Source organism: Muntiacus reevesi, chromosome 12 (assembly GCF_963930625.1).
Source record: "Muntiacus reevesi chromosome 12, mMunRee1.1, whole genome shotgun sequence".
Classification (NCBI taxonomy): Eukaryota; Metazoa; Chordata; class Mammalia; order Artiodactyla; family Cervidae; genus Muntiacus; species Muntiacus reevesi.
The window spans coordinates 35,886,070-35,958,158 of NC_089260.1; the positions used below are offsets into that span (position 1 = coordinate 35,886,070).

General features: G+C 38.4%; 1 protein-coding gene across 2 annotated transcripts; it reads right to left on the reverse strand.

Annotated features, from left to right (window-relative positions):
• Positions 1-6,907: 6,907 nt before the first annotated feature.
• On the reverse strand, positions 6,908-34,873 carry ZBTB10 (zinc finger and BTB domain containing 10). 2 transcript variants are annotated; one of them, XM_065902534.1, is made up of 6 exons: positions 33,923-34,873; positions 23,495-24,383; positions 12,171-12,269; positions 8,932-9,108; positions 8,559-8,731; positions 6,908-8,316 (listed from the first exon to the last, which is right to left on the reverse strand). In XM_065902534.1, exons 1-6 carry the CDS (start codon positions 34,871-34,873, stop codon positions 8,011-8,013), a joined length of 2,595 nt encoding a protein of 864 aa, XP_065758606.1. In that variant the 3' UTR covers positions 6,908-8,010. The 2 variants fall into 2 exon arrangements, with proteins under 2 accessions (XP_065758606.1, XP_065758607.1); XM_065902535.1 differs by lacking the exon at positions 8,932-9,108.
• Between the last annotated feature and the right edge of the window lie 37,216 nt (positions 34,874-72,089).

Sequence of the window (72,089 nt, forward strand, 5' to 3'; positions counted from 1 at the left end):
GTGATGCTCTTTCCCTATTCAAAAAATGTGGAATGAACATCAGCCCCAAATTCCTGCAAATGAGTGAACTACTTTTATTGGATAAGAAAGCTCTAGGTCAAGTCATTTAATCATCTAGGTCCCCCTAACAGTATGGGAACTCTACACTAAGGTGTCCGTTTCCCTGAGTACAGTCAGGTCTTCTGAAAAAAAGAAGAGCCTGTCTAATACTATACACTTGTCCAGTATAGCTGAGAGAGAACTGGGAGGCACGTAGAAAGTAGTGAATTTTCAAGGTGAAAGTATTCAGCTTTTTATTACATTGAAGAGGAACTAGGCAAAGTGCTGTGTAGGCATTATTAACTTTATCTGCACCATTTTCTATTTTCAGCCATTCGACCCTTCCACTAAATCATTTTAAAAATCACTGAAATTAAAGGCCTCTTTGATAAAGTTCCCTGATTGTCTAACTTTGCATTTTTTCCCATCCCAAATCGTTTATAGAGTAAAACAGTGAATGCAGTGTGACCCCATTATCCATCATAGGTAATCATTTTCTCACAAACTGGTACTGAATATATCTGCTGAACATGTGTGTGACCAAAGAAGAACAGAGTCCATTGACTGAAATGGGAACTTACATTGTGAGTGTGAATAGGTCACCACTAGTAACAAAGGCCAGCAAACAAACTAGGGTGCCCAGAAGCCAGTGATGTTCAGGAGGCAGGAACACAGCAAAAGTTTAGGACGATTAATGGCTCAAAAAAACGGCCTGAAGTCTAAGGCAGGACTCCAAGGTAAACGCCCCGAAGCCTATGAAATAATAAAATCTTATAAGGAAGCAAATTTAAGACTACCACCTGAATTATACCTACACATATAAAACTCTAGTTGCTCACCTAGAACTAAAGTAATTCTTGGGCTTCCCTCGTGGCTCAGACAGTAAAGTGTCTGCCTGCAACCCAGGAGACCCAGGTTCAGTCCCTGGGTTGTCAAGATTCCAACCAGGAGAAGGAAATGGCAATCCAATCCAGTATTCTTGCCTGGAAAATCCCAAGGACGGAGGAGCATGGCAGGCTACAGTCCATGGGGTCGGAGTCAGACATGACTGAACAACTAACACACACAAAGTAATTCTTAAAATAAGTTCTTCACACTTTCTTTGCCATAGAAGAGAAGTCTAAGACCTTGGGTTAGAACTCTTGGAGGCTGATCCAATTCCACTGTCATTCTTTGGAATGAGCTAATTGTCTTAATGATTTAAGTGGCAATTACTTGAAAATTCAGTGTGGTAAAACCTGCTTTGGGGAATCACTTATGTCTCTATGTAAATACTACCATGTAAATACTACCATCTCTGTTTAGGAATCCAGGAGCTAACAAAATTCAAGTAGATAACTAAAAACAAGGGACAGATAAACATATTTGTCTTTCCCACTGTAAAATACAAATGCTAACACCCAATGTGCCTCTTCACAAATACAAAAAATTCTATCAGTAACTAAAACATCAGGTCCACACATCTATACCACTGTTGCAGCCTACATTACATGGAGGAAAAATTCCAATAGGGTTTTCTTTCTAGTTTCTTCACATCCTCCTTATATATACTATTAAGATATTTAGATGTTAGTGGTGGCTATGCCATTTATTAAAATTTTGCAGCAAGTGTCTAATCTTGTCGCTCAAGTTATAGAGATGGTGTAAGCTTTAAAAAAAAAAAAAATCACTATTTGTACTGAGATCTCTATGGTAGTATTTGCCAAAGGTTGGGTTTGGTTAATATGTCTTCGGGTAGAGACACCTGTGGTGGTACTGAAGGGCTCCTAGGGCCCAGTGTGACCTCATGTATCCCACACACGGCACAACACAAACCATCAAAGAAAGTTGACTTGGAAGCTGTATGCCATGAGATACCAGCAGGCAAAAGCCTTAGAAATGTTTCTTACATCTTCAGTCATTCACTTAGGAAATAACTTTGAGCTCTATGTGCCAGGACTGTTATTTGAATATAATTTGTAGTCTTTAATTTCAAAAGTTTTCCCAAATGTTAAATATTTATTGAATGAATTGGTTACAGGTAAGATACTGAAAGTTGAAGAGCCCTGATCTAAGACTGTAAAGTCATTGTAGTGACCTCCCTGGGAATCGATTCTGTATTGGTTAACTTTATAAAGTGTCTTTACTTCTAAGAATCATTTTAATAATTAATGAGACCATCTTATATACTGTCCTCTCAACAACTGTTGGAGATATGTTTCAAGAAGACTGTCTTTTGCATATCTTTCACTAAGACTAAAACATACCTAATTATGCTTGGAAGAGTAGTACTTTATTGCCAAACTGTCAGGTGGGGGAAAAATTCAAAAGGTAATATTAATAGCATGTAAGGCACCATGCAACTACAGAACCTATTTTTTATTCACTTTAACTTTCCTGTATTCCATTTTTAAACTTCCTTTACTTCAGATAGTTTTTCCATAAAACTAAACATGATTTTCTACGTTTCAGCTGTGTTCCATTTTGGTGTCAAAATGTCCTTCATGAGATATTTATACATAATTTTTAACAATGTTGTAAGCAAAACAAGTTGATAACTACAATGGTCTAGAAAAATCACAACCAAAAAATTCATCATTTGGGGTGAAGGGGTTGGTTTTTTCCCTCAAGTAATCCCCACCTCATCTTTTGTCCCAATCTTAACCCCTTGGAACCACAGAGAATATTATCTGCACAAACCATTAGAATGTATCTTCCTGCCACGTGAGAGTCCTTTTAGAACTTTAAAAGACACTAGGAATTGAATGCAATATGGGCATCCCCTCTTCATTTTCCAAACTAAATCAAAACTGTCATTTAATAATTAAAAGTCTGGATATCCAGTCATTCTATGATTTCCTTTGTTCTATTACTTTAACACCATCACCACAAAAAAAAAAAAGTTCTTTTCTGAATTATTAAAGTTTCAAAGACTTCAAAGTTGTTAACTCATTAATCTGCTATATATGCAATAAATATAAGTGAAGCAGTTTACCTTTGCTTTTCAACCCATGTCCAAAAGTATGTACTTTCAGGGAAAATATTTCAATCTTTTCTACAACCTGGAGAGAATTCCAAAAGTAATAAAGATAAAAGACAAATGATATGCTGATTATAAATCACTGCTTTCTATTCATTAAAGCAGCTCTCCAAGAATTACTACTAGGAGGTAGTTTGAGTCTTTTATGCACTTCACATAAAAAGAGATAAACCTTAATATTCTACAATACAAAGGTATCTGAATTATACATAAGTTAAAGTTTATAAAGGAGTTCCCATACCCAGTTACTCTAAATTATTATCGTTAAAAGCAATCTGGATTAAATATGAGTCAACAAAATTCACAAAGCCAGAAGCAGTTCAGTGCTCACAAGTTTATATTTTTAGGTTTGATAAAGATTCTTGTGTATTTTCTAAATACACAGACCAAAAAAAAACAAAAACAAAAAACATTGTGGAAGTTTACATACATGTCTTAGGACACTTATACTAGGTAGGTAAATTACATTAAAAATTGGTCTTCGTAAAAGATCTTCCCAAAGAGCTTTTACAAACAGCAGGCAGAAAGTGTTCTTTTGTTTACAGTGTTTTTAAAATGCTGATTCTCCCATCTCATAATGGCCTCAACCAACCCTCTCCTTAATCCAACTTTGTTCTTAATAGGCAGCATACTCCACAAATTTTAAGTACCCAATGTCATAAAATTCAGGGCTACAAAACATCTTTTAAAATGTGCTTATCCCTAAAACATTTTAAACTAAATACCTTGAATGGCTCAACTTCACTTGAAAGTAGGGATACAGCAGGGAAAAAAAAGTTTCCATTTAAAATCCTAAAGTGACTAAGAAAAAATACCTGTTAGTTAGTTCTAAGCATGTATATTATGTACCATAGTTAAGTTTAAGGATCTGGGTGACTGAACGGCACAAAAACTGGGATTCATGTCTAATTCTTCAGTTACAAATCATCCTTTTAAAATGAAAATGCTACAGCCAATTAATAGCACGGGCACACTGAAAGGTATCTTGTTTACAGTCATGTGGTGTAACAATTGCTGTATTAAGAGGCAAGAGTAGTTAAGGACATTTGGGGGAGGAGGGATTAGAGAGACACTCAAATTCCTAACATAGCTGTTTTATACGGAAAATATGTCTCCATAGACAGACCACTTTAAAGAGCTAAAATCCTACAAAAGTAGGGGCAAGAGAGCCCCCTAAAAAGAGCATGGGCTTCAGAATCAGACCTGGTCAAAACCCAGCTCTACCTTGTAGTGACTGTTACATTAGTTCAATTAGGCAATTTCATGGAGCCTTTCCTTGTCTATAAAATGGAGACAATAGCACCTACTTATAGGGGATTTGATAAGGTAAAGCGCAATGGCATGTGCAGGCACTAAAAAAAAAGCTAGCTTTTGGAATTATTCAGAAAAATAACTTTCATCCTATCCTGACAACACCCTAAAAATGTAAATAAAACTTACTGGTTTTAAATTTTATGATTTTTAAGACCCTTCTTCCATCAGACTTTCCCCAATATTATACTAGTCATCTTCAGGCCTTTTATAAAACATTGTATTAATACAAATTTCTAAGTCCCAATTTTTTCATTCCTGTTCTCTATTCCTCCACCCCTTTCCCCCTTGGTTCCGATGTATTATTTAAACAACTAAGATGTGTCATGTCACTATTATGCACCTGGCAGTGTTCTAAGTGCTTTACATATATGAATAGACTTCATCTCTTCTTCAGCAGGATGGCTCTACCAAAAAACCAGCTCATGCTTCCCCCCAAATTTCAAAACTATTCATTACTGTTCTGTTTTCCCTTATAATGCTTTTCTTTTTTAGCTCTTAATTGCGAGGGTGCTGAAATTTAGCAAAATATCTAGTGAATGTGAAAAATAAGGGCCAATAACAATGAAAAAGCAGGGGCTGTATGGAAATAACTGCCTCTGAGACTCCTAAGAAATAATACATGATATCTTGATTTATATGAGAGGGTCTGTTACTACAAAATGAATAGGAAATAAACAGTTTATACTCTCCCCCTTCATTAAATAAAAGATCTAAAATATTTTTCATTTAAAATATAAGTTACAAGAGAAAAATTCAGCAAGTGTGTAACACATAATTCCGCCAGGGCGCCACAGACAAAATTATGAGTATTCCACTGTTACTTCTCTGAGACCAATCATGAGTTCTTAGTATCTATCAACTTCCTGAAATTGTACTGTTAAGTCAGAAAAAGAATATACTTAAAAAAATAGAAACATCCAGTAGTATACCTTAGTACTAAACTATTTTTTTAAAAAAAGACCTAGAAGGGAAAAGGCAGTCCCTTCAAGATCACGAAACAAAATAAGTTAGGCAGTCAGCAAGTAGAAAAATCTGTCAATTCTGTTTCTGGTAAAATGTTTACTTTAAAAGAAGAAATTTTTATATAGGCTGAGGCTAATATATTCAAGAGTATAAACATTTTTCCTTTGGATTACCTTTCTAAAATCAAATTCTTAAAGTATCATTATTTCAGTTGACTAAAAATATAGCCAAATCTGTCACAACACAACACAGAAGGTAATGGACAATAATTATAGAATATTTTAAATTAACAGTAACAAGCCATCTACATCAAACCTTGTTTCCAACTAAAACCAAAACAAAAGCACAACAATCCGTAGTGTACCAAGTGTGTATTTTCAATTTACTGTATGCAATCTAACAAAAATTTGGTCATAATTTACCAGATATACATAAACAATTTAAGTAGTAAAGAAAATTCAGTTTAAAGAGAGTAAGTTCATATCTTAAGGAAAAGTAAAAGTACATTAAGAATGTAAAGCCAAGTCCAGTTTCTATGCAATAAGTGAACTGTAGTCTAATAAAGCAGATTTAGGTGATTTTCAGATATATATCTTTTCTCTTTAATATATATTTATATATAGACAGATCTACCAATTGTAAACTATGGTTTATTTTAAAGGAGAGGGATAAATGGGATGAAAGAAATCTTTATACTATACTTACATATTCACAAAGCAGAACATTTTACGTTTAAAATACTTTTCCATTCATAGTATCTTTGCCCAACTAACGTCTACTTTGGACCCCACCAGAATTACATTTTACTCATTTGTTCAGAACACTGAGAAAAAGATGTACTCTTCAGTCTTAAACAAAAACCAAACCAAAACTATTCATGTCCGTTTTTCAGTTTTATAGAAACCATGATAAAGTATAGGTGACAAATGATGCATCTCATCATGTAACTGTACTCTATCTTTGATTTATCCAAGCAGAAGCATCAATGTCTAATGTTAAACCATCTTTCTACTGAAATCAGAGACAGTAAGAAAGTCTTGTCTCTTAAAAAACCCCGTCTTTTCAACTTTGATCAGATAGAGCACCAAAAGGATTATGTCTGTCAAAGTGTACTTTTTCCAGACGACTAGCATAATTTAGTTACCTGATATAAAATAGGAAAATATACTCAATTTCTATTTAAAAGAAAGCTGAAAATATGATATCCCTCAATCTTATATAATATACAGTATGTTCCTGATAAACATTGTGCATATTCATTTATCAATTAATGTGAAATGCTGCTGTGAGTCAATCAGTTAATTCATCTGTCATCAGACTAAATAAATCTGTGATTTCAACTTAATACATCATCCCTTATATCCTGAAGAATTTAGTGAACAGAATAATAAATTGTAAAGCCTCGTTAGATTTTATTTGTAAGACTTTTTCAGATTTGTTGAATCATGGTGACTACTAAAAAGACTATATATATGTATCAAGATGTAGTGATTTCAAGGAATTGAAAAATAAATTAATTATCTATCATAATTTCAAACCCTGAATACCCCATAAGTATGAAACAAAAGAGAATGAGCTTTTTGTGTTCATTTTAATGATAAAAGGGCACAGGAGTAAAAACCTGATATTTCACTTATATTGCATAACAAGCTAACCAAACTGGACATGGAGGATAAATTATAAAACAAATCATTTTACTTATTATTTTTATGACTTTTCTTTCAATTAGACTTCTGTCTTTTGAAATAGAACTGAGGTATAGTACACTGGCAAAAATAAAAAGAAGCAAACAGGAGTAGTGCCAAAGTAACAGATACCCAAAACCAAATGCCTTGTCAGAAAACGTCATATAGTAACCATTTATCAGATTAGAGCAGCAGAAGAAAGTTACTTTTAAATCATAATCATTTTAGTGGTATTTGTCAACCTCGCCATGGTACTTTGCAACATCATTCTTCATTTGTAAAGTAGTAAAATTCATGTCAGAAAGGAAACGGGGAATGGAGGAAGTCAGTTAGTTCATTCCAATAAATTACCTCTCCAGTTCTTATAAACATGCCCATCAGCACAAAATTGAGAAATAATACCTAAGACTAGAAGAGACTTGGTTTAAGTTATGAAGCAAAATAAAGTGAAAAATACAGAAAAGTAGAACCAATGGGGTTGAAAAGGCCCCTCACTGAAAATCTGTATTAAAAAAAAATAAAATTAATAAAAATAAAAATAGAAACAAAACTCTACTAGTACAAACTAGCCTGAGTGGTTTGATGGACAGAGTAATTAGGTCAGCTGTCACTGTACTCTTAATAAATGAATTTTCTTCATTCATGTTAAAGTGGCACATGAATGTAAGCTTTTTAAGAACAGGTATTATATTTTCAGAGGATCCCAATACTTACTGTATATCCTATAAATAAAAAATATTTTTACTTTGATAACTGACTGAAGATGTGTGAACTCCATGTAATTCAACCACAAGGTTGTTTGCTGTACAGTCCTGTGCAAATATAAAAAAAAATTTTTTTTTGCTATAAGGCTTTGACCCTACAGTTTTCACAGCAATGTAACTACCATCCAGCATGTACCATATTTTGCAAGCCTCCAAGTTCAACAATCCAAATTGTTGATTCATATTATGTCCAAATGCAGCATCCTTGAGGAGTATAGTAGGTCAGTTAGTCATCAAGAGACATACAAACATCTCCTGATTCATCCCATCGAGATGCATCATTCTGATCTTCTCCATCATCAACCAGCTCTTCATCAGCTTCTCCTCCACCATTCCCCTCATATTCTTCATCCCGAGGGAAATCTGTATCCTGTCCCTGATCTACACCTTCTTGTCCTCCTGGTTGTGATTTATCTGCACAGTCTACACAAACACCATAGCGCCGAGATCCATGTCTTATTCCAACACTGGCTGCTAACATGAAGATCTTCTTACACACCATACATTTGTATTTTTTATCCTTTTTATGCACCTAATTGAAAAGGTGAAAAAAAAAATCCAATGTTAGGACAGTACAGACAATATAATACATTTGAACCACTCAAATTAAACCTCCCATTTAACAAAGAGTAAATATACTATTATCTTTCTGTATGAAGTTCAGTACTGGTTTCACAAGTAACATTCATTGTTTAAAACAAAAATTTGCAGGTAATAGTGTTAAAATACCTTAAACAAACACAGTTTTCTCAATGATCACTTAAAATTACTTACCAGGGAATGTCTTTTTACATGTTCTCTTCGAGTAAACAGTTTTCCACAAATATCACAGCTAAATGATCTGACTCCCGTATGAATGAGCAAATGCCTTTTTAGTGTTCGTCTGTATTTGGCTACATAGCTACAATGAGGGCATTTTAACTTGTTCATGATTAGAGATGATTCACCTTTGAGAATTAAAAACAACAAAAAAAGCACTTATTATTATACATTATACAAAACTCGTCAAAAGCTTGCCTATTCCTGAGAATAGGGATTATTGTATGGCTACTACCATCTGAGTTTTTTAAAACCCAGAATGTGGAAGCTTTTAATTAATTGATAAAAACAGTATAAGAGCTCTGTAGATGTTTTGACTAATACTTGCCATTTTCCCAAGTTTCTTGTTTTGGCCAAGATTCAGGCAATAATCCATACTTGAAATCGTTAGAAGCACCTGGTATCAATCCATACTTGTAATCGTTTGAAGTACCTGGTATCAATCCATACTTGAAATCGCTAGAAGGGCCAGGCATCAGGCCATACTTGAAATCATGTGAAGGACCTAATACAATTAAAAAGTGATTTTGATATAATGATGGTAATTAAGATGACTCTTACTGGAATTAAAAAGATGGATATAAAACTATTTTATGAGCATCATGATATGAGCAACAGCCTAATATAAAATAGATATATTAAAAAACTATTTTAGTTTAAAACTGAGATGGCCTCATACCTTATTATCCTAATTTACAATATCCTGGTATTAGAATAAATAACAAACTAAAATTTAAAATACAATTTAAACACAGGAAAAAAAAATTCAGTAGAGTAAAAATACCATTTAATGGTATGTTGAGACTACATGAAACTACCCTTTTACTTGTTGCTGTTTCTCCCACTGAAGACTTATACCACCCTGAAGTCCAGCTGTGGAATGGGATAGTCTTCTATCAGTACAGAAAAGGTGGCCTAAGGATGATGAGTATAAATATCGGGTAATTACGATAGTTAAATTCTTATATTATTAGACCCCTGTTTGTTGTTTCAAACACGTTGGAGGGCAAGGTAACAATGAATTTGGGAGTTTACCAAAATCTCTCTAACTTCATCCTTAAATAAAAATTTGGAAAGTACTCCTTTGGCAATGTAAACATATCCAGAATTCCCCATAACTACTGCCACCCTATCCCAACTCATTATCAATTGTTGCCTCTGGATTATTTTCAATAGCCATCAGTTTGTCTCCAAGGTCACACCGTGGTGCCTTCCTAGAGAGCTCATTCTCAACACAGCAGTCAGATTTTTTAAACTACAATATTGTAAAGTAATTAGCCTCCAACTAATAAAAATAAATGAAAACATTTTTTAAAAAGTAAAAAAAAAAAAAAACTTTTAAATCAGAACCAGATACTACTCCAACTAAAAAGTCTGCTAAGACTAACAATCTTACTCACAGTACAAGCCAGACTACCAATATACTACAAAAACTTAACTGATCTAGCCCTCGCTTCCAAACTACTTCCTTGGTTATTCTATTCCAACCACACTAGCCTCTGTGTTACTCCACATTGGTAAAATGGCTACTACTTCAAAGCCTCTGCACTTTGCACTTACTCTGTCCTCTGCCTGAACACCCCTTCTAGGATACACGCATAGCACACTTGTGTAGGAATTTAGCAATTTTTCTCCCATACACACAATTTTATAAAAGAATGCCTGCCAAATGGGTTTTCTAAGAATTTATAGAAAATATAGAAAATGCAATTTTCTATATCTATTTGCCAAATACATTGCCTTTTATAAAAATCAAAAGAATTTAAAGATTTCCCTCTTAAGGAAAAAGTGAAAGTATTAATATCCACAATACAAAAAAATCTCTAATGTATTTAAAAGCTGTGATTCATTACTACTACTGTAAACTGTTTGGTACTGGCACTACTTTCACTTACTGTTTTTTAATGTTAGGAAAGTCCTCTGAATCCATAATTACATATTTTAATTGTAATGTAACACTGCTTTGGGGTAAAGTGAGACACCACATTTGTGTGTGTGAGGAGGAAGGTTGGGAGTAGTAGCCTGTGAAGGTTAATCAATTTTCAGTTTCACACTTCTAAATAAAGTTGTGAGTTTTATGACTCAGAGCTCTTGTCCAAATCAGAGCAAAACAAAGTAAGCTCTAAGAGCAAGGACTGTGCTTATCTACTCGTCTCCGTGTTTCTTAATGTCCAAGACACACACCATTCAGTGACTTCCCCGGTGGTCCACTGGTTAAGAACCCGCCTGCCAATGCAGGGGACACAGGTTTGATCCCTCATCCGAGAAGACTCCACATGCCTCGGGGCAGCTAAGCCCCTGCACCACAGCACGCACCCAGAGCCTCTGCTCCGTAAGGAGAGAAGCCCCCACTCTCAGCAGCTAGAGAAAGCCTGTGCACAGGAAAGAAGGCCCAGAGCAGCCAATTAAAAAAAAAAAAAAAAAGACTCTTTTTTATAACTTCTTTCAACAGTTAAGAGAAACCACCTTAAGGCAGCTTCTTCAGAATTATAGCTTAATTTTGGTCCATGCACACTGTACATTCAAAAGCCCCTGAGAGCTTTCTGTAAGGAGTACCACTGTTGTCCCAATTGCTTAAAAGATTTCTAAAGCTATAGAAATTTTATCACTTGCTTCAACAAATGTTAGTTTTGCTGAGTGCTTTCTCTCTGTGGATGCACATGTACACCTTTTATGTACTATTTGAAAACAACTTGCGTGCTTCATCACTTTACCCCTCAACACAGTATCTTTTAGAACTTTCTCTTACATAAACTATAGTGCCTTTATCACATCCAAGAATTTTTATTTTGTTAGGAATATCATTTAAACCGTACCACATATTCAACTTTTTTCCAACTATCTCCAAGCAAATATCTCTTTTTTTTTTGGATCAATGATACAATCAAGATGGATGATACTGAGACCGTGGAATAATATACTGTCACAAACCTTCACCAAGGCATCACGGGATGAACCTGGCAATAGTGGCTCACTATCTAATGATGATTTTGAACTACTTCCCCGGAGGTTGCAAAAAGATGTATTTTATCATTCTTCTATATTTATTAGCATGACATTCTATAAAGAAAGCTTTCTCCCTTTTTAATGTACCTATATTATTCTTTGGAATACTCATGGATTCTTTGCCTTCTTGTGCAGGACACTTTCTGCAAAGCAGTTATAAATATCACTATTTAGAACTGGTATTTTCTATAGTCATCAACAACCAAACTATTATTTTACATCAAAATTAGTTAAAATACCCTAGTCAACCATTCTGATAATTACCATTCTCATGCCATCTATACACTGGCTAGAAACCACAATCTATCAACTTAATTGCTTTTGATATTTAAGAGCTTTAACATGTCTCCTTCAAAGAAAAAAAAACACCTATTCATGTATTTACCAGTCTTCTAAATTCTATAATCAACATTGGCTGCCACAGACTGAAAGTGCTTATATTAATACCTAACACTTTCCTTTAAGGAAAAGAAACTGCTCTAGGTCCTTGATAAACACATACACATTCCCAAACTTCAAATCCTCTTAAAGGTACTCCTGCTCAAATTCTACTGTACCTACCAGCATCACCTCCTTCTTGACCAGAGTTGGCTTCAGTCAATAAATTCGCACTGACATTCCTATCACAATCTGGCCCTGAGAGTAGAGCACCATCCAGATCTGAAAAGGAGATATAGAAGTATGTTATTTATAACCACACCATAGCCACCACCCAAAACACCCCTCTCTTCTTGGAAATGTTTCTTATGCAGACTAAATAGAGGCTATTTGCAAGTACTAAGTAACTACTATGTGCTTAACACTACAAGGCATAAAAGCATACATAAGACATGTTTTTCAGCCACAGGAATAACAGCACACTGGATTAGAATGAGCCTTAGAGCCAAGGTGAATTAGGTACCCTAGCTCCATCTGTATGACCACATGCCTCAATATCCTCATATGCATCCACCTGTACCATAGATCTGATACAGAAATTTAATCAGTTAACACAAGCCAAGTATGGTGTCTGATATCCAAAAGATAGCTGTAGCTCCTAGTACTAAGTGCTAGATGTATAAAATATTACTGTTTCTGCACTGGTTCAGAATTGGAAAGATCAATTAATACTAGATTTGTAAAGGAAGATTAATTCCTACAATTGTAAAAGGAAGATGTAATTATTTCCCTTGAATCTGTTTTATCTCTTTTTTTCTACCACTGCCTTAATTCAGGAACTCATCATTACTCTCCTAGATTTCTTTCAACAGTTCTTTTCAACAGTTTCTTGGTCTCCTTGCTCCAAGATACAATACTTTCTTCATTTCCCACAACATTGCCAGAAAGATCTTCCTAAAACACAAGTTTTATGGTGCTCCTTTACTTAAAAATCTTCAATGGTTGACCAGTTTTTAGGATAATCTTCAAAATTCTTTAATTTACAATACAAGTTTCCTAATATTCAGGTTCCTATTTTGCCAATGCAGGAGATTCAGGTTTGATCCCTGGGTTGGGAAGATTCCCTGGAGAAGGAAATGGCAACCCACTCCAGTATTCTTGCCTGGAAAATCCCACAGACAGAGAAGTCTGGTAGGCTACAGTTCATGGGACAGCAAAAGAGTCGGTCACTCACGACTTAGTGACTAAACAACAATAATTTATGAATCTAGCATCATCCCACTGCTACAGTCTACTCTCGTGTTATGAATAGAAGATGAATTAGAGACACAAGACAGACAATGAAAATTCTGGCTGTAAAGGGATAGAGTGAGATACAAGTTAAGAGTTTGGGTTTTTTAAGGTGAAAATGAAAACATGTTTAAATGTTGAAAGGAAGAAGTCATTAAGAAAAAGAGAGGACACTGCAAAGAGAAATATTGCAAAGAGAAGGAATTATCAAATTTGTAAGATTCTTAGAAAGTCTGGGATCCAGAAGCATTAGACAATCAGTATACATACACAGAGAGGTTTGAGGACAGACATTTAAAAACTACATGTCTATTGGCTTTTATTTTCTCTAACATTAAATGTAGAATGTGAAGTTACTCCCTAGAGTAAAAGGGTTGGAAGTCAGGAGAATAAACAAGTAGTTCACGTGTAAAGAAGGAACAGTAAACAGACACTCATCCTTTCCTGTTCCTTGATAGCAGGGATACTAACTAGGATTTTATTTTCCCAGTATTTATCATAATACATGACTTTAAAAGGCTTTTTCAACAGGTGCTGTTAATTGTTGGCTTGAATAGTCTGCCCTTTGCAACCTGTTATTAAGTTTTAACTTCACATATCTCAGGAGCTCCCTGGCAGACCAGTGGATAGAACTCAGCCCTTTCACTGCCATGGCCTGGGTTCAATCCCTGGTCACAGAACTAATATTCCACAAGCTGCATGGTACGGCAAAAATATAAGGGGAAGAAAAGAATAATACTAAAACATCCATAAACCATAAATTAATTGAAATCTAATGACTCTGCTTTCCTTTGATAAGTTAAATGCATTTCAACAATCAATGAGAAATCCACAAACCACATGAAAGAATAGCCCCAGCTCACCGCAACTAGAGAAAGCCTGCACACAGCAAGTAAGACCCAGAATAGCCAAAAATAAATACTAAAAAAACTTCAAAAAAATTTGAAAATCATTCAAACAATGTTACTCTTCCCAATATCTTTCAAAAAAAGTCATTCTAAAGTGTGTACAGGGCATTTCTTAAAATTCTGCCAAGTAGGTTTGTAAATATAGGGTGTTTCTATTTATGTAACATTCTATAGTTAATTGTTGAAGACTTTCCTCAGCTAGTTCTTAATGGACACTTCCTGTCTCCTACCCTATCTATGAAGTATCAGGATTTAGTTTGTGATCTTTAATCCTACATGGACACTAATACAGAATGTTCACCTCAACCTAAAACCTTACTAGATGGCTAATAAATTCTTTCTGAGGTCTTCCCAATAGTTATGTATGAATGTGAGAGTTGGACCATAAAGAAGGCTGAACACTAAGAATTGATGCTTTCGGATTGTGGTACTCTCAAACCTCTTGGGGGTCCCTTGAACAGCAAGGAGATCAAACCAGTCAATCCTAAAGGAAATCAACCCTGAATATTCATTGGAAGGACTGATGCTGAAGTTGAAGCTCCAATCCTCTGGCCACCTGATGTGAAGAGCCAACTCACTGGAAAAGATCCTGATGCTGTGAAAAGACTGAAGACAAGAGGAGAAGTGGGCAGCAGAGGATGAGATGGTTAGATAGCATCACTGACTCAAACGGACACAAGTTTGAGCAAACTCTGGGAGATGGTGAGGGACAGGGAGGCCTGGCGTGCTGCAGTCCAATGGGTCACAAAGAGTTGGGGACAACTTAAGTGACTGAACAAACTCTTTCTGTGTACAAGAACAAGTCATATCCATACTACAGATATTAAAACTCTTTTGAAAGGCATCAACTACTTGGTTCTTGCTATCAAAAATAAATCTCAAAACAAGTGAGCTCCTCCAGGTTGACAATAGCTTTCATAAAAGCACACCTAACTCAGGAATCAATACATGCTATCACTGCTGTATCTTATCTCAAACCATCTGGAAACTTATTTGTAATCAGCTGAGTTGATGTGAATAAGATAGAAACCAGGCAACCAACCTTTCATTTGATATAAAAATCATATTCTGCTTTGCCAGGAACTCTTTGTATTCATCATCTTCTCAAAAAAGCATAGGGTTAAAAAATAAACTCCCTGGTGGCTCAGTGGTAAAGAATCCACCTGCCAATGCAAGGAACATGAGTCTGATCCCTGGTCCAGGAAGATCGCACATGTCACCGAGCAGCTACGCCTGTGCACCGTAACTACCAACGTGTGCTCTAAAGCCAGCGCTCTGCAACAAGCCGCCCTCTTACTGCGGTGAGGAGCCCCTGCTCCCTGCAACTAGAGAGAAGCCTGCACAGCGACAAAGACCCAGCGCAGCCACACATAAACAAGTACATTAAAAAATAAAGCCTGATAAACGACATTCATGACCTTCCCATGGAAATCCTTCTCAAATGCATTTTTGCCAGTGAATAGGTGATCCTCCCCCTAAACAAAACAAACAAACAAAAAATACACCCCTGATTTTATGCATAAAGTCATAATGATTTTATGCACACACCCCTGATTTTATGCAATCTTCCTATACAACACATTAAATTTCACTACATATTTATGCAGTAAGAATATGCTTATCCTCAACCTTAACAGGAAACTAAAGCTACTGCAGAGTGTTGCACTGTTCTTTAACAGTATTACACTGCCTCCTGACAACATGAGCACCAAACCTGGCAGGAAAGCAGGCAATTAAAAAAGGTACAACTGCAATGCTGGAAATGAGAGAGTGCAGAAGTATACCCATCTTAAATTATACTCACTTTTCCAGTGAGACTAATACCATTCAGTGATACTGCTAAGTCAAAATAAATAAACCTATCTACAGGGACTAGTGGCTCAGGGGTTAAGACTGTTTCGATTCTGGTCAGGGAACAAAGATCCCATATGCCATGTGGCACGTCCAAAAAAAATTTTTTTGTAATTTAGAAAACAAACAAAAAATAAAAAACCAAAAAACTATCAACATTCTGCAGCAAACCAGCCTTCACTTTATCTCTTTATTTAATAAAAACATCTCTGGGTATTTCCCTGCTGGTCCAAAGACTAAGACTCCATACTCCCAGTGCAGGAGGCCTGAGATTCAATCCTTGCTTACAATCACACACACCAACTAAGGTCCAATGTAACCCCTCCCCTCCAAAAAAAAATATCCAAAATTTTAAGTGTACCTAGCTATAAGCTGTCATTGTCCTTTACATACATTTTTGTCTCTTTGAAGCAACTTCCACCTCTGAATTCATTTTTTATTCTTCTCTGACATCTCCTTCATGGGTTTTTAAAAATCTGATTACCAACCAATGGAAAGGACGACATGGTAGAAACCTCAGCCTTTACCTTCTCCTAAAATTTTAACAATCATAACATTATTTTCTCCACAAGGAAATGAATAGCAATATCTACCTACTTCACAAGGTTGCTATGAAAAGTAACATCAGTAAACAAAAACAATGTACAAATTATAAAGTGGAACGTAAACCATGATGTCATTAAATGAGGTTAACCTTGGGGCACGTGGTTATAGGTTGCTCTTGGGCCACAGAGGGCACAAGCGTCACTTCCGGGCACCTAGTGCTCTGCACTGCACCTGCCTGTAAGCGCTCAACAACACTGTGTTGGGAAGGAGGTCTTCCTGACCATCTGTTTTTGGTTCTCAAAATTCCACACATGAGGCAGGTGCAGACTAATCCAGATTTTCTTAAAACACAAATATTCTTGAAAAGAATGACATACGAGTGCACATCAGAAATCGAGGTTATAGAAACAATGACAGCTCCGTCCTACAAAAGCTCAGTAAGATCTATTCAATTTTTGTTTTCTTGTAAATATATACTAGCAAATAAATTTCTCTGAAGACAGCTTCTGAGGACTAAGTCTAATTTTATTTCATAAACTGTTATAGATTTTTTTTTTCCTTTGTTCATTGCAGTCAAGATTTTTTTCCTTTTTCAGTGATGAGTAAATTCAGTTGCAAACGTATTATATAAAGCACCTTTGACAGTTCTACGGCAGCTGAGACTCAACAAACCATAGTCTCCCTTTACCCCCAAACTCAGTGATGATTCAAGTGAAAAACTAGGCTTCACTGTTTCTTCTTTGCTCCTATTCAAACAAGGTTGTTATTTCTTTCATGACCAGGCCTTAACAGGTCTCTTCAGAACTTATTCCACTTCAATCCACGAATAACACCTTCCAAATGCTTTTATGTTAAAGGCAAATAAATAAACAAGACTCCACCTCTAATTGAGAACCTCTCATTGCTCACAGTCTGTGAAATAAAATTCACAATTTATTACAATGTCAGAGAATTACAACTTGGCCCTAACCTATTGACTCCACCTCACTATCCCTACTACACTCCCCTTTCTATTCACTTACTCCCTTCAATTTCTTGCCACTTTGCACCCTCTCCTGCCAAACTCCTACACAAAAGAAGATCCAACTCTGTGAAGCTTTCTTCAACTCTTAATTAGAAATCAGGAACCTCCCCCACTGCACTCTGCCATACTTCTGATTTTAACATTTATCACATTATACTGACATGTTTCTACCTCACAGCCATCCTAATGTGAACAAGTTCTCAATCTTGACAGCAATATCATCTACCCTGTTCGCCCAGTTTCATGTGGACTCAAAAATTTTACTACCAAATTTCCTCTTATGAAGTGGAAAGTCATTTTGGGGTCCCAGAAAAGTAGTATTTGGTTATGACACTTCTGGTCACCCCAGAATATTAAGGCTACATCAGAAATAAAAAATTCAGTCTTAAAAAATTCTCAAGGGCTGAAATTAACAGGTTTTAGAAAACTTAACATCCTCAGCAGGTAGAAAGTATTAAAACTGATCCACAAAAGCCTTCTTCAACATGCAGTTTCAGTCTGACCATACAAATTGTTTCCTTAATGCTTATAACTTGAAAAGAATAATCACTAATGCAGCCACCCCGTGGATCAAGTATGGCAGAGTGGGATGGAAAGGAACACTAGGCAGAGGAAAATAAAGGAGAAGGAAAAAAAGATGGCAGAATATTCCTACTACCATACAGTTACTTATCATCCTTTAAGATTAAATATTGAAGTGTTACATATTAGTGGAACTGACAGTCCATTAACTAATGGTGGACATTTATTTTTTAAAATGAGCATCAGCCCTTCAAACTACCACTGACTACCCAACTGTAACAGTTTCTAAAGAAAAGTGACTTACATCACTCGTAACTCGTTCTTCATAATATACTCAAAAGGATGCCTGAAAGATAGGGCAGTACATCTGGAATCCCTTAAGAAAGAACTAAATCCAGGCCCATAAACCTGCTATATGGAACGTTTGGGTTAAGATGTAGGATACATACATTTTCAGACTTTAGGAAAAGTAATAGCTATGATATACCCCCAGAGGGATCCAAGGGTGGCATCCTATAATCAAACTGTATTTCTGCAACAAAACATATGGATGTTCACATTTAAGGAAAGAAGCAAAAAATACAAACTGGTTTTGCTGCCAATTGAATATCAGGTTTTGTTGCCAAAATGATTTTTTAAAAGCTTTGGTGAATTTTTACAGCCTTCAAAATTTCATAATTATAAAATTTTCTTTTCTTCTAATTATAGAGACATTCTGTATGATAAACTTAAGGCAAGTTAAGTGGCAGAACCAAGTCCAAATCTTCTTTACTAAGTCTAGGTTCCATGGTTTTTAAACATTTTAAGTAGTTCATACAGTAACTTTATATGGCATGGCCAAAATATGGAAAAGTCTCAAATCAGATGGCCAATGTTCAAAGCTATAAAAATATTTTAAATTCAAACAAACAAACAAAAACCCCCGATCATTAAGAAAGCATTTCAAGGAACTTCCCTGGTGGTCCAGCGAAGTGTCTGTCTTGCAGACAACCTGGGGACACCAGGCTGATCCCTGGCTGGGGAACTAAGATCCCAATGCTGCAGGGCTACTAACCCCTCATGTTCTGGAGCCCTCATGCCTAGGCGGGTCCCACACAACTAAGACTGACTCAGCCAAATTAAGTAAAATAAAGAAAGCAAGCATTTCAAGATTCTGGAACCTCTGAAGGGATCCCCTGTATCAAGTGTCACTCAAAATACACTAGGGGCCTAAGTACTGGCTGCTGGACAACTTTAGTAGAAGTAATAATTCACTACTTCAAATATGACTCATTAGGGTATCTTAAAGACATATAGTTTGAGCATTCTTCTCTCAAAATTGTTTTCTATACATTTGAATTATATGTTTTTCAATCAAAACCCAATTACACAAATTGAAGACGTTAAAGTTTAAACCTGATTTCAACTCTGCTTGTAATGATCAATAAAAATTCACAAACGCCACAAAACAAAAAAAAAGTACAGATGAGAGAAAGGAGCTTTTAGATTGTTTACAAACTCTAAATTATATCCTTTGATCAAATAAAACCACTGTGCATCTGAGTATTTGTACATTATTATGAAAAATTCAATCTATATGAAATTTTAACATTTTTATTAAAGACAAAAATCAATTTTATAACCTACTGTTGTATTTACTAGAAAATGCTTTTCAGAAAACTGTCTTGATGTCAATTATACAAAACCCGACTGGAGGAATTCCTTTCAGAATTCAGTACCAGAGTTTGTCATCCTGTAGAACCACTGTTCCCTCACTCTGAAGGGCTGCTTATTATCTTAGAGCCAATAAAAGGCTTAATGAGGCTAACCATATTAATACTCTTGACTAGCTCATTTTATTATTGCTAAAAATTTTATTTGTATTTGTTTCTTGTCAGAAATTTCAAAATCTTATTGAATGCATATACATACAAATGTATTACACGAAGAGTACAGTAATTTACAATGGCTGCAACTTTCTAGTGTGACTGGCATAAACAATACAAAAATACAGATTCAGAAAGCCCACGTTCCATGAGTCCAGAGTAGATAAAAAATGGGATTAACACCTGACTTGTTCCAACAGTATAGATGAAAACACTGTGTAAACCAATTAAGGCACTGGTTACTTTTTGCCACTATACAATTTAATTTCTAATCTTAGGTTTACATGTACAAATCAAAAATGATTTGAAGGGAATCCCAGCAGAGTCAGCTAATAGATATACTAGCCTAAGATTTTTAAAGAAATACCATTATGAATATAACCTCTGATAAACCCTATCTCAGTCAGTATCTTGCATTTCTTTATGAAGCACCCAAATACCACCTTCAACAGTATATGGCAAGAAGACATTATTTATAGCTTACAAACAATCTGGGAAATCACAGTTCCTACAAGAGACCCACAAATCCAAACATGTCAAGCACTGCTTGTAGACTAAATGCATAATTCACCATGACTTTTCAGATGATTAGGTAAAGAATTCTAAATTAAACATTTAAAAGCATTACTTCACTGAAAGTTTTCACTATCTTTTCAATAAATAAAAATGAAAGTTTAACCAATAATGTGGACCTCTAGAAGTTTTAAATGGGCCTCAATTTTTTAAAAGACTGGGTCACTAGTTTATAAATTGCCAAGGTTTTAATGTTGGGCAGTCCTAAAGATGGAACCTGCCTCTATTTTCAGTAACTGAAAGACCCTGGTAAATACAGACCCACTATGTTCTTTCTTTATTGCTCAGAATCTGCCTGGAGAGTTCTAGTCAATTCTGTGCACCAACAAACTGTCTATGACTGTTAAGAAAGTGGTAAAAAGGGTTTGGAATTCACAAGGAGGGAGGGAGGTACAGCACTTAGCCTAAAAGAAGGGGACATCAGGGGAAATTTTTAAATGTTAATACCTGAAAGGTTATCAGGTATCAGAGATTAGAGGTTAGGCTCAGATTATACTACTAAAAATGGCAAAATTAGGAAGTTAAAGAGAAGCAAATTCTAGCTCAATATAAGGTAACTTCCTTATAATCATATTCATCCTACATGAAAACAAATGGTCAAGCTGAGGCTATTAGACCACCTATCAAGAATCTGGTACAAAGTACACTGCACTGGAAAAATGATTTCAAAAAAATCTTAATCTTTAAGGGGGAATAAGATGACCACGACAGCTGTTTTTTATATTTTGTCATTTTTCAAAATAACCCTAAAAAAGTAGCATAGTCTAAGAAGGAGGAAACTGGGGGCCAGTGTTTAGCTTAATTTGGTTAAGGTAACATAGTTAAATAGCAGAACTCATTTACAAAACCTGATTCAATTTGGGCTCTTTCTTCTATCAGTGACTCACAGCACCATCACCTGTAGAGCTGACAAAAATTTCAACTACCAGGCCACATCCCAAACCAATAAACCTAAATCCCTGGAAGGGACAGTCAGGCATCATGATGGCTAAAGTTCCCAAGCAATGCCAACATGCAGCCATGATTAAGACCCACTGCTCTACACCAAGGGCTGGCAATAAAGCTTTACCTGAACACACTCCTGTTCATTTGTTTACATACTTTCTATGACTGCTTTCACACTACACTGACAGTTAAGTAACTGAGTTCACAACCAACAAACCCCAAAATATTTACGCTTGGTGCTTTTACAGTAAAAATTTTCTAGCTCTGTATCATATCATGTTCTAGCTTTTATAGGATTTTCTGCCACTGAATGAAGGTGGATTCAGAGGCATCAAAAAGTTGTTAAAGTTTTAACAGCAGGAATGTAGCACATCACTGATATAATCAAATTTGACAGAATTATCTTTTATAAGCTATCAAAGATAAAAGCATACTAGACTACCAAAAATTATAATAGACCTAGTGCATTGATAAAACCTCAGCTAGGAGTTGCTTGCTAAGATGATAATCACCAGTAACGCTATTTTTTTTTTAAGTATTCACTGTGGTTCTAAATAATACTGCTTTTCTTCTCTTTGAATCACTCCAATTATGTGTGGCATTAGTTTTAAGAATGAGGTTAGCTTAGTCAGTTTTGTCAATCAACTACCACGCAAAAAAAATCTTACTCCTTATATTCCATGTACCTATATATATTTTTTAAAAATGCACTATAGGTCTCCCACCATACTGTTAACTGAGTAATTCATGCAGTAGGAAAAAAAAAAAATGCAGTTCTGAGAACTGACTCAATATCTTCTACATTAAAAATTAAGCCAAAACAAAGTGCTGCTAAGTCTATCATTAATACTTTTAAGAAACCACCTCTGGGATTTTATTGCTAAAGACTCGACAAGTTGGAGGGGAAAGCTCAGCAAACAGTATTCATTATACATGTATACTGATTTCCACATGATTTCTACCAGTGAAAACTAAACCCAAACCTAAACAGCCAGGGAAACCATTTCACAGGATTATGGCATTCTGCCCTTTGGGAATTAAAAACAATGATTCTTTTAAATGGAAAGCACTCCATCCCCAGGTGATCACCATCACATAAATCAGGCACTGAATAGTTACAGACCTCTGAGGCAACACAAGCACTAAATGATATATGACAGTGGTGGACATGGTCAAATCTGGGGTCCACAAAGGAAAACCTCAAACCCACTGGACTACTTCAAATAAAAGTAAGTTACACACAGACAATTAAGTTAAAGTTTCAAATCTATTTTCACTCTTCAACAATGGTCCACCTCACTTCATTTAAAAAAAAAAACCTACAAGATGTGATATGTAAAGATTCTTATAGTCAAGAGAAAGGTCTCAGAGGACTCTCTTAACTAATGCAAATGAGAATGAAAATGAGGAAACAGTAGGACAAACTTAAAATATTCCAGTTTCTGTGAGATTTACGGGAAGAACAGAACAGTGAGTGGTTCTAAACAAAGTAGAATCCCATTAACTTTTGGAAAATTCTGTAAGGCAAATATTTAACTACAAAAAACTGAGAGTAAAGAATGTTAACTAAATCTCAAAAATGTTCTGAAATGACAAACGAATCACATATTACAACCAAAGATTTTATCTTTTCCAGCACTGGGTACAAAAAGTGAGCAGAGGCTACAGACCAGGACAATCAAAGAACTACACATAGCGTCCACATGTCATAAAATACGGGCCAATTCCTGATTAGTTAACACAACCTTTGAGAAACCCACAACATACACGTGTAGAGAAAAAACTAAGATATACCAAATCTTACATTTGATACAAGATTATATAAGATATGTGATTGTCCGAGTCATTTTTTCCCTTCTATTACAAAGACTCAAATTTACTATTTCTTATGTACATGACTTTAATAATACACACAAGATTATATCCAAACAAAATGAGAATAAAAATCGACACACCTCTGTATATACTCAATATAGTATTTACCTGGTTCTTCCTTGATGAATGACAAATCTTCCTCTGGATAGGCAACAGGTGGCTGCATCACCGAGCAATCTTCTAAATTTGTTTCATTATTAGGTGGTATATTATAAACAAATCTCTTTGTAGCTTGGGTTTTTCTCCTTGTTTTGCCAGTCTCTTGAATCCCCTGGGAGCCCATATTATTCCAAATGAACACTTTTGTTTGGCCTTGAGACTCATTTTCTGTCAATTCAGGTGAACCATCCTGGACCCAACTACTGTCATTCGTTTGGTAGTTTTCTATTTGGCCCTCGTCGACATTACAACCATCATTTTCAATTTTTACGTTACTTGCCAAATTGGTAAGATTTCGTGTTGCCCAAAAACTGGCAATTTTTTGATCCCGTGATGAAGACAGGCCATCTCTGTTAACTGGTTTTCTATTATTATAGTCCACAACTACAGACTCTGGAGCTTCTGATTTAATGCTTATATTTAAGGCATCTTTAATGAAATTTCGGCAAGTTTGAACAACTTCACTCATTTGAAGATAGCTGGCCACTGTCATTACTTCAATGGCATTTTGGCTTGTGAGCACCAGATTACCAGAATACAAGAAGTCCAAGATGACTGAAAAACCTTGAACTGCAGCAATATCTAAATGGGTAGTATTGTTTTGGTTAGGGCTTTCTTTGTTTGAAAAGCAATATAAAGTCTTAAAGAAACGGCTGCCTGCAACCAGGATGTTCTTATGAGCTTTAAAGATTTTTCCGCTCACCACGATGCTGACATCACAAAGAATACCTTTCTTCCTCTGTTCATTTAGTTGTCGAAGAAGTTGATAGCAATAAGAGTTCTCATTTGGCCTACTATTAAAGTCACAGTATCCCTCCTCTGATGGTATTTCTGACTCCTGCAATAGATGGAAAACATTAACATTAAATTTTATTTACTTTTTAAAGCCTCCATATCAAAGACAACAAATCATTGTCAATGTAACTTTTTAAAAGCACTATCAAATACACTAATCTGTTAGTAATCATTACATATTTTGAGACTGAGGTGTTCACAATCTAAATATTAAGAGAAAGGGTGTAAAGAGCTTGCCGCAATCCACTATCATACAAAAAAAAAAAATAGAAACATCCTGAGGACTAGAATTTCATTTAAAGAATACTGTGTATCACATATCATGCTATCTTTCCAAATATAGCTGAAGACATGGATTGAGAATTATTCAAAATTAAAACAGGGAATTCCCTGGTGGTCCAGTGGTTAGGACTCCACTGCCATTGCCTGAGTTCAATCCCTGGTCAGGGAACTGAGATCCAACAAATCAAGTGATCAAATTAATCTGCCTTATCTCTGTAACTGCTAATAACCCAGTAGTTTCTCTGGTTGAACTTAAAATATTTCAATTAAAATATGCTCAGCATCTCATTCTATTTAACATTATTAAAAAAATGAATTTTAAAAGTCTTGGCAAATACTGAGTCAGACAATTTAGCTCAACAAAGTTAATCATATCTAACTATGCAGTCAGTCGGACATGACTGAGCGACTGAACTGAAACAGAAAGTAAGGTAAGACCCTAATTTAAAAAAATGCACTTCAAACTACAGGAATACCCAGTTATATAAATCCCCAATCAATTTTCAAAATGACTTATCTCTGTAGGGTCATAAATACTACCCATCACGTAAAATTCCTGAACTCAAAATACTTAATGTTTATAATCTTCCCTCTTATCAATCTTTTAATTACTCATTACAGTTCAGTTTAGCATCACTACATTACCGTAATTTCCTGTATTGACAGCAAGAATAAAGGAATGTGATCTAGATTTTGGAATGCTGCCTACACTAATTATTAACTGTGTGTCCTTTCTTAAACTAATAAAGCGGTAAGTACTAGGAGTGTTTCTAAATAAGAACTTCAGGCCCTACTCACAGAGTCACCAGGTGGGTGGTGGTGGTTTGGTCGCTAAGTCGTGTCTGACTCTTGTAACCCCACTGATTGTAGGCCGCCAAGCTCCTCTGTCCATGGGATTCTCCAGGCAAGGATACTGGAGTGGGTTGCCATTTCCTTCTCCAGGCACTAGGTGGATAAGCTCCCTAAGTTAGGCAGGTGTCTATTATTAAGTGTTAAAGATTCATTATTTTCTTTGGCACAAAATACTAAATACAAGTTGATACTATAAAATAATAAGACACATATATACAGGTCTATGGAGCAGACAGTCTGAGAAAAACACAGAAAAGATACATACTAGATTGTCGGATGCTGGGAGGACTGATATGCTTGGAGAGGAATAGACAATGGGGGTCAGGGAGAAGGACGTAGGGAACAAAGTTGTTAGGACTGCAAAAAGATTCTCATAGAATATTGCAAATGGTGGTAAGATTCCAAGCAATCCCACATCTCCATTCAACCCCACCACGTGTGCTGTTCTGTGCTCAGGTTCTTCAGCTGTGCCAACTCTCTCCTTGTCCGACTCTTTTCTACCTTATGGACTGGGTAGCCCACCTGGCTCCCTTGTCCCTTGGATTCTCCAGGCAAGAATACTGGAGTGGGTTGCCATGCCTTCCTCCAGGGGATCTTCCTGACCCACGGATTGAACCTGGGTCTCCTGCACTACAGGCAGATTCTTTACCACTAGCATCACCTGGGAAGCAACCTCATGGGTATAGCTTAATCACACAAACATTAGGTTCTATTCTGAATTCTGAATACAGTGGGTCAGGCATATAATAATCCTGAAACTAAACCAGATCACATGATCCATCTAAGAATTTTCGTGCTGTTTCCAGGTATGAGAAGTCAACTGAAACAGAATAAAAATGCCAGAATTTCAGGACACATCAGTATTTCACAGCAATAAGGAAACATTACAGATCGCAAATCTGGAGTATATGGTCACTACAGAATGAAGCACAGGAAGCAGATAATTCCCTCTGCACTTCCAACTGACCCTTGGCAGCATCCCTATTGCCTCCCAGGGGAGTGCATCATTAATTACATTTATACTCCAACGCCACCCCCACATTCTTGCTCTATCATACCAAAATGGCCCATATTTTAAATCAGTTATTTTCTCCTCCTATTAAAGACACCCAATCGTAAGCAAAAACTGCTAACAGCCACAGATGAAGTAATCAATTAATTCATGATTAAGTTTTTGCTTCCGGGGGCTGGAAGAAAGTAAGTGAGGTAAAAAGATATTTTAACTTTTATACCTTGTATATAAAACCAGTATGCTGCGAAGTTTCCAAATACTTAGTAAAGGGATGGGAAATGTTTAGGACTCTATAAATAACTAAATGAATAGTAAAAATGTCCAAAGTCGTTACTGCTATAATTTTCTATAGACTCATCATACTGTTTATGAGGCTATCTAAGTAAGACTTTTTATTATTAATTTGCTTATGCTCTCTACTAACTACAGAAAATTTCCAAACTACATTGCTCTATGATGCAGGCTTAAAGTAAGCTTTGCTGTGCATGTCATACCTGCCCAGCAAAGCTCATTTGGTTCAAAGTTCTAACAGATACTGTAGTAACAGTAAGAGCAAAAAATTTGGCAGCACATTGTAAAGTGTCTGTGGAAGCAGTGAATTTGCCTTTACAAGTCAAGAAGTGCTTTAAGTTTATGCATTAAGCAGTTCAAAACACTTTAAGAAGGAAGTGGCTATGTCACAGCAGTCATTTTAGGCCATGGTCACCGTGTTCTGAAATTTCTGGGCCAGTCCCAATTTCTGTAATTCTCTGCCATTATCACACCAAATGTCCTAATTTTTAAAAATAACTTAAAGAGAAAAGCCTATCCACCAAAATATTTGTCCATTCCACTTTTGACACAAGGTATACAAGCCAAACACACTATTCAACAACTGTTTTTCTTCATTACTACTGAAACAGAATAGTAATGTTACATGCTACAAACAGCCCCAGCAATTTCTCCTTCAGTACTGATCAGAGCACTGTGCCATGTTTCTGTAGCACATGTTATATATGCTCTCCACAAGGAGGAGTTTACCAGTCAAGAGTACATGTACTCTACAAGGGGAGTATTATTTGAGGATATGGGTAAAATAAAGCAGGATAAGCACTAAAATAAACTGCCAATAATACTTGCTAAACCAAATAAATTCCTAGTAACTAAAGACAAAAATAACAGTAGGTCCCTAAGAACTCAAGTCATCTCTGTCTCTCCAGTTCCCTCTTTAACATTCTATGTCCATTCTTAGTATATTGATAAACATGAGATACCACTGATAAAAATACACTGATAAAAAGGTTTACATTATTTCCAGAACTGATTTTTTTAAAGACTAGTTGGAAAAATTTCTATTCCCTTTCCCAAAAAGGAAAACACAACTTAGCCAAGCATTAGTCTAAATTAGATAAACAAGGAGAGACTAAGGAAACAGACATTCAGATTTAAAAAAAAAAAAAAACAACAATGTGTTACACCAGAGATTCTATAAATATGAAAAGTCTCCTGTTATTTTTATCTGTGGAGATGCCCATAAGTAAAATTATTTTTAGAGACCTTAATTAACTCTTCCAAAATTAAAAAAATATAGAAGTATACATTTGGTTAAAATCCTGTTTATTATCTTCAAATTTATTTCCAGAGAGGCCAAAAGTAAATATTTTAATCAGAGAAAAAGCTGCTAAAAGCTTGAAAAATCTTGACTTTACTCACTTATTTAATAAGCACTAAATGAATGTCTCTGTATCAGACAGATTCTATACTGGGAACCCAAAATGATTTTGTTCTCAGCCTGAAGTTATTACTACTGAGCAGGATTCTTAAGATACTGAAGAGTATAACAAGAGCTTTAAGAAAGCAAAGAGGTGGTGCACCTAATCCAGTTTTTGGAGGGGTTTGGGTGAGATCTTTTTTTGAAACAAAGTCTGAGCAGAGCCTGGAAGGATACTAGAGTGGAAGGAGAGGATGAGATTCTAAGCAAATCAGACAGCATGAGAAAAAACCAAGGATGTCTACAGCATGCTCACAATTCTAGATTTATGAAGAACTTCAAGGTGATCCAAAAAAGCCCAAGAAATGCAAATATGCTCTTAATGTTTTTGGAGCTAAGTGTCTGTAACTTGCACCAGATTATCTAGAGATCTGAATCCTGCACAAGATTAAAGACCAAGGGTATAGGTGCCTACAGAGCTTTAGAATGATCTGACTGAATCAACTGATAAAGAGATGACTGGGCGCAAAGTGGAGGATAATTACTAGGGAATGACACTGGAAATACTGTGACCAGGGCAAGCCCCTGTTAGGTGTGCAGCATACCTACAACCAACAAGGACCTTAACTGGGTAAGACAGGTAACAGTCATGGGGGAGGGGAAGTGAGGCAGAGCCCAGACAATTTCTAAAGTAAAATCCAAACTTGAGTGAGTAATTAGATTTCAAGGCAGAGGTGTGGAGGGAGATCATAGGGTGTTCACAGCATTCCAGCTGGGAGAACTGGATAACACCTGCTACTGTAGAGAACCCAAGATCACACTACCCAGACTCCCCATTCTTCTGAGAGGGACGGGGGAGAGAGAAATTCAGCTGCAGTTAGCTATCTGTAGTCAATTCACAAATGATTAGAAAATGTTACTGGCTAATCAAGTACTTAGTATTTACTTCCCTACCTAGAATTCTAGTCCCCTTTTGATAAATGGATAAGTAGGAAAAAAAGATATTTCAAATATAAAGTGTAAAATAAAAGCATTAAAAACATAAAAATCTTTTGTTGCAGCAACCCACTGGAATGGTATACTAAAAGAATAAAAATATCAATGTCCATTTACAAACCCAAATTCTAAAACTCAAACTCCATTTCTAGTATGAGGACAAACAAGGCCATAGTGAGCATGATGCAAAATAAATGCCTGCCAGTAGTACTGACAAATTATGTAAGTCAGTAGATAAAGAAAGGAATATCTCCTTTGAAATCAATATCTCTTCTCTTGAGTGATGACATTTTCTCTTGCAATTTAACTATTAATACTATCCCCAGAAATTATAGATCTATAGGTCTGGGATTGTAGATGTCTTCAGGTGATTACAACTTCCAGCCAATTTTATGTGCCAAAAATATGCTTTATTACCAGCTCTCCTCAAAAACCACATACATACCAACAGGTGCTTCTACACATCAACTTACACATATTTCATTGTGGTTCTCCTCTCCTTAAAACTGCTAAATGGTTTGCCCAAGAGAAAAAATACAGTCATTTCAACATGAAAGGATCATCCATAACCTGCAGTCTACCCACTCAAACTTAATTTTTCATCCTGCTGAATTAAATCATCTACTTATCAGACACATCAAGGCATCAACTTCCATTATGCTCAAGCTGTTTCCAACTGCAATGCCTAGAATGCCCTCCCCTCTTCAACACTTACTCATTTAACACAAGTTAGGAGCCAATTCTACAAGCTTCTCCCAACCTTCACAAATAGAATGATGACTTCCTTTAGTGTCTTAACTGTAACTTGAATATATTTCTAACATGGTAGTATCATTTAACTGCAATGTCTCTCTCTCTCCTTACTAGAATACAAGTTTCTTGAGGTCAGAAAAATGTCTTATTTACATAGGTTTATCTTCAGTGCCTTGGAATCTACCTAATAGGTATATTTTAAGAGAAAGAAGTCCCTAGACACATTATAAAGCATAGTCAAAAACACAAGAGAAAAGGAATCAGTTTTTACAAACACAAGGAATGACTTCTAGAACCTATATAAATATTATACAAATCGGTTATTCAATGAACTGTAGGCTCCGTGGTTGTCTGTAATACCTATTTCTCCTTCCCAGTGAAAGGTTTTCAGTCTTTCTTTCAAAATCCTTAAAAAACAATTTAATTTTTGCCAAATGCAATGAAGGCTGGGAGTGCTGTCTCACCTTTGCTTTTGCTGCTCACCAACATATTCCAATTAGTAATTTTCATCAGATCACTGATTTGAATTAAGTATTTACTTTCTGGAAAGATTAACTAAATTTATAACAATAACACACTTGAACACATGTTTTAGGCTTACTAAACTGGAAAGAGTTGACAGAATGTGTGATTTAGGCAATGAAAATTTCCCAACTGGGTAGAAAGTGATCTGAACCAAGATACAGTGGTAATCCGTGTTGTTAAAGCAATTTTAAAGTCCTCTGGGCCAGATGGTCAAATCTTATATAAGCTAATCACCGAAGCAGATATATATAGTCAGTTGTTACTCAAAATAGAAATTATATGTTGTCCCTTACATCCTTATAAATTACAAGGATTTCTCAGAAATAGAACGCTACAGAACAGATTCTGAGAGCATCTGCAGACTCTTGCACGAGCAATCCTTAACAATCAACATCAAAATAACAAAATATCAAAGGTTTTAAGAATGGGCCACTGGGAATTCCCTGGCAGTCCAGTGGTTACTTCCACTGCAGGGGACACAGGTTCCATCACCAGTCAGGGATCCCAACCACAAGTAGTAAGGCAGCCCCCTCCCCCTAAAAATATGCCACAGTCTCTTAGCCACCACTATGATTTTTCCCTTACAGAAATCACAAGAAAAAGTAAAATAACCCTTATTCACATACTAAGATTTGGTTAAACTCCTCACAAAAAACAGACTCCTTAAAATAAAAAAAAAAAAAAAGTGGGGAGGGGGAATAAAGGGAGTGAACTAAGTCCCAACTTCACACTTAATTCTTGCCTGAGGAACTACAAAACTATTTCAGTAATTTTAAGGCAGGAGAAAGCTCATGCAAGATACTCTTCATGAAGATGAGAAAAACTGCAAATGCGATGAGAATGTTCAAAGAACCTGAATGGCCAAAGTCTCTAAAAGCACGGAAAAAACTGGTTTGTTCTCTAGAATCAAGAGTGATTCCATGAGATTAAGTGGCTTGCAAACTGAGAAAATTGATAACACTGAGATATGAGGTACCAGCTACCCCCACCGCAGTTACAGTTATTTCCAAAGACAATAAGTAATGGTGATAATAAATAATGGTTATCATTTACTTAGTGACTAGGTGCTGGCATATACACTTTGCATACATGACTGGAAATCAACTCATTTGCCTGTCAAGAAAGAGGATTAGGACTCAGGTCCCCCTACTTTTAAGCTCAAGAATGCTCTTACAGACTGTGTTATACTGCCTCCTGCAGGTAATCAAAATCTGCAGAGCAATGTAAAAAAAATGATTAACTGTGCATAGGAAGAAATAAGTCAGTTCTTGAACCTGTCACTCATGTATTAACAAGACAAAAAGATCCGATAGGTGATACCTGGGGTCAATTACAAGGTAAAACCCCAAACTTAGAATGAAAATAAAAATGATTAGAATCAGTTCAGACTGGAACTGATGGAAACTGATGGAATCATCCAAAATCCAATCAAGGGAACCAATAAATAGCCTTAGACAAATAGGAATGACTTACTAAATTGTATTATTCTCAGACTAATGAAATAATGTCCTAAGAGCAAGAAGTTGGTCTGCAGATTATATTGTAAAAAGGGAGTTTCAAGGGGGCAAAGGGTAAGGGAGGGATAATTCAGGGATTAAGTTTAGAAAAGGTTTTACCTAGGGATGAATTCCCTAATCCAGATATATGCCTATGGGAGAGGAATACACCATGCTAAGTCTATCATAAGGTTATCCAGCTAATTCCCTCTTCCTCTGATTCCAGGTTCACTAAGCAGCTAATTGTAATAATCTGCACTCCCATTCAGATCTGCCTACATAGACTACAAAGAAGAATAACTGGTCCACCGAATTAAGGAAACTCAAGTTTGATTGTCGTTTTAAGATTTTTCCAAATAACCAACTCATCACTTAGAAAAGCATACTTTCATTTTCACAAGCCCTCCACACCTCATCACACTACTTAGCTTCAGGAATATATACTGCGTTGAAGCCTCTAGACTTCTCTTCTGTAAAATGGGAGCAGAATAATTACTTGCCAAAATAAGGGACATCTGTGTTTGGCATACAGAAGACAAGTCTGGCACTCCAATGCCCAAGCTCACAAAGCTAGTAATTGCAGAAAGCTGAGATGTGAACCTAGATTTACTCCAAAATCTTTTTTTCCTTCCTCCATTGCAACATTCCTTATAAAGGCTAGTCTCATTTATAACCAAGAACTGTAAGACTTGGGACAATTTACTTAACCTTTCCGGGCCTTACATCTTTAAATGACCTTCCTTGTAGGGCTTAGGCAACTAAAAGTTGTGCAAAAACTGTTACCATTACCCACCTGAGAAAAACAACCCTATGCTTTAACGTTAAAGTCTCAACTTCTGAGAAATTTCTGGGCTATAGGGTTATTAGTGCCTAATTAACTCCACTAAAAGTGTTCTAAACAGCAAGATCATTCCAACACACAAAGGGACTAGTATCTCAAAGGTGACTTTCTGAAATCAACGCCTGGCTACCGATACAAAAGAATGAATTCCAACCACAACCACAGGTTGTCTTAAGAGGATTGATTAACATCTGCTTGGCTTGAAAAGAGATTATCAAAATGATAAGGCTATTATCTTTAGTCCAGAAATACTAAGACAAGATCTAAGAAGAACTGAAGTACCGTTTACCTGTTTTATAACTAAGAACTTATGATTTTGGTAAATACATTCTCTACCAGTTCGAATCAACTAGTTGGTAGAAATAACTTTACATTCAGCATTTCAAATATCCTAAGTTGAAAGTAAACCACATTTATATGTAAACTTTTTGAAAAAGGGGATTACGGAAAATCTCAGCACAGAAATCTGGAGAGAAGGAAGCAAGTAAAAACTACCACAATTTACCAAAAGCATACCTTTGGAAAGAGAAGTTCAACAAAAAGTTTAAGGAGATGAATTTAGTATAACCATTCACGAAGTCTTATCCAAAGAGTTTCCTCTACATTTACATACTACTCTCATATTTCACGTTATTCTGACATGATAAAAAGAATTTTCTCGGTTGGATGTTCTCCTAAAAGGGGTAGCGTCAAAGGTTAAGGAAAGAGTTTAATTCTTCAAAGTTACCAGATTTGACTTCCAACACCACGTTAAAAGACTACCAACATTAAAGCAGCTTTTCTAAAATCACAGCTAATAACATTCTAACCACAAAGCCAACCTTACAGGGTTAAAACCTTCAATCTCGCTTATTAAACTTTCCTTCTGATTCAGTCTGACGGGCAAAGAAATCTGAGTCATGAAAAAAATTAAATCAAATTCAGCGCTACGATTAGAAAATTGTCATTCCTTCCCCTCCCCCCAACTCCCCCGGTTAACTTTTGAAAACTTATTCCCAGGCTTTTGAACCCCCCACGCCTAAGCTCCCTACACCTCTCTCCCAACAGAAAAGATGTCTTCACCCAGGAGAGTGAGTTTTAACTGATAAACCTTTCCCCCAAAGAGCTGAAAAAGCAGGAGCAACATATATCGTACCTGGGCGTTGGCTTCGTGGAGTTTGTGCTCGGTAGAGACGTGGTGCCTCAGAAGGAGGGTTTTCTTGTAGTTGCGGGTCCCTCGCGAAAGCTCGTCGTGCCCCACTGGGGGCAGATCCCCGCTTCCTCCGTCCTCGGGGGGCTTTTGGCACCAGCCGCAAGACATAAGGCCAGTATCCTTGGAATAGCGCAGCCAGGGAAAATCTTTGAGCCAGGAGGTCTGGAAGGAGCAGTGGAGCTTCTGCATTAGGGACTTGGGCCGCGCGAGCGGGAAGTGCTGGACAGTCTCTCCTTCTCCAGCTCCCACACCGCTGCCCTCCGCTTCGTCCCCGCCATCGCCGCCCGACCGCCTGCTGCTGCCGCAGCTGCCTCCTTCCGCCCCGCTGCCGTCGCCCAGGCTCGCCCCCTCCTCTTCGTCTTCGGTGCTGTCGCTCAGGGACGCGCCGTCCGGCATCAACTCCTTCCCCTCCAGCGCGTCCAGCTCCAGCTCCACGGCCGCCGGCCCTCGCCCATTGAAATGCCTCAGGGGCCACGCCGAGGTCTCAGGGCGGCCGCGGCTACTGCCATTGTTGCCAAGCCCCCCGCCGCCGCCGCCGCCTCGAAAGGCCAGAGTCCGACGGTTCCTTTCCGCTAGCAGGGGGCCCCCGGCGCCACCGCCGCCCAGCGAGGTGGGGCCGCCCGCGTCTTGGGGGAGCAGCAACTCCTTGGTTTCTTCGGCGGAGGCCTCCAGGTCTTGGGTCTCCAGGCCCTCCAATTCCACTTCCTCGTCGGCCCCCCGCCCATTGAGCGGCTGCGGCGCTGGCGGCGGGGGCTGTCTTGGCTGGGGCTGCTGGGGCCAAGCCGAGGCCTCCCCGCCAACGTTATTGTTCGTGGAGCCGCCGCCGCCGCTGGCAGTGACCAACCCGCCTCCTCGGAACGCCAGCGTCCTGCGGTTCATTTCACTGAACGACATGGCGCGCGCCGCCGCCGCCGCCGCCCGGTGCCCCGGCTCGCGCCCGGCCTCGGGCCGCGTCCCGCGCGCTCCCCGCCGCTCCCCCTCCGCTTTGCTCCCGCCCCCACCGCGGGCGTTCCGGTCTCGCGGGGCTCGGCCTCGCCCTCCCGCCCGGACGCCCGGCTCGCGCTCGCTCCCCGGGGCTGCCTCACGCGTCCGCCGCCGCCGCCGCCGCCGCCCGCCGGGCCGCCGCCTCCGGCCGCCTCCTCGTCCTCCACCCCCGCCCCGCGGCGCTCCGGGCAGCGTCCCGCGCGGAGAACGGGGGGGGCGGGCGGCGGAGAGGTGAGCAGCGAGCCGGCGCGCGTGGGGCCTTCGAAGTTGAGAGGCGGAGTGCGGGGAGACCCTCCGCTGCCCCCTCTTTAAAGCCGCGCGCACACACCGACCCTCCAAACAAGATATCCTTCCTCCAGCGCGCCGAGGAGTCCCGACGCGGTTGCCGGCTTCCGAAGCGCTGAGGGCTAGAGGCACGTTAAACTGCCGGGCTCCGCCACATAACGAACCGACAATAAAGCCGGCGGAGCGTTTCCGTCCGACCAGGCCCTGGCGGAGGTCGAATGGCAAATGAACAACGGACCGTGCGCCCACAATGCACCGGGGTAGCAGTAACCGCTGGAGGGGGAAAGGGTGGGGGCCGGGCGGGGGGAGGGGGCTGGGCTTGGGGCTGGGCTGGGGTGGGGTGGGGGCGCCTGGGGACCGGGAAAGGGGCCGGGCCGCGCCTCCGGCCTGGGGGCGGGGGTGCGGCCGCGGGGGAAGGAAGTCGGCCGAGGGGCGGGGGACAAAAGGCCGGGCGGCGGGCTGGGGGGTCTCGGGGAGGGGGCGGGCGTGTGCGGCCGGGGCCGGGCTCCACGGAGGACAAACAGCTGGCGAGTGTCAGGTCTGGCCGCCTCCCCGCTGCCCGCACGCACCTACCCGCGCCCGGGACGCACATTTTCCTTCCCTCGCCACGAGTTCACCTGGGACTTTGAGAAATAACTGTGCGGTGGGAGCTGCGCTCCAGCCTTGTCATTTGCTGAGGTGGGGTGGGTGGGGGTGGGGGGTAACGGTGCCCGAGGAAGTGAACTTATTTTTGTTCCTTCACAAAGACTGGACCAGGCTGTACCTTTCGCGCGAGGAGGTTACAACCGCGGGCACCTTCTCGTCTGCTGCATTGTGGATTCGATGCAGCACCTCTGGGCGATAATCATTTCACAGAAAATGCACCGCCCCGAGTGTCTTATTGCTGTGATGAAATGGAAATTTAAATAAAAGGTCGAACACGTGCGTTCAGTGGGAAGTATTGACATGGGTGTTACATCACCAGCAGCCAATCAGAGAGCCCCAGTCGTGTTTATACTTCTACAACCACCTTGTGAGTATTACAGTATGTCAGAACGTTATAAATATTAGGCAGGGTTTTCCCCGAGAGTGGGGAGGAGTCGGCTCACACAGACGCTGCGTGCGACTCTGAAGAGCGTGTGTGTTAAGGCAAGAATTGATTTTTAAGACTTTGGGGTTTTTTTGTTTTTTTTTTTTCAACTGTTTACACTGCACATGGAATTTAGAGTGATTAGAAGAACAGATGGAGCTGGAAATGAAACTCTTACAATAATAATCGTAGTCTACTTGTTCAGAAAAAGATTTTCCAATTTGGAGCCCTTATACTCGTATTTTAAAATATTTTTTAATATGCTAAATTTAGCAAATTCTGAAGTGTTGAGATTCATTTTACTCTTTGAAACGTGAAATAAACTTTAAAAAACAAGTTAAAAAATGTGAAACAAATCAAATCATTTTTATTCAAACTTATTTCGGATTAAGAAAAGATATTCTCAAACTATGGAGGAGCTTTTTACTCTTAATAAATATGTTAAGAGGACTAAATGAAACAGTATATGTAACCGTAAAAATAAATAACTCAGTAAATTACAGAAATTGAAACTGTATATTAAAAGGTTAATCACAAACATTCAAAATACGTTCAAGATAATTATTGAGTAGGGAAAAAAAGGACATGTTGCGTTTTACATTAATGTATGTCAGGATGTGCATGGGGAAAAATGAGAAAAACACACAATTCTACGGTTATAGATTACCATGTGTTAGAGGCTTTAATCTTTTATGTTATATATTAATGGAAAGTTATATGTATTTAATAAAGAACATGTGTTACAACATGTGTTACAATGTTTAGGCGCTCTAGTTTTATGATTCTGTTCTCTTCAATAATTTCTATTTTTAAAATAAACAGCATTTTAAACTTTGAATATATCATGTGGAATATGGACTATGGTATTTTTTCAAGATTAACCTTAAAAAAAAGGTTATCCCAGACATAAAATACTATTTGCCTTAATATTTTTGAATGGACTAAACGCATGCACAGCCATACCCATATATTGTATAGATTTATTCATATCAACTTTTACTTCATTCACTGTAATTTTAGTATCTGTAATGAATGAACAGTGTTGTATGTCAAACAAAAATTGTTAGTTCTACCTTATAGATGAAATGTAATTTTAATGTAAAGAATGATAGTACTAACCTGCCACAAAGAGATTTTGGCTTTTAGTTATTTTGTTAGTAATGATCAGATTGCTACATATCCATGTTGTCACCTGGTCACCAATGATAAACAGCCTGAAACTGAAATATAGGTCCTTAGATTGGTAGAGTTTGTGAATTAAAAAAAAAAAAAATCTGTCCTGCTTTGTTTTAATTGTTGGAAAACTTAGGACAGTGGAATCTCTGATGACCTAATTTGTATGTTGGAGAAATGAGAGGATTCTGCCCACTTGGCTGTATGTATTATGTACTATATGGAAGAATGTTATAATAATGCTGTGCTTTGTCCTTAATGCATTTTTTTAAAATTCCAGGCACTTGCAAATAAATACATTATTTATTCAGTTTTAACTCTCACTCCCCTCTCCAGAAAAAGAGGGAAGAATTACTGAAGTTAATCACTTATCCAGGGTTAAGATGATGGGAAGTAAATGTTCTTAAGAGTTTTTTATTTTGGCTTTAAAGATTTTTTCCATTCCCAAACTGTTAAACTCATAACTTTGTTGTTGTTGTTGTTGTTGTTTTCATCTTATTTGCCTAGTACTTAACAGGCAATATATATTTGTGCTAGTATGCTAGTTTTTTTTTCTTGATTCTGGTAGCATCAGAATCGAGAAAAATGCTTTACTCCACTAAGTCGTTAGTTGTATCCAAACTGTATTTTTCTCAGACATGTAGCTTACCTTCTGTTTTGGAAAATTCACATCATCTTCTGTCTGGAGATTTGGTTAAACGTGCACTGATTAGGGATGAACAACACTTGAATCAAATAAATGACTTAAATGCTAGGGTCACTGACCTCACAGCCAAACAGTGTGAGTGTATGATGTATAAGTGTGTGTATATTTTTATCATTATATATGTATAAATATATATTCAGTTGTCTTCTTAACCCTGAAGGAAGATCAAATCAGAAACAAAGTTCAAGAGGATAGTAATCCACAAATGTCTCAGAATACCCTGAACAAGGGAACTTTGAGTAACAGAAGGGGATCTCCTGTTCTGTAAATGGAGTTTTTAAGAATTCCCCCACCCCTTCCAGTCTCCTACTAGCAGGCAGGGATCTGTTCTCCCCTCTAGCCCCTATATTTGCTGTTGGGGTTCTACCATATTCAAGGGGATTCCCCCTCATGCTTACCAGGGGAACCCCTCCAGAATGGGGCATCCCCAGCCAATTTGTCCCCTAATTTCACTTTAGGCTGTGTAGAACTGTTGCAGGTTACCTTGATAACTCTTTCCCCTGTAACTCTGATGAGGCTAAACTCCTCTACCTGATTCAGCTGATCTCTGAGGATCAAACTTGACTACTTGTTGCCTTTGAGAGGCATTTTTGCCTCGACAGACCTTTGCCTCTTTAGGTTCTAGGGACAATATGTTGTGATTCTGTATGTGGCACTGACGTGTGTCATCCACCAGAATAAAGTCCCTGAGAAGAGAGACTGTATTATTCACTCTTACTCTCCCCTACCCCAACCCCAACCCAGCTCGAAGTAGGCAATTAGTAAATATTTACTGGATAATTATCTTCCCTCACAATCTGTTTTAGTAGGCCACTTTTTCTTTTGTTTTGTCTTCTTTCCCTTAGATAACTAAAAAATATTCTTTTTGAAGATATTGACCCACTATTTCCATTGCATTTACATTAAAAGCAACAACCATCATATGACATACAATGGAATATTATTCAGCCCTTAAAAAGAAAGGAAGTCCAGCCATTTGCAACAACATAGGTGGACCTTGAGGACAATTATGTTAAGTAAAATAAGCCAGACACAAAGGGAAAAATACAATGAAATCCAGAATGAGGAATCTAGTGAAACTCATAGAAGCCGAAGGTGGAATGGTGCCACAGGCCAGAAGGAGAGGGAAATGAGAGACATTAGTCAAAGGTTACAGTTTCAGTTATACAAGATGAATAGTCTTAGAGATATATACTTAGTATAGTGTAGTGTCTATAGTTAACCTGTATTGTACACTCAAAAAGAGAATAGATTTTAGGTGTCCTTATCACAAAAATGAACTTGGGCAAGCTTTGGGAGATGGTGAGGGACAGGAAGGTCTGGCGTGCTGCAGTCCATGGGCTCGCAGAGTCGGACACGGCTGGGCAACTGAGCAAACAAATCACAAAAAAAAAACAAATAGAATGGGCAGGAGGAAACTTTGGAAGATGATGAAAATGTTTGTGGCACAGATAGTGGTAATGGTTTCACAAGTGTATGCTTATCTCCAGACTCATGAAGTTATATACTTTAAATATGTACTGCTTTTCATGTGTCAGTCATACCTTAATAAACTTAAGCAAAAGCAATGATAATAATGTAGTTCAATATAAATAACATTAGCACCATTTTCTATGTTGCCTACAGTGAATTGCAATTTACACAACTTCCTTATGAGTTAAATCAGGGTAGGTATTATTCTCATTCAACAGATAAGGAAACGAAAAGGTTAATTGACTTGCTTAAAGTTACTGGCTGAGGCATACCTAAATTGAATATAAAGGTAATACCCTCTAGCTTGCCTGGTGGCTCAGACAGTAAAGCGTCTGTCTGTAACGCTGGAGACCCAGGTTCGATTCCTGGGTCGGGAAGATCCCCTGGAGAAGGAAATGGCAACCCACTCGAGTACTCTTGCCTGGAAAATCCCATGGACAGAGGAGCCTGGTAGGCTACAGTCCGTGGGGTCACGAAGAGGCGGACGCGACTGAGTGACTTTAAAAACCCTGTAGTCTAAAGCACCTTTAGCTACTAAAATACAAATGGTACACTTAGCAATGTATCCGCATAATTGGAAGCTACACTAAAATTTAAATGTGTTTATTATTCAAATACTGTCATAGAAGAAAAGAAAAAGATTATTGTGTAAACACAGGCTTCCTTTTTTTGTGCATAACCAAAAGAAAATTTTGGTGTTTATGAGTTGGACTTGGCCTCTTTTTTTGCTTTTAGTTTTTAATATGTTTTAATATGATTAATTTTTTTTGTATTTTAATGGGATAGATATACCATAATTGATATAACCAGTCTTCCATTGTTGAACATTTCATTGTTTACAGTTTTGGGGTTTTTTGCAGTTATAAACAACTCTTCAGTGAATATCCTTGAAACTAAAGCTTTGCATCTTATTTCTCTAGAATAAATTCTAAAAGAATTTCTGGCAAAGGGAACCAACATTTTATAAAGTCCTGTACTAGCTCCCTGATTGCCCTCCAGAAATGCTCTCAAAACTGTAAATAAAGCACCAAAAGAAAATGTTACTAGGCTGGTATTTCTGTAATATTGGGGAGTGAAAGATTTAATTCTAAGCAGAATACAAAGGCCAGAAACCTTAAAGGAAAAGATTGTCAGAACTGACTATATACATTGCAAAACTTTTGTTTTCCAAAAACATAATAAAGATTTTTATTAAACTAGGAAAAAGAGATCAGGCTATATATGACAGACAAAGGCTTAATATCACTATCTCCAAAGGGTTGTCTTAAGTCAACAAGATAAAACATACCTAGTAGAAGATTAAAAGAATGTGCAAAGGACATTTACTGGAAAATCATGTAAGAAGAAAAACAAGTGACTAGTAAACTTATGAGAAGATGTGCAGAATTGGCCAGGTATCAGAGAAAAGTGCATAAAAAACTCCAGGAGGTGTGATTTTTTCCAACCCACCAGAAGTATAAGAAAATGAATATAATCGGGAATGGAGGTAGGAATAACTTTCTGGTAGGCTCTTTGGCTGTATATATCAAAATGTAAAATGTGTATGTATCTTTTTACCCAGCAACTTCAGTTCTAGGGACTTACCCCAGGCAACTATTAGAATGTCTGTGCAAGGATGTTCATTGAATCACAAGGATTATAAACCTAAAAAACTTGAGTTTCCATCAGTGTGGGGTTATTTTCATACATTATGACACATGCCTATAATGAATTATTGACCAGCTATTAAGAAGGTTGATGTGGTATTATGTAACCCAAGTCTTATTATTAAGTGAAAAAACAATAAGTATATTAACAAATATAATAGGAATGATTAGTTAGTGCAATTCATAGCTACTGAACACCTACCTAGTCCGTATTAAGCCATGCTGTTGAGTACATGTGAGTTTGTGTGTGACTATAAGTATGAAAAGTGATTAAGAGGATGAACTCTCCATACTGTCTTATATACTGAAATTATTATTTATATTGAGTATATAATCAGAAAAATAAAGTTAATACAGTTACCTCTGTATGTTTTCCCCCAGGACTTCTGGAAAATATTGTTCTTTCTTCTTTCTCTTCATTTATCTGTGAACCCATTTTACCCTGCCTCCAAAAATAAACACCAAGAGTTAAAAGATAAAAAAAAAAAAACAGTGATTCTTTCCTTAAAAACCTCCAAATCCCTTTAGAACATGATTTATTTTTGAAAAGCTTGTGTTTACATGCATATACATTCAGTGAAGCTTCTATCTCACCAAACTTTCTAGCCCTGCCCTCTAATCCCTTCTCACTGTGAAGTCAGTAATCTTTTTAAAATGCCAATCTGATTTTATCACCCCACCAACATTAAAACCCTACAAAGGCTTTAATTATTTTCTGTTGGTCTACATATCAAAACACGTGAGAGGCCTGCAGAGCCCAGCAAGGTCTGGCTGCCTTCCACTTCTCCAGCCTCACCTCTTCCTCTAACTCTCTCTTCCAAAAGCCAGACTCCTCCTGTCCTTCAGATTCGCTTTGATTTCTGTCTGGCCTTTGCACTGTTCCCTGTCTATAAACACTCTTCCTTCCCTTCCTCTCATCAACCCACATTCGTTCTTACATCACTTCCTCAGGGTGGATTTCCCTGACCACCCACACTCCCCAACATTCATATATCCTGTTGCAGGTTCTCCAAGCACTTTTTCATCTCTCTTTCACAGCATTTGTCACAACTGCAGTTTTTAAAGTGTTAGTCGCTCAGTTGTGTCTGACTCTTTGTGACTCCATGGACTGTAGCCCACCAGGCTCCTTCCTCTGTCCATGGAATTTTCCAGGCAAAAGTACTGGAGTGGGTTGCCATTTCCTTCCGTGGGGGATCCTCCCAACCCAGGGATCGAACCTGGGTCTCCTGCATTGCAAGCAGATTCTTTACTGTCTGAGTCACCGGGGAAGCTCTATGTTGTCAAAATCGCAGCTATTAAATGTGTGTAATTATTTGATTATCACATACTCCTCCAATAAACTGATAGCTCCATGTGAGCAAGGACCATTTCTGGGTTTGCTCAATATTGTATGTTCAGTATCTAAAAGCAGTGACTCTGACATAGCAGAGAATTAGGAAGAATTTGTCAAGTGAATCAACAGTATATCAGTGTGCAGATTGGCAGGCACTAGGTACTTACAACCTTGAACTTTCAACAAAAGACTAAAACAGATTTTTTTTACTGAATAAGCTGGTAGAACAGAAGTATGGTCGGTTTTAAGTGTTGGTAATATTTGCATGTTACACAATGCAAGGCATTTCCATAAAATATACAGTTGTAGAAAGGTTGTTTGGAAATTGAAAAAAATTAAAATTAGTGAGCAATAATTTCAATTAAGCTACAAGATCATTGAAACATATGCAAAACTACTTTATCTGTGAAGTTATGCTTTTAATTTAAATTCTAAATTTAATGATGGTGGTTGGTGGTGCTCAGTTTTGTGTGACCCTTTGCGACCCCATGGACTGTAGCCACTAAGCTCCTCTCTCAGTGGAATTTTACAGGCAAGAATACTGGCATGGGTTGCTAGTTCCTTCTCCAGTGGATCTTCCAGACCCAGGAATGGAACCCAAGTCTCTTGCATCTCCTGCATTGGCTTGTAGATTCTGTATCACTGTGCCAACTGGGAAACCCAGATTTAATGATAGCTAACCCTTATGGCAGAAAGCAAAGAGGAACTAAAAAGCCTCTTGATGAAAGTGAAAGAGGAGCGTGAAAAAGTTGCCTTAAAGCCCAACATTCAGAAAACTAAGATCATGGCATCTGGTCCCATCACTTCATGGGAAATAGATGGGGAAACAGTGGAAATAGTGTCAGACTTTATTTTTCTGGGTTCCAAAATCACTGCAGATGGTGATTGCAGCCATGAAATTAAAAGACGCTTACTCCTTGGAAGGAAAGTTATGACCAACCTAGATAGCATATTAAAAAGAAGAGACATTACTTTGCCAACAAAGGTCCATCTAGTCAAGGCTATGGTTTTTCCAGTGGTCATGTATGGATGTGAGAGTTGGACTGCGAAGAAAGTTGCACACTGAAAAATTGATGCTTTTGAACTGTGGTGTTGGAGAAGACTCTTGAGAGTCCCTTGAACTGCAAGGAGATCCAACCAGTCCATCCTAAAGGAAATCAATCCTGTATATTTATTGGAAGGACTGATGTTGAAGCTGAAACTCCAATACTTTGGCCACCTCATGTGAAGGGTTGACTCATTGGCAAAGACCCTGATGCTGGGAGGGATTGGGGGCAGGAGGAGAAGGGGACGACAGAGGATGAGATGGCTGGTTGGCATCACTGACTCGATGGATATGAGTTTGAGTAAACTCCGGGAGTTGGTGATGGACAGGGAGGCCTGGTGTGCTGCAATTCATGGGGTCGCAAAGAGTCAGACACAACTGAGCGACTGAACTGAACTGAACCCTTTTGTGGTTGTAGTGTCTTTATTTTAATTAATCACAGATAGGAGTTAGTTCACTCTAATCTCAGAGAGATGAAGTAAAAAGTAAAATGCCTCTTTAGTGTATGTGAATTGTACAAAAAATAAGTCTTTTTACAATATGAATTTTTAGGCTACAAAGGAGAACAATGGGGTAGGAGGTTGACACTTATTTTTATTGAAAACTGAATTATAAAACCACATATGGATTACTGATTTTGTGGAAGATCCAGCCCAAATATTTAGTTTACAGATACTGTTTGGTTCACAGACCTAGGCTGATTAAATAACTAGGCTCTGTTCAGTAGCCATACATTCCACACTAATCCACCTCTTTCATAAATTTATAAATGCAAACCAATTACCTTCAGAAGGGTCAGGTGAGGAAACATGGAAAGCAGAAAGATGCCAAGGCCATTACGTACAATGCCATAAACAAATACCCTAAAGCAGGAGTTTCTACACCACTGCAGGCAGCAACTCTTAGGAGTCTTACATTCCAAATAAGGTAACTCCCTTCTCCCAGAATCTGGAGGTAAAGTCAAGGTCAGAAAATACCACACTTTGAAACTACAGCAGAGAGAATCAATATCAATCATGAGATCGGTTTTTACAGAAGAAACATACCATCCAAAAGCTGTGATTAGGGTATCTTCAAGATTGAGGGTACATCCTAGGATTGGAATGTAACTACTTTAGAGAAAACACCAATGCTTTCAGGTCTAGCCCAGTGACCTTCAAACTAGGGTGTGCTTAGCCCTAGAGGTATACACTGAATTTCCAAGGGATATGTAAGCACGTAGGGCTTCCCTGGTTGCTCAGTGGGTAAAGAACCCACCTCCAATGCGGGATACCTGAGTTCGATCCCTGGGTTGGGAAGATCCCCTGGAGGAGGGCATGGCAACCCACTCCAGTATTCTTGCCTGGAGAATCCCCATGGACAGAGGAGCCTGGTGGGCTGCAGTCCATGGGGTCGAAAAGAGTTGGACTCAATTGAGCTACTAAGCTCAGCACATGTAAGCACTTAAGTCAGGCTTTCAACTTCCACACACATTCATTTTCCAAAACTGAGCTGTTGGAGATCTTTCTCTCAAGCTGGTTTTCCTTTCCCACCTGCCTTTGCCCAGTCACCCTTCTTTCATAGCACTGAAAGAGGCAAATCACCCACTCATCCCTGATCTTCTTGTATCATTTTATATTGCCCCAGGATGGAAAAGGAGCACCAGAGACAAGCTGAAAAAGTGAATATCCCTAATAATTTGGTAGCCACACTTTTGTAGCGCTAATAGTTTCCAGCTTTTGCTTTCAACAGAACTGAAGAAGACCCTAATTGAAGTGTCAGTTGATCATTAAAAATAATCTCCTACGATCGATCACAAGGATTTTTTTTTTTTTTTTGCCTGTATCTTGTTCAGTTGCTCAGTCATGTCTGACTCTTTGTGACCCCATGAACTGCAGCACGCCAGGCTTCCCTGTCCCTCACTATCTTATGGAGTTTGCCCAAGTTCATGTTCATTGAACTGGTGATGCCATCCAACCATCTCATACTCTGTCACCCTCTTCTTCTCCTGCCCTCAGTCTTTCCCAGCATCAGGGTCTTTTCCAATGAGTCGGATCTTTGAATCACGTGGCCAAAGTATTGGAGATTCAGCTTCAGCATCAGTCCTTCCAATGAATATTCAGGGTTGATTTCCTTTAGGATTTTTTTTCTTTTTAATTACTATTTATTTGGTTGTGCCTGATCTTAGCTATAGTATGAGGGACTTTTTTTAGTTGCGGCATGTGGGCTCTTTGGTTGCTGCATGTGAACTCTTGGTGTGGCATGTGGGCTCTAGTTCCCTGACCAGAGATTGACCCTGGGCCCCCTGCATTGGGAGCATGGAATCTTAGCCACTGGACCACCGACTGGCTTGGTCTCCTTGCAGGACTCTCAAGAGTCTTCTCCAGCATCACTGTTCAAGAGTTTAAAGAACGTTGTGATGTAGTTAAAACTCTTTCTATTCCGGTCATCCATAATTTTTTTGTGAATAAATGTTCTCAGCACATATTCAAAAGAAGAAAAAAAGGAATAAAATGTATGACAAAGCCATTTTCACTCCGTGTCCAGCCACTCTGTCATATCTGACTCTTTGCAACCCCATGGACTGTAGCCCACCAGGCTCCTCTGTCCATGGAATTTTCCAGGCAAGAATACTGGAGTAGGTTGCCACTTCCTTCTCCAGGGGATCTTCCCGACCCAGGGATCAAATGTATATCTCCTGCATTGGCAGGCAGTTTCTTTACCACTGCACTACCTGGGAAGCTAGGAAAATTATTGGTACATTAATTAATTGAAAAAATTTGGTTAATTAAGAAATGTATTTCCAAAAGAAAAAAAAAAATGCTCTCCCAATAATGTTTATATTTAATATAAATATATTTATGTTACTTTGACCAAATGTGCACACTAATAATTATAATGGGACCTCATTTCAGGATATTTTACAACATTTAAGGGTCTTACATAGATATTTTTTTAAATTAAATTTAAAATAACCTGCCTGCCAATGCAGGACACGTAAGAGACATGGGTTCTTTCTCTGGGTCGGGAAGATCCCCTGGAGAAGGGAATGGCAACCCGATCCACTATTCCTGCCTGCAGAATCACATGGACAGAGAAGCCCAACTGACTACAGTCCATAGAGTCACGAAGAGTCAGACATGACTGAAGCAACTTAGCACGAATACGTTTCTAAGTGTAAATATTATAAAACTGTAGGGAAATAGAATGGAAATAAAGGAATAATGTAGATTTTCCAGCTGTTTGTACACATATTTTTAAATTACCTTTCTTTTTTCCTTCACTAGTCTTATTTTTTAAATAGAAGTATAGTTGATTTACAGTACTGTATGTTTCAAGTGTACAACATAGTGATTCACAGCTGTTAAATATTATACTCCATGTATAGTTACTCTAAAATATTGGCTAATATTGTGTTGTGTTTTCATGCATTTTTACTTTTTAATTTATTTATGGCTGTGCTGGGGCTTCGTTGCTGTTCTTGGGCTTTTCTCTAGTTGCTGTGAGCGGGGCTGCTCTCTGATTGCGGTCCTCAAGTTTCTCGTAGCAGTGGTTTCTCTTGTTGCAGGACATGGGCTCTAGGCATTCAGGCTTCAGTAGTTTCGGTGCGTGAGCTCAGTAGTTGCAGCTCACCGGCTCTAGAGTGCTGACTCAGTAGTTGTGTTGAACGGGCTTGGTTGCTCCACAGTATGTGGGATCTTCCAGGACAAGAGATTGAACCCATGTCCCCTGCATTGGCAGGCAGATTTTTTACCACTGAGCCACCAGGGAAGCATGTTCATGTATTTTTAAATGAATGATGGTGGATATCAAATAAATATGATATAAAGATTCCATTGGATTTTCTAAGATGATATAATTTTATTTTTTGGTGTCAATATTTTCAGGGATACATAATTTTCACAATTATTTTGGGGAGGAATACTTACATCATTTAACATTTCCTAAAAGCTATTTTTCACCAGTTGGTGGTGAAATGAAATGTAAGACAATCTAGGTAACGTCTCATAAAGTTGAATTTGTTCAATTTAAGATTGCTTATTACCCTGAAATTGTATATATTCTGTGATATATATATATTGAAATTAAGATGTTAATGGATGGTAGCTTCTGTTAATGCTCTTTTTTTGCCACCCAAAATACTAAAAAAGATTTTTACTCCTTTGCAAAATTTAAAACCCTGAAAATCACCACTGGTTAGCAGAATGTAAAAAGGAATATATTATAAAATAGAGTATTCTGGAGTTGCTGAGGAATGAAGACAATCAGTTTACCACCTAGCTTAACAGACATAGCCAGCAAGCATTTTAAAGGCTTTTTTTTTTCTTTTTAGGTTTTTACACATGCTAAACACTGAAATTTAAGCTAAATAAGATTGGCCCAACTCCCAAAAACTCACATTTCAGTGAATGAGATTAATATGTGAATTAATGGTTATAACAGTTAAGTATTAATAGGGATATGTATCAATACAAATTGCTATGGAATCATGGCAGATAGAATGAGTGAAAAATTGAATTGCTAAGGAGTATAGAAATACCTGGAGATACCTGATACCTGGAGTAACAGGCAAGCTTGGCCTTGGAATACAAAATGAAGCAGGGCAAAGGCTAACAGTTTTGCTAAGAGAACGCACTAGTCATAACAAACACACTTTTCCAACAACACAAGAGATGACTCTACATGTGGACATCACCAGATGGTCAATACCAAAATCTGATTGATAACATTCTTTGCAGCCCAAGATGGAAAAGCTGTATACAGTCAGCAAAAACAAGACTGGACGCTGACTGTGGCTCAGATCATGAACTCCTTATTGCAAAATTCAGACTTAAATTGAAGAAAGTAGGGAAAACCATTAGACTATTCAGGTAAGGCTTAAATCAAAATCCTTACAGTTATACAGTGGAAGTGACAAATAGGTTCATGGGATTAGATCTGATAGATAGAGTGCTTGAAGAACTATGAATGGAGGTTCATAATATCATACAGGAGGCAGTGATCAAAACCATCACCGAGAAGAAGACAAGCAAAAAGGCAAAATGGTTGTCTGAGGAGAGCTTACAAATAGCTGAGAAAAGAAGAGAAGCTAAAGGCAAAGGAGAAAAGGAAAGATATATCCATTTGAATGCAGAGTTCCAAAGAATAGCAAGGAGAGATATGAAAGTGATAGTCACTCTGTTGTGTCTGACTCTTTGCGACCCCATGGACTATACAGTCCATGGAATTCTCCAGGCCAGAATACCTGAGTGGGTAGCCTTTCCCTTCTCCAGGGGATTGTCCCAACCCAGGTCTCCCCCATTGCAGGCAGATTTTTACCAGCTGAGCCACAAGGGAACGTAAGCGATCATTGCAAAGAAATAGAGGAAAACAATAGAATGGGAAAGACTAGAGATCTCTTCAAGAAAATCCAAGATACCAAGGGAATATTTCATGCAAAGATGGGCACAATAAAGGACAGAAATGGTATGGACCTAACAGAGGCAGAAGCTGCTAAGAAGAGGTGGCAAGAATACACAGAAGAGCTACGCAAAAAAGATCTTAATGACCCAGATGACCACGATGGTGTGATCACTTACTTAAAGCCAGACATCCTGGAGTACAAAGTCAAGTGGACCTTAGGAAGCATCACTACAAACAAAGCTAGTGGAGGTGATGAACTTCCAGTTGAGCTGTTTCAAATCCTAAATGATGCTGTGAAAATGCTGTGCTCAACATGCCAGTAAATTTGGAAAACTCAACAGTGGCCACAGGACTGGAAAAGTTCAGTTTTCATTCTAATCCTAAAGAAAAGCAATGCCAAAGAAAGTTCAAACTACCTCACAATTGCACTCATCTCATACGCTAGCAAAGTAATGCTCAAAATTCTCCAAGTAAGGCTCTAACAGTACATTAACAGAGAACTTCCAGGTGTTCAAGCTGGATTTAGAAAAGGCAGAGGAAGCAGAGATCCAACTTGCACTGGATCATAAAGCAAGAGAATTTCAGAAACACATCTACTTCTGCTTCATTGACTATGTTAAAGCTTTTGACTATGTGGATCACAACAAACTGGAAAATTCTTAAAGAGATGGGAATACCAGACCACCTTACCTGCCTCCTGTGAAACCTGTATGCAGGTCAAGAAGCAACAGTTAGAACTGGACATGGAACAACAGACTGGTTCCAAATTGGTAAAGGAGTATGTCAAGGCTGTATACTGTCACCCTGCTTATTTAACTTATATGCAGAGTACATCATACGAAATGCCAGTCTCGATGAAGCACAAGCCAGAATCAAGATTGCTGGGAGAAATATCCATAACTTCAGATATGCAGATGTACCACCCTTATGGCAGAAAGTGAAGAAGCCTCTTGATGAAAGTGAAAGAGGAGAGTGAAAAAGCTGGCTTAAAACTCAACATTCAGAAAACTTAAGATCATGGCATCCAGTCCCATCACTTCATGGCAAATAGATGGGGAAACAAGGGAAACAGTGAAGACTTTATTTCCTTGGGCTCCAAAATCACTGCAGATGGTGACTGCAGTCATGAAATTAAAAGACACTTTCTCCTTGGAAGAAAAGCTTTGACCAGCCTACTCAACATATTAAAAAGCAAGACGTTACTTTGCTGACAAAGGTCCATCTAGTCAAAGCTATATTTTTTCCAGTAGTCATGTATGGATGTGAGAGTTGGACTGAGAAGAAAGTTGAGCACCAAAGAATTGATGCTTTCAAACTATGGTGTTGGAGAAGACTCTTGAGAGTCTCTTTGACAGCAAGAAGATAAAACCAGTCAGTCCTATAAGAAATCAGTCCTGAATATTCAATGAATATTCAGTCAATATTCAATGATGCTGAAACTGAAGCTCCAATACTTTGGCCACCTGATGGGAAGAACTGACTCATTTGAAAAGACCCTGATGCTGGGAAAGATTGAAGGCAGGAGAAGAAGGGGATGACAGAGGATGAGATTGTTGGATGGCATCACTGACTCGATGGGCATGAATTTGAGCAAGTTCCTGGAGTTGGGTGATGGACAGGGAATCCTAGCATGCTCAGTCCATGGGGTTGCAAGGAATCAGACATGACTGAGGGATTGAACTGAACTGAACTGAGGGAATATGGATCCTTGAGCAGGGTTTTGAGATATAGATATGAATGTAGTCAAAATAAAAGAAAATGTATCTTACCAGTAAGGAAATTTTAAATAGCTCAATGTGTGCGTGTACTACAAAAATGCCTGACTTGAGATATGAAAAGAAAGGAGTAGGAAAAATTAAAAAAAGAGTTTGTACTTTATCCTGAAAGCAATGGGAGAAATGAAAGATTTTTCAGCCAAAGAATGACTGAATCAGATATTTCTTAATTTACATCTGATTCCTAACGTTGACTCATCCAACAATCTGATTTTTTACTGGGTCTCATGTGTAGTCACCCACTAGGAAGATATTTCCTTATTTAAGAGGTAGGTTATCCTGCCAGATAAATGTTCTGTTGAAAATGATGAATCGTCAGTCTCTTCTAAATTTGATTGGTTTGAGGTAGTGTCCAAAGTCTAATAGATTTTTAAAGGCTGTTTCTATTTGTTTATTTGGCTGTGCCAAGTCTTAGTTGCAGCCTGTGGGATCTTAGCTCCTCAGCCAGGAATCGAACTCACTCCCCTTGCATTGGGAGTGCGGAGTCTTAACCACTGGACCACCATCGAAGTCCCCCAATAGATTTTAAATATAGCAGTCAAGTCTAGTTTAGGGATCCCCATACTGGAGTTGGAGATCTGAGGTGGTATTATTGAGATCTAGTTATTGCCACCTCTTGAAGTCCTGCCTAATAAGACTTCTAACAACCCTCTCTACAGTACCCCGAAGACTACACAACCATCAGCCTCCTACCTCTCAGGTATACTGAGAATTCTACAGTCACAACGGCAATAATTTCGTAAAAGATGATGTCATACTTGAAAAAATCCTTAACACAACTTCCGGGAATGAAGAGGAAACTCTTCTAAACATTTGTGATCAACTAACATAAAATTTGCCCTGAAGTTTGAGTTATAACTCTTGAAACAAGAACCATTAAGAGTAACTGTGCTGTTGTATCTGTGTTCTCGAAAGGTTTGGACTAGACAGTGTGGGTGGGGAAGTAAAAATGCCTAAGTACCTTTGGATAGACTGCTCAAGGTTGTCACACTGCAGTGGCTCAGTTGTTCTGGGCATATACAAAGATAGTTAGCGTAAATGAGGTAAGCATTTTTCCTGTTGGTTCAATGACAATCAAGTTATTAAAACTGTGGCTTGATAATATTTTTTTCACCTTTTGAGATGCGTTTCCACAGGCCAGTCATAGTCAGTGCTGTGTCTGCTAAGTTATTATGCCTCACTGGTTAGCGAAACAATCAGGCTCATTGAACAAGTACAATTCAGGTACCGCCCACTTTTTTCTTCTGTTTTTCAAGTACCCTGATCTAACAGCTGTGGGATTCTGTTGATGACGCTTAAATGTTTCAGGATTTTCAGGTTTGCTCAAGAGACACATAAATGATCTATTTGTGATTCAGAGATTTCTTTCTTCTCACCTGCTGCTCAGTAAGGGCACTTCAGTTAATATGTTTACATCTACAAAGACATCCACCAATGATGGGCAGCAGTCACACATGTAGTTTTACTGCAGAGGGCTTCAGTGTTCATATTGTGAAATTTGGGAAAATCGCCTATTATCTCCCCATCTTGTTATTTACTCGTTTGTAAAATGGAGCTAATCATAGAATGGTAGTAACCTCATAAATCTGCTTCAAAAATGTAATGAGATGATATATGTAAAGCACTTAACTCAATGTGGGGCAAATATCAACCAACAGATTAATTTACTCAACTGTTCAAATTCTTACTGCATGCCAGGTGCTGCACTCAGTGCTGGAGATAAAATGACAAGCAAGGGCAGACACAGTTCTTGCTCTCATGAAGCTTACAATCTAAGGCAAGAGGTTGGCAATTAATTAATCCCAGAAAACAAAAGTAAAGACAAGATTGGAGACAAGAAGGTGGAGAACATGATGCTTTTGGAACTTACAATAGAACAATTTGATTGGACTCCCAAGGGTAATTGAGCAAATTTCTCTGGGAAGGTGTCTCTTGAGCGGCCAACAGCAGGACGGTGAAGAGTTAACTCCGTGACATTGAGAAGATGGCTCTCCAGCCTGTGTGGAGGTTTGCAGAGGGGTGGGCCATCACAGATTCAAAGGTTGGAAAGCAAGCCCAAGTGGCTGGAGCAGCTGAGGGGAGAGCCGCATGGGAGATAAGGTGGGCTTGAGATGAAGTGGGTGGGATCCATTGTGTAGCAGTTGTCAGTTTGTCTTTTTGATAAGAACAATGAGAAGCTGCTGATGGACTTTTGAATGAGATGGGAGGGAAGAGGAGCATGAAAATACCAGGAGCAGGTTTGGATGTTGAGATCATCTTGGCTGTAGAAAACCTGTAGGAGTAGGACTAGAGGAAATAGAAGCTATTAGAAGAGATGATGAGGGAATTTCCTGGCGGTCCATTGGTTAGGATTCCTCGCTTCCACTGGTGTGGGTTCAATCCCTGGTTGAGGAACTAAGATCCTGCAAGCCATGAGACATGGCCAAAAAAAAAAGAGATGATGAAAGTTTGGGCTACATTGATCATGGTAAAGGTGAAGAGAACTGGACATATTTGAGAGATATTTAGGAGGAATAATTCATGGGAGTTGGTGATGGATTGAATATAAAGATTAAAAAAGGACAAAGATGATATCCCTGGTGATTCAGTGGCTACGACTTCATGCTCTCCAATGCAGGGGGTCCAAGTTGGATCCCTGGTCAGGGAACTAGATCTCACATGCCGCAACTAAGAGTTCAAATGCCACAATTAAAGATCCCTTGTGCTGCAACAAAGGTAGAAAATCCTGTGTGCCACAACTAAGATCCAGTGCAGCCAAATAAATAAATTTTAAAAAAAAGTTTTGAGGATCATCTGTAGGCTTCTGATGCCATTCCCCAAGATGGTTAGTCAGAAGAACAAAGTTTAGGGGTAAAATTATGAATTCATCCTTTTGGATATTTGATTTAGAGGGTTTTTTTTTTTTGAGATGTTTCATGGCTAGAGCACATGGGATATATATGTATCATAAACAAGTGTATATGTAAACACACACACACTTGCATTACACGTCATCTGCATCATATAGGTGGTGACTTTTTCACTTGTGAAATGGGCGTACTAAACCTGCTTCAGAGGAATCTTGTATGATGAACATAAAGTACCTAAGCAGATGTGAATGACTGTGCTAAGCTACAAGAGAGTAAAGAAATTGTCTTGGGTTCAGTACCAGAAGAGTAATAGGGAAATGCCTGAGAGGATCCTACAAGCAGTAGCAGAGGAGCAGCATCCTGTATCCAGTGTGATGTGAATAGTCTGGTGTGTATACCACATCTGAGGGTCACAAGATCTGTTAGTGAGCTGCTCCACTGAGATGTTTTCTAAGTAATCAGTTATTGAATCTGAAGCCTGGAAGGCTTTTTTTTTTTTTTTTACTTATTTGGTTTCACCAGTTTTTAGCTGCAGCACTCTGGATCTTCAGACTTGGTTTCGGCACGTGGAATTTTTAGTGGCAGCATGTGGGATCTAGTTCCCTGTGCTGTGCCATGCTAAGGTGCTTCAGCTGTGTCTGACTCTTTGCGACCCCATGGACTGTAGCCCACCAGGCTCCTCAGTCCATGGGGATTCTCCAGGCAAGAATACTGGAGTGGTTTGCCATGCCCTCCTCCAGGGGACCTTCACAACCCAGGGATCGAACCCAGGTCTCCCACATTGCAGGCGGATTCTTTACCGTCTGAGCCACTAACTTGCGAACAAACCCGGGCCACCCACATCGGGAGCATGGGGTCTTAGTCACTAGACCACTAGGGAAGTCCCTGTATGTGAGTGTGCCCAATTGCTTCAGTCTCCTACGTCTCCTGCACTGGCAGGCGGGTGCTTTACCAGTCGCGCCACCTGGGAAGCCCAGGGAAGTCCCTGGAAGCCTCTTATTCATAATAACTTCAGCATTAAAGTAGTCAAAGGAAGTTTTCATGGAAATTCATGAACATTTATTGAGGGTCACAAGTCCAACATGGTATGGTCAGAGAAAAATTCCTGGAACCGAAGTGTAGAAGTTGACCACAAAAAGAAGTGGGAAGGTGTGTTCTAGAAGGAGTGAAGAGTACAGGGACTTTGAAAAGCACAAATACATAAAAGCACAGTGGGATGAAGGAAGTGAAATTATCTTGGGGTTAATAACATTTGGGACAGGAGATGATACTGGCAAGGTAAAGAGACCAAATAGTGGAAAGCAAGTGAGTAATGGAGCCCGTTAGAAGCCGATAGACAAAGAAATGACACAGTAGGCTGGCTTTTAGATAGAAATGGTCGACCATCATATAGACCAGAGAATGAAACTGGAGATATAGAGGTTATCAGTTATGAACAAGTAAAAGGAGTCTGATGTTCAGGAGACGTTTAGAAATTAGTCTAGATTGGTAATAATTATTATTATTACCAATAATAATGAATAATTATCAGCTTATAATGAATGGGTAATTAAAGCCAGAATAAATGAAATAAACTGAGGAGAACATGTAAAGTGAGAAGAGATAGAAAATTAAAAAAGAACCCAGTGAAACACATCATTTAAGGGAAAAGTGCAAGAAGAAGATCTCGAGAATGTCTCTCATCCAGTAATCATCATTCTTAAACAATTCTTCTTTATATCTAACTTAGATCTGTCATGCTGTAATCAAAGTCTGTTTCTTCTGTCCACTCTCCAGTTGAGATAGAAAGCAGCTGTTCATCATCTTGTATATAACAACCTTTCCTTCACTTGAATACTGTTATTAAGAAACCTGGTAGTCTTCTCTAACTTAGGCTAAATAATTTCTAGCTCCTATTTTTCCAACCCTTTAATCATCTCTGTGACTCTCTGTTGAATCGCTTCCACTTTTTCCACAAACCTCTTTAACTTTGGAGTCCTTGGCTGGACCTTGTACTTTCAAGACTCACTTTGACAATTATGGAAGAACCTTCTTAAATTTCTTATATGGTAGCTTTATATATCCCAGTGTTATGCTTGGATCTACTCGATGTTAAATACAGGACTTCTAGTAAACCATCTTATTTTGGCTATTTATGTCTATCTAGCTAAGTTTTTGTATTATTAATGCTCAGTCCATTTTGACTGTATTGTTTCAGAGAGATAATTCTCAATACTATTCTATGACCAAATGATATAGTTTATCTGTCCTTGGTCTTAAGGACATCAGTTTGGGCAGGAAGTAAAAGCTTTGTATGCTATGCACGTGCATAGGATGACATAAATTAAGAGTGTATTCTTTTTCATATCCCCTTTCTTGTTTAAATGATGAAATCAGATTAAACTCTAAATGTGAAGGAAGCTCGCTTACTTCTCTTATCCCATGTGTATCTCCCTCTCTCCACTATGAGCTCCTTGAAGGAGGAGCCCAATTCTGGTTGTCTTTATATTCTCAGCGCACTTTCAAATGTCAAGGAAAATCACATTTGATGCCTACCTTAAATCCAGTGTAGAAAAGGAAGGTCTTAGAATTCCCCAGTGGTCCAGTGCTTAAAGAATCTGCCTGTGAATGTAGGGGACATGGGTTCAATCCCTGGTCTGGGAAGATTTCACATGCCACCGGGCAACTAAACCCATGCTCCATAACTACTGAAACCCACATGCTGTAGAACCCATGCTCTATGACGACAGAAGGCACTGCACAGAGAAGCCCAAGCACCACAACTAGAGCGTGGCCCCCACTTGCCGCAACTAGAGAAAGACTGAACGCAGCAAAGACAACCCAGTACAGTCATTAATTAATTTTTTAAAAAAGAAAAGGAAGGTCTTGACCAACAATGGATCTTGACTTCCATCTCGCTTGTCATCTCAAATTGATAAGTAATTTACTTATTCCTGAGCCTTGTGATTAGAAGTACCCTGAAGCAGTGTCATGGACCATCAAAAACTGCTGTGGCCAACTGGAACTGTTGGGACTTAGAACTGTGAATTGCTCTAGCAAACTGTTTACCATGGACATAGGGCATAGGAGAAGAGGTGAGGGTAGCTCATATTTGCCACTAAAAGCAATGACAAGACTATGCCTTCATTCCTAGACAATGCCTTGATCCCACACTACTCATAGACTATTGCTATAAGAAAGAAAAGAGCACTTTCTTCCGTTTAATGGATCGTAGCAAAAACAACAGAAAGTCTTGCAGGCCGTGGCCCTACTTTTAAAAAAATCTTTGCACCCACTCATTTTGTCCAATTGCACAAGACCTCTTTTTAGTAACTCTTGGAAATTGTGTCAGTGCTAATCTGCATGGTTGCCACACATGACTCTGAAATGTCATTACAAGAATTTTGTTCATGATTCTTTCCTGGAAGTTGATGAGAAAATAGTTTTGATGTAACTTAAAAGTCAATGAAAATAATAGAGATTGAGTGAGATTTTTGTTAAGTTAATTAAAGAATTCACCTGCCACTTAAAAATTTCCACAAATAATCTTACAGTGTTATTGCTAATTATTACCCTGACAGCATATTGTCAAAAGATGTAGTACTAGACAAAGAACTCAATCACTGGAACTTTAGTGACGTCTTTGTCAAATGGATAAAGTTTGGTGTAAAAACTGACCTAAGAGGTGGAGCAAACTGAAGAATTAGTATGTTGTGGGTATTGTCCAGTCCCTGGAATGTAAGAAATGGTCCTGAAAAACTGTCAATACATTCCATTTTAGATGCTTTTGTTCATTTGCTTTTTTGCTTTGTAGTTTTGTGCTTCTTCACTTAACATGAACCTCAATGTCTAAGACTTTGGAGAATAACCCCAAAGATAGTTAAATTAATGATAAGTTGGTTGATCCACTCGTGATAGGTACTGCATCTAAAGTCTACAGTTAATAGTGAGATAAATGCTCTAAAAGTGTAACTTCAGGGACTTCCCTGGTGATCCAGTGGTTAAGACTTCTCCTTCCAGTGCAGATGGTGGAGGTTTGATCCCTATTTGTGGAGCTAAGATCCACAAGCCTTGTGGCCAAAAAACCAAAACAATTAAAAAAAAAAAAAAAAGCAATATTGTAACAAATTTAATAAAGACTTTAAAAATGGTCCACAATAACCTTTATTAAAAAATAAAAGTGCAACTTCACAGTGAGTTGAGAAACATTCCACCAGCTCTACGTTTTTCTCAGTTACTTGAACCATTGACACGATTTTGAGTATCACTTGGTAATGACACCAAGTCTGCAGCTACACCCGAGGACTTTCTCCAGGGCTGCTGACTGTTTGCTACAAGAATGCTCCTGGTACACCTCAGACTCAACAGATCTCAAATTATTGAAGTCATCACTTCCCGTCAAACCTCCTCCTTCTCCTGTAACGGCTATTGTCTTTGGTATTGATGCTATGCTCCACAATTGTCACTAACTCTCCTATTTTCTGTATTTCTCATATTCAACTCACCAGAGACTTTCTAATTACCTTCCTAGTTAGTTCTTGAATGCTTTTCCTATTCCCCACCTCTGCTATCACTGGCCTAGTTCTCTCTCACCCTGAACAGTGCAAAAGTCTCGTAAATAGTCTTCTAGTCTCAGTTCCAGCTCTGTCCATATCTTATCATTTTGAATTTTGTGACCTGGCACCCATCTAACTTTCTGCTTTATCCCTCATCATCTCTTTATGTGTCTTGTCTTTCACTTTCCTCTCTAGCAATCATGCTGTTTCTTCTCTGTCTCTATGTGGAACACCTTCCCCATTTCAACCTTCTTCCTCATCATTTGCTTAATTCCTAATTGTTCTTTAATAAAACCAACTTCAGTTATCACCTCTTCCTAGAAAGTCTTTCTCTACTACCTACCTACCTTCCTACACACACACATACACACACACACACACACACACACACACACACACACACACATCTATTTTTGTGCCTTTATAATACCTAGAATTCATATCTATCATTGCCCTCAGCACATTTTATTAACATGCCTATGTATGGGTTTGTCTGTACCACTGTGCTATGAACTCTCTAAAAAGACATCATGTCACATTTTCATTTGATCCATAGCACACTAGCATAGTGCCTTGCACTGGTAATCTTTCCATAGATGTTGACTAAAAAAATGACAGTATCATTATGAGTGTATGCAATAGAACACAAGTAGAAGTAATGATATCATAACCTTGAATTTGCAACAGATTAACTGAAATGGATAATACAAAATACAGTGACTAAGCAAGCACAATAACTCTCGATGTACTTTCAAGTTCCCTAGAAATCACTGAAGCCTATAATGCTGAAATGAATATAGTAAACATGAATACGTATAATTGCTTAACTTTAGTGCCAAACTCTCATAAATGACTAAGTAATGTATTTAAACATTGCTAGCCAAATCAGGATTGTTAAGTAACATACGTCTAAATGAAAGTTTTTATACTAAAAGAATATATATATATATTTGAAGAATAAATATATATACATATATATTTTGGAGAAATGCAAGCCCCTCTTAGAAGGAAAATCCACAAAAATTACTTTTTTTTTATTGTTATTGAAAGCACAGGACTACTAGAATTATCAGTGTTACAAGAATAGAAAGAATGACTAGTTATGCCCCATTCTTTCCTTCAATAAAATAGATCACTTAAGTTCTAAAAGCATACATTTTTTTCTTCCCATAGTATTATATTATTTCCATTTTATATGAAAAAATTCAAGTATAGTCCATAACATTTTCATTTTTCTAAATTATCTCTTAGGCCTCCTCATAGCCCCCTACTCAAAAAATTGATAACCAAGATTCTAATATAAAATGCACAGGATAACAATTTCTCACTTGTGGGTCTCAGAATCTCTGCCTTTCTTTGCCTAATAACTTTCCTTGTTTATCCTCTCAAGTTCATTACTTTTTTCCCCCACTAGCATGTTTTATAGTTGTTTTTATTTATTAAATTATCTACATATGTACTTGTGCAAGGATTTTACTGAAAAACCTTAAATATGACAAGACAACTACATTAAACATCAGGTTTGATACCTTTCTTGATATTTTTGTCTTTAAAAAGAAAATCATGGAAATACTTCTTTGCCTGTTTTGGAATACCTGATGAATTTTAACAACACATTCTTTGAATATTTTGGTTGTTGTGCATTCTCTTTTTACTAGAAAACAGTTCTTCATATTTTTTCTCCCTGAAAATTATGCAAACATATGAACATGACTTACATACCTATCTGCCAGTGTGGTTGATTGGTAGGATTTTTCGATCATTGTTAGTGCCCTTGAGACTTCAGTAAGAAAACACTAAGAGAGACCATAGTTGCTTGGTTAGAACTCTCTCTTTTTTCCGTTTAATTTTATCACAGATGAATTTAAGATGAGATTGTTTAAGGTGAAACTTTTCATAGCTAAAGTGCAGTCTGATTAAAAGGTACATCTTCCTTAAACTCACATGAAGCAAAAAGAGGCTCTGTCTTCTTAAATATGTGCAACTGTGCCTTCTGTTCTACTTTCTAAAGGATGTAAATTTCTTTTAGCACTCTCAGTTTGATAAAGTCAAAAATCTTGAAGGATTCAAGAATTTCACACAGGTTCATGTTTCTTTGAACTAACTTTTATAGTCAGAACAACAGTTCTATGAGTATCATACCTCCTTAACAGGTACATAAACAAAATAACCAATCAATGACATGAGAAGGACCATGTGCTTTAAAATTTTCTTTGTAATAGTTTAAATATGTTATCTTTGGATATCTATTGTTTTGTCTACCAAGTGCTCATTCTTCTGGTTCAGGCCCTTCCTCAATTTCTAACAGAGCCTCCAAGTTCCTACATATAGCTGCTAGTTACAGAGGTGAGCACTTGAAAGAATCTGGGCCAATGAATCCCAGATTTTTGGAACCTCTGATCTAGAAAATAAGGTCAATCACTTCCTTATCATTGTGACTGTAAACTGTAAAATTTGGATCATGCCAGTGATAGCACAATGGTCTAAATGTGGTCTCTCAGGTTGAAGAGTCTTCCACTGTCCAACGGTGGACAATTTAAAACCAATGAAAATAATAAATGTGATGGATTGAAGCAGTTCAGTGTTAGAATCCATGAGTTCATAATGACACCAAAAAATATTAATTGGTTACTTTTGCTGGAGAACCGACATTGTTTTGAACACTAACTTCTTGTTGTTCAGTTGCTAAGTCGTGTCTGACTCTTTGCGACCCCATGGACTGTAGCATGCCAGGCTCCCCTGTCCTTTACCATATCCCAGAGCTTGCTCAAACTCATGTTCACTGAATCAGTGATGCCATCCAACCATCTCATCCTCTGTTGTCCCCTTTTCCTCTTACCCTCAATTTTTCCCAGCCTCAGGGTCTTTTCCAATGAGTCGACTCTTTGCATCAGGTGGCTGAAGTATTGGAGCTTCAGTTTCAACATCAGTCTTTCCAATAAATATTCAGGGTTGATTTCCTTTAGGATTGACTTGTTTGATATCCTTGCAGCCCAAGGAACTCTCATGAGTTCTCCAGCACCACAATTCGAAAACATCAATTCTTCAGTGCTCAGCCTTCTTTATGGTCCAGCTCTCACATCCATACACGACTACTGGAAAAACCATAGTTTTGACTATACAGACCTTTGTCAGTAAAGTGATGTCTCTGCTTTTGAGTTTGTTATAGCTTTTCTTAAAGGAGCAAGCGTCTTTTAATTTTGTGGCTGCAGTCACTATCTGCAGTGATTTTGGAGCCCAGAAAAATAAAGTCTATCACTGTTTCCACTTTTTATCCATCTATTTCCCATGAAGTGATGGGACTGAATGCCATGATATTCGTGTGTTTTTTTTTTTTGTATGTTGAGTTTTAACCCGACTTTTTCACTCTTCCTCTTTCACTCTCTTCAAGAGGCTCTTTAGTTCCTCTTCACTTGAACACTAGCTAATAAAGAAAAAAAGTCAAAGATTTATCTTGACTTCCTTGAATTGACTGTACATTATGATAGCTATGTCTTCCTTGGTGGTGCCTGCCAATGCAGGAAACTTAAGAGACTTGGGTTCGATCCCTGGGTTGGGAAGATCCCCTGGAGGAAGGCATGGCAACCCACTCCAGTATTCCTGTCCTGGAGAAACCCACGGACAGATGACCCTGGCAGGCTACAGTCCATGGAGTCGCAAAGAGTCGGACATGACAGAAGTGACTAGGCATACACGCAGGGTAGCTAAATTCAATGAAGAAAAATCTGTAGAACTGTTCCAACTAAGAAAAAGAAGGAATGGCAGACTAAGTTGCACTCATTTGCAAACCCCTACTGGGTTACACAATACAATATCTACTAGCCATACATGGTTACTGAGCACTTGAAATGTGGCTGGTCTAAAATGAGATGTGATGTAAACCATGGTGTGCTGGTAAAAGTTTAATAACTAGCTCTCTGAGGTGGAAAAAAATCCCACGTTTGGTGTTTGTTGTAGAGTGAACCCTACCACCATAGCCAGTTTCGAGCCACCAGAGGGATGTCATGAACGGAGTTGGGAGGAGATGTCTAAGTTGGCTCTCGCAGCCTTGTGTGAGCAGGCGCTGGCACACACCAGCTGTGAGTGGAAAAAAATACACAGGACTTGGAAGACTTAGTATAAAAATAAGAATATAAAAGATTTCATTACACACTTAAATGTTGAAATGGTAGTATTTTGGATATATTGAATTAAATAAAATATGTTTTTAAAATTATTTTTATTTCAGAAATTCCCTGGTGGTCCAATGGTTACCTGGGTTCAATTCCCAGTTGGGGAACAAAGAACCCACAAGTCAAGTGGAGTGTCACAAAAAAAAAAATTTCTTTTTTTAAAGTTAGGGGCACGAGAGCACTTAAAATGACATATATGGTTCATGTTATATTTCTCTCAGGCTGTACTGATGTAGACAGTGATCCTCACTAACTGTCAACATATCAGGTAGCTAGACAACCAGATATTATGAGACTTCTGATGGAAGAACATGACACCATCTATGAAACAATCTTCTCTTCTCTTTTCTTTTCTTTTTTTTTTTGGCCACACCATGCAGTTTGTGGGATCTTAGTTCCCTGACCAGGGATTGAACACAGGTTTGGCAGTGAAACCACTGAGTCCTAATGACTGGACCACCAGAAGAATTCCAGGGGTGGCCTTTCAAAGACCCAAACCTGTACAAAGTCAATCCCTTAGGATAAATTACTAGGTTAACAGGAAATAACGAAGACCAAGAAACATGTTAAATGACATCATGGGGCTGCAGCCAGCAAAATTCAGGATGTGGAATATATTATGGGACCCAGTTTCTTCAACAAATACACTGCAGAAAGGGAAGAAGAGAAATGGAGGGAGGACAAATACCGTGTGATATCACTTGTATGTGGAATCTAAAATATGACGCAAATGAACAAATCTACAAAGCAGAAACAGACAGACACAGAAAACAGCCCTGTGGTTGCCAATGGGTCAGGGAAAGGGGGAGGGATGCAATGGGAGTTTGGGGTTAGTAAATGCAAATTATTACATATAGAATGTATGGACAAGGTCCTACTGTACAGCACAAAGAATTATATTCACTGTCCTGGGATAAAGTAAACCGTAATGGGAAAGAACATATATATATACATATTATGTGTGTGTGTATGTGTATAACTGAATCGCTTTGCAGTACAGAAGAAATTAACACAACATTGTAAATCAAATATACTTCAATTTTAAAAAAAGAGGAGAGAAATGGAGGGAGAACCTATACAGTAAAACAGACGTAAGAGACTATCAACCAAGTATAATTTGTAGATCAGTATTACTTAGATCTTCATTCAAACAAACATACCATATGAAAGAAGCTCCTTTATGAAACTTATGATACAACTAGAAATTTGAATACTAACTGGATATTTGATGATACTAAGGGATCATTGCTAATAGTTTAGGTGTGATAATGGCATTTTTGTTATTTTTTTTAATCCTTGTGCTTTAGAGATAAAAGCCAAAATGTTTATAGATATGATGATATGATGTCTGGGATTTGCTTCAAAATAACACAGGAGAGAATAACAGAGTGGGGCTATATATGAAACAAGATTAGTTATGATTATTGTTGAAGCTTATCCAGGGTATTATGTCTACTTTTGTATTTAAAATTACCATAATAAAGTCTTTAGGAATCTGTAAACTAGTTAGGAACTAATGTATCTTTATCTGTTGTGTCTATTTGTGCATTGGATTTCCTAGATATAGGAAAATATTTGAGCGCTTAGAAGTAGAGGAATTCTACCCTTTTATAAGGAGTGTAATATATATCATGTTAATTACATAGATCATGTAATATATCTATCAACTTCTCCAATGTTCTGTTTTGTTTCAGAACAATAATATTATTTTTAGAGATTGTCACCAAAGGTTATATTTGAATTCCCATTTTATTCTAGTTTCCTGAGTCTTTTGCTTCCTATCAGTTTCTATTTCAAATTTAACTGTTCTGCTCTTATCTATCCTCATAAAGTATGAGCTCTTAAGAAAAGAGAAAGGCAACAGTTATGGCAGTCAAGTGTAATATTTGAATACCATTTGCATTCTGATGCAAATAATCTCCTATAAGACTAGATTTGTCTAGTCAAAGCTATGGTTTTTCCAGTATGTATGGATGTGAGTGTTGGACTGTAAAGAAAGCTGAGCACTGAAGAATTGATGCTTTTGAACTGTGTTGTTGGAAAAGACCCTTGAGAGCCCTGTGGATGGCAAGGAGTTCCAACCAGTCCATCCTAAAGGAAATCAGTCCTGAATATTCATTGGAAAGACTGATGCTGAAGCTGAAACTCTAATGCTTTGGCCACCTGGTGGGAAGAACTGACTCATTTGGAAAGACCCTGATGCTGGGAAAGATTGAGGGCAGGAGGAGAAGGGGACGACAGAGGGTGAGATGGTTGGATGGCATCACCGACTCGATGGACATGAGTTTTAGTAAGCTCCAGGAGCTGGCGATGGACAGGGAGGCCTGGCATGCTGCAGTCCATGGGGTTGCAAAGAGTAGGACATGACTGAGTGACTGAACTGAAGGGAAAAAAGTTATGAAACAATGAGAAATTTTAACGTCAACTGGTTATTTGATGATATTAAGACATTGTTAGTTGTTGAGTTAGAGGGTGAGAGTCACTCAGCCATGTCCGACTCTTTGTGACCCCATGGACTATACAGTCCATGGGATTTCCCAAACAGGAATACTGGAGTGGGTTGCTGTTTCCTACTCCAGCCCCTTTTTGCTTAGGTAGATTCAAATTGTGTCTCTGTCATTCAAAACTACAGCTCCAACTAATAGATAAACATACTTTTAATCTAACATCCTATGAGATCTGAAGTTTTGTATGTATACTAGGAGTAGCCAGGTTTTATGTCCTTTTCTGAAATTGCCACTTGGCTCCCAGATGGCCTGCCTCTCAGTTTAGGTAAAGAATCTGATGTTTAGTTTAGAATTGAGGAAACTTCCTTTGTATTATTGTTTGTTCAATGACTGATTGGTTGATTGTTAACTTTAAAAACTTTAACTTGACTGCTTTACGAGTTCATCTAAATTAAAAGATTCAAAGGTGGCTTTGGTACTTTTAGGACGTGTATGTCTGAAATAAAGGTACCTTGTTTTTCAAAACTCTCTAGACCCGTTACCTCTGAAGTTTCATGATCTATTGGGTTACAAGAAGATATTGACATAATTTTTATTTCTACTTATTCATGTGAAAAAAGAAAGTGAAAGTCTCTCAGTTGTGTCTGACTTTTTGCGATCCTATGGACTGTTGCCCACCAGGCTCTTCTGTCCATGGAATTCTCCAGGCAAGAATACTGGAGTGAGTAGCCATTCGCTTCCCCAGAGGTTCTTCCCGACCTAGAGCTCGAACCCCGGGTCTCCAGCATTGCAGGCAGATTCTTTACTGTCTGAACCTTCCTTTACTGTAAAGGAAAGCTTTACAGCAAAATAATTACTAATATTTAACGTAGAGATCGACAATATTTTATGATTTATAAACAAATACAATTTAGGTGTTGTTTGCCAAAAAAAAAATCTTTACCCATAAAGGAGCAATCTAGCCCCCACCCTACTCTCTACAGGAGGGGCAGGGACTCTGCCATAGCTCCAGGGTCTCTTCTCCTAAAAAAGACCAAAAAAAAACCCCAAGAGTTTAGGGATCATTGTTCTCAGCCAATGAGTTTCAAACCTTACTTTCTCACAACTGCCTGTTACAGCCCAGCCCAGCCTCTTTCTTCTAACTGCTTACCTCTTCAGATTGAACTTGATGCGATTCACTCTCCATTCTCTTCCCATTTCACTTGGGGTCCCAATGTCATTAATTAACACCACCTTCTTATGTAAAAATATGGCCAGTCATTCCAGAAACATTCCCATGCCTCATGTGCATGCTTAGTGGCTTCATTTGTGTCTGCCTCTTTGCAACTCCATGGGCTGTAGCCCACTAGGCTTCTCTATTCAAGAGATTCTCCAGGCAAGGATACTGGAATGGGTTGCCATGCCCTCTTCCAGGGGATCTTCCTGACCCAGGGATCAAACTTGCGTTGCAGGTGGATTCTTTACTGTTGAGCCACCAGAGAAGACCATGCCTCATACTCTAATGTAATCAATCACCAAATGCTATCTATTCTACCTCTTGAATTCATCTAGTTCTCTCCACCCAATGAGAGGTATTATCAAGCCTCACTTATATTCTTATAATAACCCCTCCTAAGCAGGTTTTGTGCATTCAAATTGATTTCTGTCCAATTTGTTTTCTATCAAGGATACATAGTGATATTTTAAAAACACAAATCTGTTCTTGTCTCTCTCTGGTTTAAAATCCTTTACTGTCTCAAAATAAAGCCCCAAATCTTTAAGTCCATTCATGATCCCTTTCATTCCACCCTCCCTGCCCCGACTCTATTTACCATGCTCCACCCAAAGTGGTTCCTTTCCAATTTTCAAATACCATACTGCTCTCTGCCTTGAGATGAAATGGTGTGATGTTGCATGAAATGCTCACTCTGATTTGAATGATCATACCTACTTACTTGCCTGACAAACTCTTCTCTACCTTTTAGGTTCCAACCCAAGACTCAGCTGCTAAGGACCTTCTAGAGTAGCTCAGGGTCCCCAACTGTCAAAGTAGCCTGTGTTTTTCTTTCAAAGCACATAGGCATTAATATCTTCCTGCCCCACTACCCTATAAGAAGGCCCTTTAGAGCAGGAACAATATCCTCAATATGGCACAACATCTACCATCAAGTAGGAGTGTCTATTTGTTGCATTCATGAATGGACAGTTATCCTTAACTGTGATTAATTCCTTCCTCTGCTCATTTTCCTAAATGGTTATTTTAAGTATATATGTGTGCATGCTAAGTCACTTCCGTTGTTTGTGTCTGATTCTTTGTGATCCCATGGACTGTAGCCCACCAGGCTCCTCTATCCATAGGGATTCTCCAGGCAAGAATACTGGAGTGGGTTACCATATCCTCCTCTGGGGGATCTTCCTGACTCAAGGATACTTTAGGTATAAATATTCCTAATTGCTCTCATTTGTTTATTCATTTATTTTACAAATAATTGTTCTAGGTACCACTCTACCTCAACTGATTTGTAGTTCTTGTTTGTTTCTCAGAGTATCATTTATAACAAAACAATTTATAAAATTCAAGGTTTCTACCTGAATTTGAGTTCTAATCACTACACTGTTTGTGTGTGCTCAGTCATTTCAGTTGTGTCCAACTCTTTGTGACCCAATGGACTGTAGCCTGCCAGACTCCTCTGTCCACGGGATTCTCCAGGCTAGAATACTCTAATGGGTTCCATTTCCTCCTGCAAGGAATCTTCCCGACCCAAGGGCTGAACCCATGTCTCCTGCATCACCTGCATTGCAGACGGTTTCTTTACCACTGAGCTACCAGGGAAGCCCAGTCACTATACGATCACTTACTAATTGTGCAAATTTGAGGCAAGTTAATTAATTATCTCTATTGTAGAGGGCTATTATGAGGTCTCAGTGATAGAAGGTGAATAAGCCCTCAGTACAGTTCATACCACCTAGTTGGAGCTCCATGAATGGCCTTTTCTGTCTGGCCTCAGTGGTTAAAGGAAAGGACTCCCTGCTCACTCCAGGGTGCAATTCTAAATTATATCTTCTCCCTCAGCACTAATAAGAAAGGTCTCTGAGCTGAAGTTCAAAGAGATCTCTCAAATTTTAATTCCTTATTCACTTAATGAGTAAGTAAGTTTTCTGTTTGGTGAGTAAAAATTGGATCTGGGCTCTGCTCGTTTAAGCTACTATCTGCGTGCTTAACAAAAGAGAAAATTACAATTTTCCACGGGTTTTCTCCTCTCTTTCCCACAACCATCAAATAGGAGATCAGTTTAGCAGCAGGATATGAAGTTGATTCTTGAGTCAGGAAGCCCATCCATTAAGCTGTTAGACTAAGGCAGACACAAGGACTAAAGATGAGGGGAGACAGAAGAGAGACATCCCAAAGGGAAGCCTTTTCTTTTTCTTTTTTTAAACTTTTTAGTTTGTGTTGGAGTATAGCTAATTAACAATATTGTGATAGATTCAGTGACAGCAAAGGGACTCAGCCATACATATGTATATATCTCTTCTTCCTCAAACTCCCCTCCCATCAAGGCTGCACGTAACATTGAGCAGAGTTCCCTGGGCTCTACGGTAGGTCCTAAAGCGAGGCCTTTTCTGGTAATCAACCTGAAGTAGCTACTCTCCACCTACCATTTTGTTCTAAATCTCCATGAAGTACTGTTATCTGACATTTTTCTTCTTTGCTTGTTGACTGTCTCCCTCCACTAGAACGTAAGCTCAAAAAGGATAAGGACGCTTGTCTGTCCTATTTACTATTACTATATACCTAGCACCAGAACAATGCCTGGTATAAAGTAACACTTGGTATTTACTTGTGGAATGAATAAATAGTTACTGTAAATGGGAACCAACCAGAGAGAATCAAGATAATTTCAAACTTTAAAGCTTGGTTTCAAAGCGTTTCTCTTGCACATTTACTACCCACCAAGCTCTGCCTTAGGTACCAGGCATTCACCAGAACACGATGACCACAGGCTCTGTACTCATGGATTCAAGAGGGAAAAGACCAAGTAAAACCAGAACAAAGCAGTTACAAGTTGTAACAAACATTATGAAGAAAACAAAAGAACAATAAAGAAAAACTTCCAAGAAGGATGAGTATGATACTAATTTAGCCAAAAAATGAGAAGGAACTAACTTAGCTAAGGGTAGAGAGTGAGTTTTTTTTAAAAGTAGAACAGCAGGTTCAGAGACCCTAGGACATGAAAGGCTTTCTCAAATTGGAGGAAGTGAAATATTTGCCAGGAGTGAAGTGAATGAGAGCGGAAAATGGCATGAGATTATGTTGGAGGTCGTAGTAGCAGTGAAAGTTGCTCAGTCCTGTCCAACTCTTTGTGACCCCATGGACTATAACCCACCAGGCACCTCTGTCCATGGGATTCTCCAGACAAGAATACTGAAGTCAGTTGCCATGCCCCTCTCCAGGGGATCTTCCCAATCCAGGGACTGAACCCTGGTCTCCTGTATTGCAGGCAGATTCTTTACCATCTCAGTCACCAGGGAAGAATGTTGGAGGTAGGCAGGCACATGATCTGAGGACCTTAAAGGCCATAATATTATTCTAAGGATTAAGGGTTTTAAACCAGGAGGATTTTAAACTAGGGAGTGGCATAATCTGATTTATTGTTCTATCAATTTCTTGGAGACTGGAATAAAGTAAAAGTCGTCAATTGTAACCCAAGACAGCAATGGTGAAGGTCTGGACTAAGGAATGGCAGTGTAGGTAGAGAAAGAAATAAACATTAAGACATATTTTGTTATTTGTTTGTTTGTTTGACTTGCAGAAATCTTAGTTCACTGACCAGGAGTCGAACCCATGCCCCCTGCAGTAGAAGCACAGAGTTCTAACCACTAGACGGTCAGGGTATTCCCACTTAAGACATATCTTGGAAGTAGAGATTATGAAGACCTTATAAAATAATCAGTTGAACAAACTTAGTCAAGTACAAAATATTGGGTATGCTTTGAGTTTTACCATCATCCCTCTGAGCCTTGTTGAAAGGGTAGCATTTAGTTACTCTGCTACCAGTGGGGCTTCATCCTATATGCACTTTATATCTGTACTTGCATCACCAGTCTTTGATGTTGTTGTTCAGTCACTAAGCTGTGTCTGACTCTTTGCAACCTCATAGACTGCAGCACGCCAGGCTTCCCTGTCCTTCACTATCTCCCAATGATTGGTCAAACTCATGTCCATTAGTCGGTGACGCCATCGAAACATCTCATCCTCTGTCCTCTCATCCCTTTCTCCTGCCCTCAATATTTCCGGCATCAGGGCCAACTAAATCTACTCCTTTAAAAAGTTTACCCCTTTCAGACTTCCCTGGTGGTACAGTGGATGAGAATCTGTCCGCCAGTGCAGGGAACACAGGTTCAATCCCTGGTCAGGGAAGATTCCACATGCCATGGGGCAACTAAGCCCGGGCAGCACAACTCTGAGCCCAAAGTCTAGAGCCCGTGAGCCGCACCTGCTGAGCCTGTGCACCACAACTGCTGAGGCCCACGCTCCCTAGAGTCCATGCTCTGCAACAAGGGAAGCCTCCACAATGAGAAGCCTGTGAACCGCAAAGAAGACTAGTCCCCCTCGCTGAAACTAGGGAAAGCTTGAGCACAGCAATGAAGACCCAGTGCAGCCATAAATAGAAATAATAATTTTAAATAAAGTTTACCGTGTTCTTAAATTCTCAATTTAAATTTCATTTATTCAAGAAATAAATAAACCTATATAGGTGGCCGAGTTGAATATAAATTGATTCAAAACAAAGTTTATATTTTCTTTTCATTCAAAGATCCAGTTATTCCTCAGGATCTTTGGGATTGGCTTTAGGACAGTTTCCAGCACCACCTATACTAAAATCCAAGTCTCATATAAAATGGCATAGTATTTGCACCATATACCCCACTTACATCTTCCTAAAAACTCTAAATCATCTCTAGATTGCCTATGATACCTAATACAGCATTGATGCTGCGTAGAAGTTGCTGGTACATGACCAACTTCAAGTTTTGCTCTTTGGAACTTTCTGGAATTATTTTGCTCCTGCATACTTTCAACCCCTGCAGAACCCGAGAATATGGAAGGATGACTGTATACTTGCTCTGCAAATGACTCTTTAAATACAATAGAAGCTCCTTTATGAAACTATGAGAATTATGTGCTAGCATAAGCAAAGTATGTTGATGGAAAATAGCAGAAGAGAATTATAATTTACACTGGAATTTAAGTTTCTTGTTGTTTAGTTGCTGAGTCCTGTCTGATTCTTTTGCGACCCCATGGACTGTAGCCCACAAGGCTCCGTTGTCCATAGGATTTCCCAAGCAAGAAGACTGGAGTGGGTTGTCATTTCCTTCTCCAGAGCATCTTCCCAACCAAAGGAGCCAATCTGAGTCTCCTGCATTGGCAGGGAGATTCTTTACCACTGAGCCACCAGGGAAGCCCAATTTAAGGTTATGTCTAAATGTTGTTGTTCAGTCACTAACGTTGTGTTTGATTGACTCTTCGTGACCCCACGGACTGCAGCACACCAGGCCTCCCTGTCTCTCACCATCTCCTGGAGTTTGCCCAAGTTCATATTCATTGACAGTGATGCCATCCAACCATCTCGTCTCTGTTGCCCTCTTCTCCTTCTGCCAGTAAATAATGACAAATTAGCTGAGTTAAGAATATTAAGAATAACCATTGCATAGAAATATGTCTCTGATTTTAGGATTTGTCTTTTATTAGTAAAATATAGTACAGTAAATTAATCTCAGTGAAATTTCCTATACTTTAATAAACACAAACATGCTACTACACAACAGGAAGTCCCCATATCAGCCAAAACAAAATGAAAAAATGCTTCTTTTGCTCCAATTTAACCTCAACATTCTTTGAAGAGTTTCAGAGTTTCAAACAAATCCAGTCACTCCCGAAAAATGACAAACTCTAGCCTATCTGTCTACTTCAAGTCCTGGCCTTTGTTTAAAGTAAATGGATTAACATTTTCATTGTTGGGATTTTCTCCAATCTAGGTTTGATAGGTTATCAGCAATTAAAAAAAAAAAAAAAAAAAAACACACGCACCAAAACAGTCCTCTTTGGAATTTTGTTCTTACTCCTCCACACACCCCAGAAATCCCTTTCCTACAAAAAATCATATGACTCATTTTTTTTTTTAATGCAGGCAATAATATTTTTTAATTGGATAGTATATTCTTTTAATCACACAGTTGCAAACGTTTTCCTTGAGA

Bases quoted from the DNA above. Each gene is read 5' to 3' on its own strand.
- ZBTB10 (XM_065902534.1), bottom strand. From the start codon at position 34,873: ATGTCGTTCAGTGAAATGAACCGCAGGACGCTGGCGTTCCGAGGAGGC. The intron at 9,109-12,170 runs GTAGGTACAGTA...TAATTGTATTAG, and splicing joins TCAAGAAGGAGGTGATGCTG to GTCCTTCACATGATTTCAAG. The intron at 8,732-8,931 runs GCAAGTATTAGT...TAATTCTCAAAG, and splicing joins ACAAGAAACTTGGGAAAATG to GTGAATCATCTCTAATCATG.